The following is a 72,089-nucleotide window of genomic DNA, read 5'->3' as shown; positions in this document are numbered from 1 at the left end:
CAGAAACTTCCATAGACTGTGATGTTTGTCACGTTGCTCCCAGGCATTTTCAGCTTGAGGCATGCGTAGTGCGATACAGCCATGAACTTGGCATAAGCTGGTCTTCCGAGTATAGCGTGGTACTGTGATTCCCAGTTCACGACTTCAAACTCGATCTTTTCCTTCCTGAAGTTGTCGGGTTTGCCAAAGAAGACGTTCAGGTAAACTTTGCCAAGAGATTACGCCGGTGAAGTGGGGAGAATCCCATGAAAACAGGTGTCGGTATCTTCTAGCATTCTCATGGTGATCCCCATACTTTTGATTGTGTCGACGAATATCAGGTTTAGTCCGCTTCCACCATCCATGAAGACTTTGCTCATATTGAACCCCCCGATTTGCGCCTCGACTACTAAGGCAGCGTGTCCTGGTTTTGGTATGGTCATCGGGTGATCTGCTCAGCTGAACGTAATGTTCTGAGACGACCACTCGACATACTCAGGGATGTTCGCCATGATACTTTCTGCCAGGTTGATTTCTCGGGTGAGCTTCTTCATTTCTCTTCTTGAAACACCTGTCCTGTGGATCATGCTCATCTGCCCACGTGGTGGTGGAAACGCCTCATTGGGTTGGTGGGGCTGAGCTTGCTGGACCTGATGCTGCAGTGGGGGTGGTGGTGGTGGCGGCTGTGGCGGCTGTGGCTGTTGCTGGATGAGTTTCTGCATTTCAATGAACTGCCTACAATCTCTGAGCAGGTGGCTTGACTTTGTTTTGTTGTCCTTAGAGTCGATGTACGAATACAAGTAGCAAGGAGCGTTTATATGTTCGGCGAAGGGCAGCTCGGGAGTCCTCTGTGGTTGTGGTTTGTAGTTGCCGCGGTTTCCAGAGTTGTTCTGATTGTCGTCCTGCCGATCGTCTCGTCTATCGTCGTACCGATCGTCCTGCCGATCAGAGTATCCTGCAGCTACCAGGTTGCTATCATTGTAACTGCAGTTTTTTCTTTTCTTATGGCGATCCCTTCGTCCACCCGAGCCGTGCTTCGGCTGGTCGTCGTCTTCGTCTTCACTGCGCTGTCGTGGCCTTCGTACGTTGTCCTCGCCATCAGCCCAGCTGTTGGCGATTTCCATTAATTAACTTGGTTATAGTTTTTGGCTTTTTGCGCCCGAGTTCCTCTATGTAGGTTTCACGTCGGATGCCATCGCTGAAAGCATCGATTGCTCTGTCGACACAGACATCTTCGGCAGCGTTTAAGAGCTTGGTGAATCTCCCGATGTATGCACGCATCGATTCCTTCTGCTTTTGCTGGCAATGCTGTAATTCCTCAATCCCGACGGGCCTTTTGTATGTCGCTTGGAAATTGGCAACGAAAGCGTCTACTAGGTCGTCCCATGATTTGATGGAACCCTTCGGCAGGCCTCTTAGCCAAGCTCGTGCTAAATCCTTCAGATAAAGATGCAAGCATTGCATTGCTGCTATCTGATTTCTCTTGTGCAGAATCACAGTCTGCAAGTAGTCGTCTATCCAGGACCTCGGCTCCTGCTGTCCATCGTATTTGGTGGCGTCAGTAGGGGTGGGCTTGAACTTTTTGGGTGGCATCGCCTCGCGGATTGTGTAGCTTAAGCAATCGGCCCCCCTTAACTCGCCGTCGTTCTCCTGGCTTTCATCCGAAGAATCACTGTCATATTCCTCCCTAGCGGCGCGTCGCCGTCTTGCTTTGTCGATTCTACTCTGGGTGATCTCATCTCGAGCATCTCTCGCGCGATGCTTTGAGCCGCTGGCCTGTAACGTGGTTTTTTCCTTCCGCGGGACCAGGTTGTCTCCTAATATTGCGAGACTTTCTAGGGCACCCCAATGGGCTTGGGCCATAGAACCTTCAGGGCGCTGATTGATGAGGTATGCTGCGAGATTGGCAGTTGCTCCCGCGACGGTTTTTGGCCGTGGCATGCCCGCGGTGTCCGTGGTCATGAAGGACTTGGTCAGATTTGACGTTATTTCTCTGGCGTCATCTTCCGAAAGTCTGGATAACCTTGATCGGTGCTTGCCCGCTCCTTGAATGCTTCGAGAGGCGCTTCCTCGCGAGCCCCTCCGTCGTTCACTAGATTAGTCTGCGGCGGATAGGCTTCTCTCGAGGGTGGCTTGCTCTTTCGATAGGCGCTCCCGGTTTTTCTCCAATATAGAGCGATAAGCGTTGAGGGTTTCAACCGAGGTTCCTGCGGGGAGCGGTGTGTTGTTAAGCACGGCTGCCTTGGCTGCTGCCCACTCTTCCTCTGCGATGGTGTAATCGATGTTGTTGTTACTGGCGATGTTTCCAAAACTTGCTCGTCTGCTGGAGCGGGGGGTGTGATCTCCATCTCCCCTGTTCCTTGTGTTTCCTGTGTTATTGGCGGCATAAACCTGGTGGTGTGCCGCTTTCCAGGTGACGCCTTGGATGATGCTGTCGACACTGTCCTCTCCCGATGAATACTGGGCGTTGCAGATGAACGGTGTGTCGCTTGTTCCTAGCCCGTGCCTGGTATCACAGTTCAAGAAGTAGTACGAGGTCATCTCCGAAGATGCGGGATTATCGGATCCAACCGACATTGAAGACGTCAAACGAGGAGTTGATGGCGAAGGCGAGTTCGTTGAGTCCGTCAGACCAGCCGAAAGGTCGACTGATGACGACGTGCCTGGACCTGCCGATCTGGAGGCGAGTGGTTCCAGCAGTCGAAGGACTCCTTCCGAGTTGACGTTGTAGTTGGCGCTGCCGAAGGTCATCTCCATGTTTCCTTGTAGATCAGAAAAGGTCGAGCGAGAAGAGTCGCTCTGCGGGGTGAATTCGTAGGAGCCGAATCGGATCGGGCTTCCTAGACTTGGCGATGATGGCATCGATGAAGCTGCCGATGACATGACTGGATCCGCCGATGACCGATCTTGTGCCGACAGGGTTCCCACAGACGGCGCCAATTGTCGAGGGTACTCCTCGGCAATGCCCTCCGGTTGGGTCTTAGGGTTGATGGAATCCTGTAGGCTGACACGAGACATCGGTTCACAGACAAGCGGGGAGAGCAATTTACCCAGGTTCGGGGCCCTCGATGAGGTAAAACCCTTACGTCATGCCTGTCTGATCTTGATTATGAAGATATTGGGTTACAATGGGGTGCCGAAGGTTTCGGCTGAGATTTCGTCGAGAGGCTAAGTGTTGCGGCGACCTAGCTCTAGACTTCTGGTGGCTAAAGTTGCTAAGATTGATCGTGTCCCTCGGCGGCCCCTCTCCTGGCCTTTATATGGGAGGCTAGGTCTCAAGAGATCCAACCGGGTACGACTAGGTTTACAGTAGTCCTAGCTCTAAACTTTCCTTGTTCGGCTCCTCCTTTGTCTTGTCCATCAAGGAATCTTCCGCTGCATCGTCCAAGTGGCCCACCTTGCCATCGAGTACCTTCATGGGCCTCCAGTTAGATTGTACATGATAGGGCAATGTCAGTTACCCGAAGGGTAATGCCCACGTCAAGTGTACTTTAGCCTATCTTTTTCCATCTTTTCAAGGGTACTTGCAAAATTGGTATAAAAGCCAAGCATCTTATGTTGAATAAATACTTTTCTAGCTTCTCTAGCTACATCACCAAATTCTTTAAGAAGGGTTTCTAAAACAAAATCTTTCTTCTCTCCTTCTTCCATATCACAGAGTCTAAGAAACATATGTTGCATTATAGGATTAAGATTAACAAATCTAGCTTCCAACATGTGCACTAAAGAGGCAGTAGCAATTTCATAATTAGGAGCAAGTTCCACGAAGGATCTATCTTCAAAATCTTTAACCTTACTAACATGAGTGAAAAATTCTTCTATATTATCTCTTCCAATGATAGACCCACGCCCTACTGATATATCTTTCAAAGTGAACTTAGGGAGAAGCATGATGAAATAAACTAAGGTAAACTGATAAATAAAGTAAATGCAAGTAACTATTTTTTTTGTGTTTTTTATATAAAGAAAACAAACAAGACAGAAAATAAAATAAAGCAAGACAATAAACAAAGTAAAGAGATTGGGTGTGAGAGACTCCCCTTGCAGCGTATCTTGATCTCCCCAGCAACGACGCCAGAAAAGCAGCTGCTGGCGCGTGACCGGGCTTGCAACGGTGCCAGAAAGTAGCTTCTTGTGACGGTAAAGCACACGTCCGTTGGGAACCCCAAGAGGAAGGTGTGATGCGTACAGCAGCAAGTTTTCCCTCAGTAAGAAACCAAGGTTTATCGAACCAGTAGGAGATGAAGGCCACGTGAAGGTTGTTGGTGAAGGAGTGTAGTGCGGCGCAACACCAGGGATTCCGGCGCCAATGTGGAACCTGCACAACACAATCAAGATACTTTGCCCCAACTTAATAGTGAGGTTGTCAATCTCACCGGCTTGCTGTAAACAAAGGATTAAACGTATGGTGTGGAGAATGATGTTTGCTTGCAAAGAACAACAGAGAACAATGATTGCAGTAGGTTGTATTTCAGATGTAAAAGAATGGACCGGGGTCCACAGTTCACTAGTGGTGTCTCTCCAATAAGATAAATAACATGTTGTGTGAACAAATTATAGTTGGGCAATTGACAAATAGAGAGGGCATAACAATGCACATACATATCATGATGACTACTATGAGATTTACTTAGCGCATTACGACAAAGAACATAGACCGCTATCCAGCATGCATCTATGCCTAAAAAGTCCACCTTCGGGTTAGCATCCGCACCCCTTCCAGTATTAAGTTGCAAACAACAGACAATTGCATTAAATACTGTGCATAATGTAAACAATACAAATATCCTTAGACAAAGCATTGATGTTTTATCCCTAGTGGAAACAGCACATCCACAACCTTAGGACTTTCTGTCACTGTCCCAGATTCAATGGAGACATGAAACCACTATCGAGCATAAATACTCCCTCTTGGAGTTACAAGTATCAACTTGGCCAGAGCCTCTACTAGCAACGGAGAGCATGCAAGATCATAAACAACACATATATGATAGATCGATAATCAACTTAACATAGTATTCCATATTCATCGGATCCCAACAAACACAACATGTAGCATTACAAATAGATGATCTTGATCATGATAGGCAGCTCACAAGATCTAAACATGATAGCACAAGAGGAGAAGACAACCATCTAGCTACTTCTATGGACCCATAGTCCAAGGATGAACTACCCACGCATCAGTCCGGAGGCGGGCATGGTGATGTAGAGCCCTCCGGTGATGATTCCCCTCTCCGGCACCCCGGATGCGATCTTCAGAATCCCCCGAGATGGTATTGACGGCGGCGGCGTCTCAGTAACTTTTCTCGTATCGTGGCTCTCGGTACTAGGGTTTTCGCGACAGAAGGATTATATAGGCGAAGGGGCAGAGTCGGGGGACGTCCGAGGGGCCCACCCCATACGGCGACGCGGCCAGGGGTGGGGCCGCGCCCCCCTGTGGTGTGGCCGCCTCGTGGCCCCTCTTCGTCTCCTCTTCGGTGTTCTGGAAGACTCCGTGGAAAATAAGACCATGGGCTTTTGTTTCGTCCAATTCCGAGAATATTTCCTGTGTAGGATTTCTGAAACCAAAAACAGCAGAAAAACAGAATCGGCGCTTCGGCATCTTGTTAATAGGTTAGTGCCGGAAAATGCATAAAAATGATATAAAGTGTATATAAAACATGTGAGTATTGTCATAAAACTAGCATGGAACATAAGAAATTATAGATACGTTTGAGACGTATCAATCATCATGAGAGCTAGAATTTCCATAATTTTCTTCCAATTTCTCATAATTGCTTGTTAGCAAAGCAAGTTGAGCCCTTAGCTCAACATTCTCCTTCAAGATGGATGCTTCACAAGAGGTAGAGTTAGTAGCACAAGCATTATCAATTATAGCACAAGAAGAAGGCAACTTAGCAAGCTCTGTTAGGTTGAGAGCCTTAAATCGCTCATGTGACTCGGTGAGTTTGATGAGCTCACTCTCAATTGTCCTAGAACCATTTTTGAGAAGCTCAAAATCCTCAAGGAGTTTAGCATGAGCAATTACTAGCTCATTATTTTTAATTTGAAAATCATGTGCCACCTCTAAAGCTCTGTCACGAGATTCATTTACTTTAGATAGCTCTAGAGTAAAGGTATCCTCAAGAGATTCATTGGTGGTTTGTTGTTCTTCAAGAGCTTCACTAAGAGTTGCAATCTCATTTGCATACTCGCGATCATGCCCTTCCATTTTCTCAATAAGTTTTGTGCTCTCAATGGGAAAAGCCAAGATTTTCATGAAGTTAGAGCAAGCAAATTTCTTCTTATGAAGAGCATGAAAAACCAACTCACCCATCATGTTTAAGGAAGCAACATTAAGTCCTTCCATGTCATCATCCTCATCATCACTAGATATATAGGGTTCCAAGGAAGAAGATACCTTAGAAGCCTTAGCCATAAGGCAAATGTAGGAACCGTGCGATGAAGAAGAAGATGAACTTCTTGAAGCTCCATCCAAGATCTTGTCTTGGCCCATAGTATCTTCGGTTTCCTCTACATTGTTAGTCACACAAATACTAGAGGAAAGCAAAGTATCTTCATTATGGCAACAAGACAAGGGAAGCATATCATCATGGGATGAAGACATGCAAGGACTATCAACACTAGCATGTAAAGCATTTATAGTGCTATATGTGTTCAAGTCCAAAGATGAAACATTGCAATGGGATAGGGATGAAGAATCATCAAGAGAGGGCTCACCATCAACAATGCAATGTTCATCACCACTCACCATATCATTACCTTGTGTCTTACCACACATTGGTGAAGTGGAAGGACTGCGATCATCCTCAATGGTCTTGGACCCACCATATGTATCTCGAAGCTTTGTCCAAAACTCATGAGCACTCCGGAAAGGCGCGATTGAGGAAATCACTACATGACTCACAACATGGAAAAGCACTTTAGTAGCTTGAGCATCTAGATAAGAGTTTTTCTTCTCCTCAAAAGTTGGATTTTGTGGGTCCTTAGGAGGAGAAAAACCCATATCAAGAATTTGCTCCACATGTGGGTGCATGCCCCTAAAATAATCAAGCATGTAGAATTTCCAAGCATCATAATTAGTGTCATCAAATGTAAATGTGGAAATGTGCACTAATCCTCTAGCCGACGTCATACTCTCTAGGCGGTGAAGCCCAACAAGATAAGAGAGCCCTAGCTCTGATACCAATTGAATGTACTAGGACGTCGCCTAGAGGGGGGTGAATAGGCAGTGTATAAAAACTTCTACTTGAGAGCTAAACTAGGCGGAATAAAACTACACATGTGTTTACTAGTTTAGCTCAAAGCCTATCAACTAGGGGTTTGCCTAAGAGCACCAACAACCTATGCTAGCATGATGAGAAACAAGGTTATAACAAGCTAGGTATAGCACATCAAGCAAGATAGATATAACAAGGTAAAGCGCATAGGTAAAGGAGCTCGGGTTGAGAAGTAACCGGTGCACGAGGAGACGACGATGTATCCCGAAGTTCACACCCAAGGGTGCTACGTCTCCGTCTGGAGCGGTGTGGAGGCACAAGGCACTCCAATGAGCCACTAGGGCCACCGTATTCACATCGAGCCTTTCCACCAAGGGGAAAGCCTCGATCCACTAAGGGACCCTTGAGGGTGGTCACCGAACCCGTACAAGCTTGGGCAAAACCCCAAGTATCAAGCTTGAGGCAACTCCACAACACGGAGGCTCTCAAGTACAAGGCCACAAGAGGCTACAACACGCCACACCGGCAACAAAGCCACCAAGACACCAACGCGCCACAACCGGCTCCAAAACCACAAAGGCTAACACACTCCACAAAGGCAACAACAACACAAAGGCTACAACGCCACAAAGACGACAAGGCCACAAAGGCTACAAGGCCACAAAGGCTACAAGAACACCACTAAGGTCAACCACGCCCTCTACAAGATCGAAACCCCGGAGAGAACCCAAACCGATGCACCTAATGCAATGGCTAAGAACACCACTAAGATGCCCAAATTCTTCTCTCCCAAATTCCAACAAAGCTACAAAAGCTATTGGGGGAATAAGGGAGGAAGAACAAATATGTGGAGAAACACCAAATAACTCCAAGATCAAGATCTAGCAAGATCCCCTCACTTGGAGAGGGATTCAATTGGTGAAGCTCTAGATCTAGATCTCCTCTCTCCTTTCCCCCAAAAATATGCAAGAAATAGTGGGGGGATCAAGAGGAGGAAGAAACAACTCAAGGTCAACAATGGAGGAGAGAGAATAGAGGGGAAGAAGTGTTTCGGTCGGAGGAGGAAGAGAGGTATAAATAGGGGCTCCAAAATATAGCTGTTGGGGCTGAGAAAACGGTCATATTCGCCCCAAGAGGTACTACCGCTTTGGTAAGCGGTACTACCGCTCTGGATTCGAAATCCCCATAGAACTTATCCACGTGGACACATAGCGGTACTACCGCTTGCGGTACCGCTTGAGGTACCGCAGTGGCCTCCAGGGGTTACTGGATCCCAAGCGGTACCAAAGCGGTACCGAGGCGGTAGTGTCGTAACTTATGTTACGGTACTTAAGCGGTACCGGGGCGGTACTACCGCTCTCAAGCGGTACTGCCGCTCAAGGTACCGCAAAGGTACTGTACTTGTTCTGTGGGACTTTTTCAGTGCAATGTAAAATCCATAACTCGAGCTAGGAAACTCGGAATGACATGAAACCAATTTTGATGGAAAATAATGAGTGATGATTTTCTCATGGTCATAGAGGTGTAACCTCTCAATATGGTATATCAGGAAAATCATCACCCTCACACATTGATGTCTACGCACGCTTCTATTCCTGTAGACAGTGTTGGGCCTCCAAGAGCAGAGGTTTGTAGAAGAGCAGCAAGTTTCCCTTAAGTGAATCAACCAAGGTTTATCGAACTCGGGGAGGTAGAGGTCAAAGATATCCCTCTCAAGCAACCCTCCAATTAAGATATAATAAGTCTCTTGTGTCCCCAACACACCTAATACACTTGTCAGATGTATAGGTGCACTAGTTCGGCGAAGAGATAATGAAATACAAGTAATATGGATGATTATAAGTAGTAATTGCAATCTGAAATAAAAATGGAAGCAAGCGAACATGTAGCAGAACTTGTTGGAAACGGTGTTTCAATGCTTCGAAACAAGGCCTAGGGATCATACTTTCACTAGTGGACACTCTCAACAATTATCACATAACTGAATAAATAAATGCTACTCTCAAACACTCTCTTGTTGGATAACAAACACCATTCATTGTGTAGGGATGCAAAAGCACACCTCAAGCCGGAGTAAACAAGCTCCACAACGTCATAAAGGAATCACACACGATGTGCACACTGTCACCATCACACCGTGGAGAGTAACTCCGGAGTTCATATTAAAGTAACCTCTAGAGTGAATAATAGACAAGAGCAACATCTACATATTCAACTAGATTACAAAGCTCATGATCACATAAAGATCACACCATGGGAGAGAGAGATGAACCATATAGCTACCGGTAGAGCCCTCGGCCTCGGGGGAGAACTACTCCCTCCTCATCATGGGAGATAGCAACGGCGATGAAGATGGTGGTGGTGTCGATGGAGATGACTCCGGGGGCAATTTCCCGTCCCGGCGGCGTGCCGGAACAGATATTCTGTCCCCCGAAACTTGTCGTCGATGGCGGCAGCGCTGCGGAACTCTTCTGGTATTTTGGCTCTCGGTACTAGGGTTTTCGCGACGGAAGGATTATATTGGCGAAGGGGCAGAGTCGGTGGACGCCCGAGGGGCCCACCCCATATGGCGGCACGACCAGGGGTGGGGCCGCGCCCCCCTATGGTGTGGCCGCCTCGTGGCCCCTCTTCGTCTCCTCTTCGGTGTTCTGGAAGACTCCGTGGAAAATAAGACCGTGGGCTTTTGTTTCGTCCAATTCCAAGAATATTTCCTATGTAGGATTTCTGAAACCAAAAACAGCAGAAAACAGGAACTGGTGCTTCGGCATCTTGTTAATAGGTTAGTGCCAAAAAATGCATAAAAATGATATAAAGTGTATATAAAACATGTGAGTATTGTCATAAAACTAGCATGGAACATAAGAAATTATAGATACGTTTGAGACGTATCAAGCATCCCCAAGCTTAGTTCCTACTCGCCCTCGAGTAGGTAAATGATAAAAAAGATAATTTCTGAAGTGACATGCTACTAACATAATCTTGATCAATACTATTGTAAATCATATGAGATGAATGAAGTGATTCAAAGCAATGGTCTATAGTTTGTTAACAAATAGATAATGACTAAACAACTGAATCATATAGCAAAGACTTTTCATGAATAGTACTTTCAAGACAAGCATCAACAAGTCTTGCATAAGAGTTAACTCATAAAGCAATAGATTCTTAATAAAAGGTTTTGAAGCAACACAAAGGAAGATTTAAGTTTCAGAAATTGCCTTCAACTTTCAACATGCATATCTTATGGATAATTGTCAACACAAAGTAGTATAATAAGTGCAATAAGCAAGCATGTAAGAATCAATGCACACAGTTGACACAAGTGTTTGCTTCTAAGATAGAAAAAAGTAGGTAAACTGACTCAACATAAAGTAAAATAAAGGCCCTTCGCAGAGGGAAGCAGGGATTAAATCATGTGCTAGAGCTTTTCAAGTTTTGAAATCATATAGAGAGCATAAAAATAAAGTTTTGAGAGGTGTTTGTTGTTGTCAACGAATGGTAGTGGGCACTCTAACCCCCTTGTCAAACAGACTTTCAAAGAGCAGCTCCCATGAAGGACGTTATCTCTACCAGGTAGATCATCCCTCTTCTCTTTTGTTTACACATGTACTTTAGTTTTATTTATGGATGACACTCCTCCCAACTTTTTTCTTTCACAAGCCATGGCTAACCGAATCCTCGGGTGCCTTCCAACATTTCACATAACATGGAGGAGTATCTATTTGCAAAATTAAGTTGCTTACTGATAAATCAGGGCAAAACATGTGAAGAGAATTATTAATGAAAGTTAATTAATTGGGGCTGGGAACCCCGTTGCCAGCTCTTTTTGCAAAATTATTGGATAAGCGGATGAAGCCACTAGTCCATTGGTGAAAGTCTGCCCAACAAGATTGAAAGATAAAACACCACATACTTCCTCATGAGCTATAAAACATTGACACAAATAAGAGATAATAACTTTTGAATTGTTTAAAGGTAGCACATGAAGTATTTACTTGGAATGGCAGAAAAATACCACATAGTAGGTAGTTATGGTGGACACACATGGCATAGGTTTTGGCTCAAGGTTTTGGATGCACGAGAAGCATTCCCTCTTAGTACAAGGCTTTGGCTAGCAAGGTTGTTTGAAGCAAACACAAGTATAAACCGGTACAGCAAGACTTACATAAAAACATATTGCAAGCATTATAAGACTCTACACTGTCTTTCTTGTTGCTCAAACACTTTTACCAGAAAATATCTAGACCTTAGAGAGACCAATCATGCAAACCAAATTTCAACAAGCTCTACGGTAGTTCTCCACTAATAGGTTTAAACTACATGATGCAAGAGCTTAAACATGATCTACTTGAGAGCTCAAAATAATTGTCAAGTATCAAATTATTCAAGACAATATACCAACTACCACATGAAGCATTTTTTGTTTCCAACCAAATAGCAATAAGTGCAGCGGCTTTCAGCTTTTGCCATGAATATTAAAAGTAAAACGAAGAACACCAGTGTTCAACTGAAAAAGCGGAGCGTGTCTCTCTCCCACAAAAGCGTGTTAGGATCCGATTTTATTCAGAGAATGAAAATAACAAAACGAAAATAAAAGCACACAGACGCTCCAAGTAAAGCACATAAGATGTGACGGAATTAAAATATAGTTTCACTATAGGTGATCTGATAAGTTGTTGATGAAGAAGGGGATGCCCAAGGCATCCCCAAGCTTAGACGCTTGAGTCTTCTTGAAATATGCAGGGATGAACCACGGGGGCATCCCCAAGCTTAGACTTTTCACTCTTCTTGATCATATTATATCATCCTCCTCTCTTGATCCTTGAAAACTTCCTTCACACCAAACTCAAAACAATCTCATTAGAGGGTTAGTGCATAATCAAAAATTCAAATGTTCAGCAAGGACACAATCATTCCCAACACTTCTGGACATTACCCAAGGTTACTGAAATTTAATGGAGCAAAGAAATCCACTCAAACACAGTAAAAAAGGCAATGCGAAATAAAAGGCAGAACCTGTCAAAAACAGAACAGTCCGTGAAGACGAATTTTTTCGAGGCACTTAACATGCTCAGGTGGAAAAGCTCCAGTTGAATGAAAGTTGCGTACATATCTGAGGATTACTCATGAATTTTTTCAGTTGTTTTAGATTTTTCTACAAAGAGAAAAACTCAAAACCGTGACAGCTAAAAATCTGTTTCTGCGCAGAAATCCAAATCTAGTATCAACTTTCTATCAAAGACTTTACTTGGCACAAAAATGCAAGAAAATAAAGATACAAAGGTATTGCTACAGTAGTAGGCAGTACCTTGATTCAAAAATAAAACAAAAATTGCAGAAATAAAACAATGGGTTGTCTCCCAAGAGCGCTTTTCTTTAAAGCCTTTTAGCTAGGCATGATAATTTTCATGATGCTCTTATAAAGATGAGAGTTGAATATAAGAGAGCATCAAAAAGCAGATACCAAACACATTTAAGTCTAACCCACTTCCTATGAAAAGGAATCTTGTAAATAAACAAGTCATGTAAGCATAATGCAATAAGCATAGGAAAACAAGACAAGCGCAACTTCAAGATTTTCAGCAAAAAGAGAGGTGTTTTAGTAACATGAAAATCCCTACAACCATATTGTCCTCTCTCATAAAGATTTTCAGTAGCATCATGAACAAACTCAACAATATAATTATCACATGAAACATTCTTATCATGAGCTACATGCATAAAATTATTACTCTCCACATAAGCATAGTCATTACTATTAATTGTAGTGGGAGCAAATTCAATAAAATAGCTATCATTATTATTCTCATCACCATAATCATCATATATAGGAGGCATATTGTAATCATAATTAATTTTCTCCTCAATAGTAGGTGGACTGAAAATATGACAGTCATCATTGTAATCATCATATATAGGAGGTAAAGTATCATCAAAGTAAATTTTCTCCTCCATGCTTGGGGGACTAAAAATATCATGCTCATCAAAACCAGCTTTCCCAAGCTTAGAATTTTCCATAGAATTAGCAACAATGGTGTTCAAAGCATTCATACTAATAACATTGCCATTAGCATTCATATAAAGTTTCATAGGTTTTTTTAATTTTCTCTTCAAACACCTCATGTCCTAACTCAAGATAAATTCTATAAAGATCTCTAATATTTTTGTTGTTTTCCATTAAGCCTAACTAGTGAAATAAAAACAAGAAACAAAAAGATATAATTGCAGAATCTAAAGGAGATACATTCGAGCACTCACACAACGGCAACAGTGCTAGGAAATAGCTTAGTAGTCAGAGGATGTGAATACCTTTTACCTTACCTCCCCGGCAACGGCGCCAGAAAATACACATGCAACATGCGATGCATCCGGAATCCGTTTCCGATGAGCTAGAGCTTGTCATGACAGTGAACACAAGCTCTAACCCATCTCATGGATAAGAACCAAGAACAACCAAGAAACACGATGCAATGCATGCAAGGTTTGAGCTCTCTCCGATGATGCGACCTACTATCCTATCGAGCACAAACCTTAACCTTGCGCGTTCCTCTCGAGTCGGCAAGCTCCGTCTTCATCCTCTTCATCATTGTACATGCCACCATCTTCCTCCAACATACACGCCACCGTCTTCTTCGATCTTGTACGCACGCCACCGTCTTCATCCATCTTCATCTTCAACACCGTCTTCGTCTCTCTTCGACACTGTCTTCGTCATTGTACTCCGTCTTCTCCATCTTGCAACCTTGAGTCCAACACATGGCTATGGACTTGACCTAAGATTGATTCTCAATGCAACCATTAGTCCATAGGGATTGTCATCAATTACCAAAACCACACATGGGGTAATGGACATGTTCTTTCAGGAGTACATCAAATCTCTGCTGGAGGACACCAAATGCACGCTCGACGTTCTTTCGGCAAGCTTCTTGTTCCTTGAATAACGCTGCATGCTTCGGGAGGACGGGCTTGAGATAGTTTTCACAAATGTTTCCCACTTTGGATAGATACCGCCTGCAAGATAGTATCCCTTGTTGTAGTGCCGACCATTGATCACATAGTCAACAGGGGGAGCATGCCCTCAACAAGCTTGGAGAAGATCGGCGAGCACTGCAAGACGTTGATATCGTTGTTGGATCTCGGCATACCAAAGAAAGTGCCAAATCTAGAGATCATGGGTAGCCACTGCCTCAAGTATTACAGTGCAGCATTTTTTGTGACCCTTGTACATTCCCAGCCAGGCAAACAAACAGTTCTTCAATTTCTAATGCATGCAGTCAAGCTTTCAAGCATCCCCGGAAATCCTCAAGCTTCATTGACAGCGAGGATCCAGGCAGTGTCTTCGACAGCCCTGAACCGGTACAAACAATCAATGACGGTGGACTCGGCCATCCAAAGATAGGCATCGGCAGCATCACCAGGAGCTCCATATGCCAGCATCCACATAGCCACCGTGCACTTTTGGAGGGCAGAAAACTTTGCCATGCCGGTGCAATCCAACGTGCATCTGAAGTAGGAGTCGTAGTGTCGAAGGGCATACACAATTTCAAGGAAGAGCTTCCGAATCATCCTGAAACGACGCCTAAAAACAGCCTCACCGTGCAAAGGATTATCGGCGAAGTAGTCGGCGTACAACATGCAGTACCCCTCCATTCGTTGTCTCGGCTTGCACTTCCGATGACCTGGTGCCGACCCACCACGTCGACCAATTTTCTTCTTCGCGTATAGGCTTGACAAGCAAGCTAGGATCAACGTTTGCTCCTCGTCTTGGGCGGCAGCTGCCATCTCTTCTTCAAAAAGCTCTAAGAACATCTGCTCCTTCTCGTCGTCCGAGTCCATGGCCGCCTAGGAAAATGGACGAACACCTAACGGACGTGGTCGACGCAAGGCGAGACGCGAAGCGCGAGGAGTAGCCCGACGGCGAAATATAGGCGGACGGGAGGAGGTCGACGGAATATAGGCTGGTGGGAGGAGGGACGGCGGAATATAGGCAACCAGCCGACGGATTGGCGAGGGGTGGTGCCGGAGGCGAGAGAGGTACGAGGGGGAGGGAGATTTGCGGCGAGAAAGTGGTGGGGTTCCCATGTTTTCTCGCCGATAGAGCGGACCCGTCTCCGCTTTTCTCTCGTCCGAACTCCCCGAGCGCACCCCGGGAGGCCGAGGATGGCATGGGCTCTCTGAATGGAATTAGGCCCTTTTCCGGGGGGAAACGAGAAACCGGGAGCGCTGTTCAACCGAATAATGCCGTCTGGATTAAAAAAAAAAAGGGTGACGGAGGTCTTGTCGGGGAGACGGCTGGAGGTGCTCTAAGCACCAGCCAACACATAGATCCGACCAACTGAGACACGGTCTAAACTTTAACAAGTCCGACACCGTTTAGGATCGGGGTAATTCAGGCGACGCAGCGATTCTACAACGTACCAGCGGTGAATATTGTCCAACACAGGACTTCTGTTACAGGTACCACTGCCTCTCCGAGTCGGACTCCAATCTGCTGCCATGTCATGGTACGAACCCTACACAGATACGTACCGGCGGTATATCGATCTGTATATAGTTCCACGGATTATTAATCAACAACAATCATAACTAGGCACTGCCTATACTCTATCGTGTAAAGTGTAAACAGTTAAACACCGGCATGGCTCATGTCGCTGCAGGCAATGGCAGTCACGTCATAGACATCGACGTTGAACGTACGGATCAGCATCTTCCTGATCAGCCTGCCGCTGCGGCCAATCACTACCACGTCATCGACGTCAACGTCGACACAACTGCCGCACGTCCGCCGGAGCTCCACGAGTGCGCGGTATGCATGGAGCGTCTCAGGTGGGTGGCGGTTGGGCCGTGCGGCCACCGCGAGGTCTGCTCCAAGTGCGCGATCCGCATCCGCTCCGTCGACCGCAACCGCCAGTGCTGCATCTGCAGAACCCCCTGCCCCGCCGTGGTCGTCACCGGGAGGTCCAGGGCCGGCGACGGGAAGCACATATACAACAAGGTATCATCGATGACGTTGGCCGCCAACGAGGGGCGGGTGGGCAGCTATTGGTATCACAAGGCCTCGGCCGCCTACTTCGACGACGAGCGGCCGTACAACGAGGCGACGAGGGCGTGCTCCGAGCTCGAACGCGCTGAGGTGGGCGACGAAGACGAGAACGACCGAGCCGGACGATCGCCGGTGGTGATTATCCTAGTTTATCTAGCCATCAACTTTGCTGTGTTATTAGGGGGCGGCCGCTTTGGCTTTGCAGCGATGGCATGCATAGTTTGGTTTTTGATGGAGTGTCTTTATCGAAGTAGACGTCGGCAGCAGTAGAAGGGTCTTGCATCTTTCTTCGTACAGTAGTAAGAGGTGTGTGTATGGTTGTCATTATCTAGATACATCTCATGGTATCTTGCAATTTTATAATAGTATCGTGACAAATCGATATGTATGGTGATTGTATTCAATCTGGTGTAGCATCTTACTCATATACCGATACGTATCATGGTATATTTAGATACAAAAACGTAAAGCTAAAAAAATATGGACACAATGGTTGTGGCAAGCTGAAGAGTAAAAGTTGTTTTGCAGTTTGAAGGTTAATTCGCTATTTAAACAATACAACGTCAATAAGTTTTTGTGAGATAGGTTTTAAAATGAGTTTGTATATGCAAGAAAGCAGTAAACCCATTTGTGTGTACGGATTTGTCAAGCATATCTTGTCATTTGTGTGCTGAGTTCATAATTAATTATGTGTGTATCATGTATTGAATGAGTCGGCTCAAATTTATATTATTTAAATAAATCATTTACAATATGAGACTCTATACAAAACATAAAACCCGAAAATTTAGGATTAAATTAAATTTACTTGAGGTATATTATTAATACATACTATGATACGATACTTTCGACAATAAAATGATACTACATAGTATCGCGATACTGACAATCTTGGATGTGTGCGAATGTAGGGTGTCTTGTTTTGTTGTTACGCTGTCGTCGTCAACATTGGCTGTCGACGAGGGGCGGGTGGGCAACTACTGGTACCACAAGGCCTCCGCCATCTACTTCCATGACGATCGGCAGTACAATGAGGCGTGGAGGGCGTGCACTAAGCTCCAACGAGCTGAGGTTGGAGATGAAGAAGGACGATGACACCAAAGGATCGTCGGTGGGGATTTCCAGTTTATGTAGTCATCAATTTTGCGGGTGGCATCATGTTTTCTAGCGGTGTGTGTGTGTGTGGGGGGGGGGGGGGGGTAACCTTGTGGTTCTATTAGGGAGTGGCTTTAGCTTTGCAACGATGGCATGCATATGTTGGTTTCTGTTGGACCGACTTCATCGAGATAGATGTCGGAACGAGTACAAAGGTGGCAGGCCCGTACCGGACACATGTGCGAAGTTTGCGACCGCACAGGGCCTCCCAATTCATGGGGCCTCCAAATCTAGTGTTAATCAACGAGAAGTTTAGTAGTCGGGCCTTCGATTCACTGAGCCATGCCACTAATTCCAAGAAAGGGCAGTACTAGTATGCTGAGGAAATCTACCACCGCATTAATCCAAAGGCCTCCACAAGTCTCCCACGCCTCTTTCTTCTCTCTATCTTGATTTTCTCTTCCAGCGACGAGTGGCCAGGTCTGTTTATCTTCCAGTTGCGATTAGCTCCGTGGTGATTTTCCTTCAAAAGAAAATATCCTTGGTGATTTCCCCTAGAATATATCCGATGTTTGTAGTGAACATGTCTCAAACTCCATCTATTTGTATGATATTTTTCTCCAAATTTCTCATCTCTCCCACTCTCTCATCAGGTTCTTCCAAACCCCTTGTTGCTTGTTGTTGCCCCTGCGATTTGGCGTATCTCGATTGCCTGAATTGTTTAGTCGTTGATTGATCAAAAGGACTGGAGGAGGAATTGGACTGCCAGAGCCATATGCACGGCCGCCCCAGTGGTCTGCTTCCAAAGTCAATCAAAGGTAGTTTCATCCCATATTGTCTCCATGTTCAGATTTTAATACATGATATTTTGCCTCCTAGTTTTATTTTCTGCAATGTCTTCTAGAATTAGGAAATACGCGCCAGGACTTGAAAACGTAAATAAAAGCAAAAGACGAAAGAATTTACTCAATCTCAAAAAGATGCTCTTGATAAGTTTTGAGCCGAAGGAATCTAACTTTTCTTCTGAAAATTGGAGCTTCGATGCTTGACCTCCCAATATGATATATGTATATTCTGATAAAAAAATCTGGTTGTCAATGGTTATGTAAGGGGCCCCGATATCTTTTTTGGCACAGGGCCTCCATTTTCTCAGGTACGGCCCTGAAAGGTGTTTGCGTCTTTCTTTGTACAGTAGTATCAGGTGCAATCTTGTTTCGTTGGGATTTAGCTTAGAGCTACATTTATCCTTTATCGGAGAAAAAAGTCCTACAAATCTCACTTTGGTTCGTCGAAGGGAATTCATTTTGACATACTTCTTGGTCCTAAAAATTAATTAACACATGGGATTTACCTGTGTGATGTTCTTTTTACAAAAAAAAAAAAAAAAAAAAAACACTAAACTACCTTTGTCAAAAAAAAAAAATTCGCGCAGGTTATCATTATCAAATTTGACTAAGTTCAACTGTGAAAACTTTCACTATGGCATATCCCCCACCCCCCCCCACCCCCCCCCCCCCCCCTCCCTCTTTAATTGGTACTTGTCGGTCTTTCTGGCACATGGGCTACAACCCAGCCGTGTACCTCATCGATGACTTTGTCAGTGAAGCACCATGTCGCCTTCCCTCGACCTCCATCATAACATGTGCCTTCTAAAGAATGGCATCGTCATTGCTCGGACAACTCTCGTCGGGCGGCCCCTATACAGCCTCTCGTGCTCTAGGATGGTGCATGTGTGTGTGTGCACTACAATAAATGTGTTGACTTGTGACCATTTGTCAGTGACCCTGGGTAAAATCTTGTCATGATTCTATGACAATTTTGCACTGAATGGTCGTTAGTTGTTTGAGGGAATCAAAACCCTAGAAAATTACGACGATGTGAGTCAAAAAGTCATAATTTGCTTAAATGCAATCATCATAATTTATTGAACATAATTTACAATGTTGTTTCTTGTCGACTATGACCAATTTAGATCGTCGTAACATATAATAAAATGACAACAGCAGAATGAGATGACCATAGCGTACTACCACGTGAACACTCCGCCACCATGAATGGCCTCATGCATGTGTGATATCGAGCGACGCGGTGTGAGTTTATTTTATTGCGAGGGTCCCAAAAGATTGGCTCGAAGAAAACATTAAGATCTTCATTTGGCAGAAATGAATGAAATAAAATCAATTATATCTTTTCATTTGGAAAATTCATAGAAAGGGTGCCATAAAGAGATGATAATACTATATCTCGAAAGAGTATTTCGACAAAGTATGAGTTGCACCTTCGCTCTCAACTGATGTAGTAATATAAGATTACATCGATGTGGGCTTAGCCCAGTGGTTGGGGTCGCAGTGGCGCACCCCAACGACCAGAGTTCGATTCCTGTCAGGAACGAATTTTGGAATTGTCACGCCAAGTCCCGCTTCTAATATATCAAAAAGTGTCTAGTTCTTCCTAGACACGGTTTCATTTTTTTTATAAGATTACATCTAAGAGCATCTCCAGCCGCGTCCCCCAAAGGGATTTGGAGCGCGCCGGACCAAAAAACCGTTCCAGCCGCGTCCCCCAAAGCCTATTTTTGTCCGGCGCGCCCCCATACGGTGTTCGGCGCCCCGAGCCCGTCCCCGTCCCACATGGGACGCACCGGGGACGCCAGACACACCGAAAAGCGAGGCGAACCGACGCGGGCCCGGTGCGTCAGCGGCTCAGTGAAAAATCGTCTCCCACTCCCGCCAAATCCCGCCCCTCCCGCCATACCACGCCTATCCCGCCACGCATTTCTGGCCTCCCCCGCCGCCGATTCATTTCTCCTTTCCCCGCCGCCGATTCATTTCTCCTTTCCCCGCCGATTTGTTTCTCCCTCCCGCCGTCCACCCGCCGCCGCTACCTTCTCCCCATTCCATGACGCCGCCGGTAGCCCCCAAGAAGATGGCCAAGAAAGCGGCCAAGAAGCCGTCGGGCAATGCGACGAAAGGGGCGAAAGCGCCGTTCGCAAAGCCGCGGAAGGCGCCGGCCCCGAAGAAGCGGCCGGAAGGATTGACCGATGATCAGTGGCATGAAGACTGTCTGCGCCGGAAGATGTCGACGGCGGAGCGGAAAGGACGGAGGGCGGCGGAGCAAGAGAAGAAGGCTCTGGCGGCGCGCCAGCACCAGCACTTAATGGCCGGGTGTCTCGCCGCCACCAACGCGAGCCCATATAGTACGAACGTGCCGGTGTACGTTCCGGGAGTCTTCTCTCCGTCGTCATCCGCCTTCTACAACGACGGCCCCTCCGGCACTCCCGGGTGCGTGACGCCTAACTTGTCGCCGCACTACCAGGATGCGCTGCCGCATGGCGGCTTCAACCCCAACAACCTCTACTCCCCGGCGTACGAGCAGCGCGAGCCAGGACCCGGTGCGGACGGTGACCCTTTCACTGGCCGCAGGGGGCCGCTCGAATTCGACGGCGCCGGTGCTGAGGGTGCTGAGGAAGAGGAGGACGATGAAGAGGAGGGGGTGGAGGACGAGGACGAGGACGAAGAGGGCGGCGAGGAAGAAGACGAGGAGGGTGCCGGTGACGATGATCTCGTGGAGGTCGACGCGGACGGCGTGAAGAAGAAAAAGAAGAAGAAGGCGTCGGGCACACGAGGCCCCAAGTGGACGGCTTTGGAGGATCTTTGTCTGTGCGAGTCGTGGGCGACGGTGAGCCATGACTCCATCATCGGCGCCAACCAAAAACACGGGAAGTATTGGGCGAGAATCAAGGCCGAGTTCGATGAGCGCAAGCTCATCAAGGGCGACTACAACAAAGTGACAATGAAGAGGAGCCAAAAGGCAATGTCGACGCGATGGGCCATCATCCAGGCGTCGGTGAACTCCTTCCATGGATACCATCAGGAATTACTGACCAGGAAGCGGCAGCGGCAGCGGCAGTAACTGCGGCGCAAGAGCCGGCTGCCGCGTCTTCGACTGCTACACCATCGTCGGCCTACACGACGGCGGCAGAGGAGACTGATACGTCTCCGACGTATCGATAATTTCTTATGTTCCATGCCACATTATTGATGTTATCTACATGTTTTATGCACACTTTATGTCATATTCGTGCATTTTCTGGAACTAACCTATTAACAAGATGCCGAAGTGCCGCTTGTCAAGTCATTGTTTTTGGTTTCAGAAATCCTAGTAACGAAATATTCTCTAATTGGACGAAATCAACGCCCAGGGTCCTATTTTGCCACGAAGCTTCCAAGACCGAAGAGGAGACGAAGTGGGGCCACGAGGCGCCCAGACTACGTGGCGGCGCGGGCCTGGGCCTTGGCCGCGCCGGCCTATCGTGTGGGGCCCTCGTGTGGCCCCCTGACCTGCCCTTCCGCCTACAAATAGCCTCCGTGACGAAACCCCCAGTACCGAGAGCCACGATACGGAAAACCTTCCAGAGACGCCGCCGCCGCCGATCCCATCTCGGGGGATCCAGGAGATCGCCTCTCCGCACCTGCCGGGAGAGGGGAATCATCTCCCGGAGGACTCTACGCCGCCATGGTCGCCTCCGGTGTGATGTGTGAGTAGTCTACCCCTGGACTATGGGTCCATAGCAGTAGCTAGATGGTTGTCTTCTCCCCATTGTGCTATCATTGTCGGATCTTGTGAGCTGCCTAACATGATCAAGATCATCTATCTGTAATTCTATATGTTGCGTTTGTTGGGATCCGATGAATAGAGAATACTTGTTATGTTGATTATCAAAGCTATGTCTATGTGTTGTTTATGATCTTGCATGCTCTCCGTTATTAGTAGATGCTCTGGCCAAGTTGATGCTAGTAACTCCAAGAGGGAGTATTTATGCTCGATAGTGGGTTCATGTCTCCGTGAATCGAGGGGTGACAAGAACCTCTAAGGTTATGGATGTGCTGTTGCCACTAGGGATAAAACATTGGTGCTATGTTCAAGGATGTAGTCACTAGTTACATTACGCGCAATAGTTAATGCAATTGTTCCGTTGCTTTGCAACTTAATACCGGAGGGGTTCGGATGATAACTCGAAGGTGGACTTTTTAGGCATAGATGCATCTTTGGATGGCGGTCTATGTACTTTGTCGTAATGCCCAATTAAATCTCACTATACTCATCATAATATGTATGTGCATGGTCATGCCCTCTTTATTTGTCAATTGCCCAACTGTAATTTGTTCACCCAACATGCTGTTTGTCTTATGGGAGAGACACCTCTAGTGAACTGTGGACCCCGGTCCAATTCTCTTTACTGAAATACAATCTCTTGCAATCTTTGTTCTACTGTTTTCTGCAAACAATCATCTTCCACACAATACGGTTAATCCTTTGTTACAGCAAGCCGGTGAGATTGACAACCTCACTTTCGTTGGGGCACAGTACTTTGGTTGTGTTGTGCAGGGTCCACGTTGGCGACGGAATCCCTGGTGTTGCGCCGCACTACATCCCGCCGCCATCAACCTTCAACGTGCTTCTTGGCTCCTCCTGGTTCGATAAACCTTGGTTTCTTTCTGAGGGAAAACTTGCTGCTGTGCGCATCATACCTTCCTCTTGGGGTTCCCAACGAACGTGTGAGTTACACGCCATCAAGCTCTTTTTCTGGCGCCGTTGCCGGGGAGATCAAGACACGCTGCAAGGGGAGTCTCCACTTCTCAATCTCTTTACTTTGTTTTTGTCTTGCTTAGTTTTATTTACTACTTTGTTTGCTGCACTAAATCAAAATACAAAAAAATTAGTTGCTAGTTTTACTTTATTTGCTATCTTGTTTGCTATATCAAAAACACAAAAAAAATTAGTTACTTGCATTTACTTTATCTAGTTTGCTTTATTTACTGTTGCTAAAATGGCCAACCCTGAAAATACTAAATTGTGTGACTTCACAACCACAAATAATAATGATTTCTTATGCACACCTATTGCTCCACCTGCTACTACAGCAGAATTCTTTGAAATTAAACCTGCTTTACTGAATCTTGTTATGCGAGAGCAATTTTCTGGTGTTAGTTCTGATGATGCTGCTGCCCATCTTAATAATTTTGTTGAATTATGTGAAATACAAAAGTATAAAGATGTAGATGGTGATATTATTAAACTAAAATTGTTCCCTTTCTCATTAAGAGGAAGAGCTAAAGATTGGTTGCTATCTCTGCCTAAGAATAGTATTGATTCATGGACTAAATGCAAGGATGCTTTTATTGGTAGATATTATCCCCCTGCTAAAATTATATCTTTGAGGAGTAGCATAATGAATTTTAAACAATTAGATACTGAACATGTTGCACAAGCATGGGAAAGAATGAAATCTCTGGTTAAAAATTGCCCAACCCATGGACTGACTACTTGGATGACCATCCAAACCTTCTATGCAGGACTAAATTTTTCTTCGCGGAATTTATTGGATTCAGCTGCTGGAGGTACCTTTATGTCCATCACTCTTGGTGAAGCAACAAAGCTTCTTGATAATATGATGATCAACTACTCTGAATGGCACACGGAAAGAGCTCCACAAGGTAAGAAGGTAAATTCTGTCGAAGAAACCTCTTCCTTGAGTGATAAGATTGATGCTATTATGTCTATGCTTGTGAATGATAGGACTAATATTGATCCTAATAATATTCCGTTAGCTTCATTGGTTGCACAAGAAGAACATGTTGATGTAAACTTCATTAAAAATAATAATTTCAACAACAATGCTTACCGGAACAATTCTAGTAACAACTATAGGCCATATCCTTATAATAATGGCAACGGCTATGGTAATTCTTATGGGAATTCTTACAATAATAATAGGAATTCACCCCCTGGACTTGAAGCCATGCTTAAAGAATTTATTAGTACGCAAACTGCTTTTAACAAATCTGTTGAAGAAAAGCTTGGGAAAATTGATATACTTGCTTCTAAAGTCGATAGTCTTGCTGCTGATGTTGATCTTTTGAAATCGAAAGTTATGCCTAATGAAAATCATCATAATAAAATTGTTACTACAGCAAATGCCATTCAAGTTAGAATTAATGAGAATATAAGATTAATGGCTGAACTGCGTGCTAGGTGGGATAGAGAAGAAAATGAAAAACTAGCTAAAGAGAAAAATGTAGCTAAAGTTTGGACTATTACCACCACAAGTAATGCTAATGCTACACATGTTGCTGCACCTCCTACTAATAATAATAAAAGAATTGGTGTTAGCAATGTTTCCACATCTAATGCAAAGCGCGAGAAACTGCCTGAAACTGCTAAAACTGCTGAAACTGCCTGTGATAAAGCTGCTGAAATTTTTTCCAACATTGGGGATGATGATCCCATTGCTTTAGATTATAATGGTTTGAATTTTGATGATTGCCACATCTCTGAAGTTATAAAGTTCTTACAAAAACTTGCTAAAAGTCCTAATGCTAGTGCTATAAATTTGGCTTTCACGCAACATATTACAAATGCTCTCATAAAAGCTAGAGAAGAGAAACTAGAGCGCGAAGCCTCTATTCCTAAAAAGCTAGAGGATGGTTGGGAGCCCATCATTAAGATGAAGGTTAAAGATTTTGATTGTAATGCTTTATGTGATCTTGGTGCAAGTATTTCTGTTATGCCTAAGAAAATTTATAATATGCTTGACTTGCCACCGCTGAAAAATTGTTATTTGGATGTTAATCTTGCTGATCATCCTACAAAGAAATCTTTGGGAAAAGTTGATAATGTTCGCATTACCATTAACAATAACCTTGTCCCCGTTGATTTTGTTGTCTTGGATATTGAATGCAATGCATCTTGTCCCATTATATTGGGAAGACCTTTTCTTCGAACTGTTGGTGCTATCATTGATATGAAGGAAGGTAATATAAAATATCAATTTCCTCTCAAGAAAGGTATGGAACACTTCCCTAGAAAGAGAATGAAGTTACCTTTTGATTCTATTATGAGAACAAATTATGATGTTGACACTTCGTCTCTTGATAATACTTGATACACACTTTCTGCGCCTAGCTGAAAGGCGTTAAAGAAAAGCGCTTATGGGAGACAACCCATGTTTTTACCTACAGTACTTTGTTTTTATTTTGTGTCTTGGAAGTTGTTTACTACTGTAGCAACTTCTCCTTATCTTAGTTTAGTGTTTTGTTGTGCCAAGTAAAGCCGTTGATAGAAAAGTTCATACTAGATTTGGATTACTGCGCAGTTCCAGATTTCTTTGCTGTCACGAATCTGGGTCTACCTCCCTGTAGGTAGCTCAGAAAATTAAGCCAATTTACGTGCATGATCCTCAGATATGTACTCAACTTTCATTCAATTTGAGCATTTTCATTTGAGCAAGTCTGGTGCCATTTTAAAATTCGTCAATACGAACTGTTCTGTTTTGACAGATTCTGCCTTTTATTTCGCATTGCCTCTTTTGCTATGTTGGATGAATTTCTTTGATCCATTAATGTCCAGTAGCTTTATGCAATGTCCAGAAGTGTTAAGAATGATTGTGTCACCTCTGAATATGTTAATTTTTATTGTGCACTAACCCTCTAATGAGTTGTTTCGAGTTTGGTGTGGAGGAAGTTTTCAAGGATCAAGAGAGGAGTATGATGCAACATGATCAAGGAGAGTGAAAGCTCTAAGCTTGGGGATGCCCCGGTGGTTCACCCCTGCATATATCAAGAAGACTCAAGCGTCTAAGCTTGGGGATGCCCAAGGCATCCCCTTCTTCATCGACAATATTATCAGGTTCCTCCCCTGAAACTATATTTTTATTCCATCACATCTTATGTGCTTTGCTTGGAGCGTCGGTTTGTTTTTGTTTTTGTTTTGTTTGAATAAAATGGATCCTAGCATTCACTTTATGAGAGAGAGACACGCTCCGCTGTAGCATATGGACAAGTATGTCCTTGGTTTCTACTCATAGTATTCATGGCGAAGTTTCTTCTTCGTTAAATTGTTATATGGTTGGAATTGGAAAATGATACATGTAGTAATTGCTATTAATGTCTTGGGTAATGTGATACTTGGCAATTGTTGTGCTCATGTTTAAGCTCTTGCATCATATGCTTTGCACCCATTAATGAAGAAATACATAGAGCATGCTAAAATTTGGTTTGCATATTTGGTTTCTCTAAGGTCTAGATAATTTCTAGTATTGAGTTTGAACAACAAGGAAGACAGTGTAGAGTCTTATAATGTTTTCAATATGTCTTTTATGTGAGTTTTGCTGCACCGGTTCATCCTTGTGTTTGTTTCAAATAAGCCTTGCTAGCCTAAACCTTGTATCGAGAGGGAATACTTCTCATGCATCCAAAATACTTGAGCCAACCACTATGCCATTTGTGTCCACCATACCTACCTACTACATGGTATTTTCCGCCATTCCAAAGTAAATTGCTTGAGTGCTACCTTTAAAATTCCATCATTCACCTTTACAATATATAGCTCATGGGACAAATAGCTTAAAAACTATTGTGGTATTGAATATGTAATTATGCACTTTATCTCTTATTAAGTTGCTTGTTGTGCGATAACCATGTTCACTGGGGACGCCATCAACTACTCTTTGTTGAATTTCATGTGAGTTGCTATGCATGTCCGTCTTGTCTGAAGTAAGAGAGATCTACCACCCTATGGTTAAGCATGCATATTGTTAGAGAAGAACATTGGGCCGCTAACTAAAGCCATGATCCATGGTGTTAGTTTCAGTTTTGGACATATATCCTCAATCTCAAATGAGAAAATTATTAATTGTTGTTACATGCTTATGCATAAAAGAGGAGTCCATTATCTGTTGTCTATGTTGTCCCGGTATGGATGTCTAAGTTGAAGAATAATCAATAGCGAGAAATCCAATGCGAGCTTTCTCCTTAGACCTTTGTACAGGCGGCATAGAGGTACCCCTTTGTGACACTTGGTTAAAACATGTGCATTGTGATGATCCGGTAGTCCAAGCTAATTAGGACAAGGTGCGGGCACTATTAGTATACTATGCATGAGGCTTGCAACTTGTAAGATATAATTTACATGATACATATGCTTTATTACTACCGTTGACAAAATTGTTTCATGTTTTCAAAATCAAAGCTCTAGCACAAATATAGCAATCGATGCTTTTCCTCTATGGAGGACCATTCTTTTACTTTCAATGTTGAGTCAGTTCACCTATTTCTCTCCACCTCAAGAAGCAAACACTTGTGTGAACTGTGCATTGATTCCTACATACTTGCATATTGCACTTATTATATTACTCTATGTTGACAATATCCATGAGATATACATGTTACAAGTTGAAAGCAACCGCTGAAACTTAATCTTCCTTTGTGTTGCTTCAATGCTTTTACTATGAATTATTGCTTTATGAGTTAACTCTTATGCAAGACTTAATTGATGCTTGTCTTGAAGTGCTATTCATGAAAAGTCTTTGCTTTATGATTCACTTGTTTACTCATGTCATATACATTGTTTTGATCGCTGCATTCACTACATATGCTTTACAAATAGTATGATCAAGATTATGATGGCATGTCACTCCAGAAATTATATGTGTTATCGTTTTACCTGCTCGGGACGAGCAGAACTAAGCTTGGGGATGCTGATACGTCTCCGACGTATCGATAATTTCTTATGTTCCATGCCACATTATTGATGTTATCTACATGTTTTATGCACACTTTATGTCATATTCGTGCATTTTCTAGAACTAACCTATTAACAAGATGCCGAAGTGCCGATTCTGTTTGTCATGCTGTTTTTGGTTTCAGAAATCCTAGTAACGAAATATTCTCGGAATTGGACGAAATCAACGCCCAGGGTCCTATTTTGCCACGAAGCTTCCAGAAGACCGAAGAGGAGACGAAGTGGGGCCACGAGGCGCCCAGACTACAGGGCGGCGCGGCCTAGGTCTTGGCCGCGCGGCCCTGTCATCTGGGGCCCTCGTGTGGCCCCCTGACCTGCCCTTCCGCCTACAAATAGCCTCCGTGACGAAACCCCCAGTACCGAGAGCCACGATACGGAAAACCTTCCAGAGACGCCGCCGCCGTCGATCCCATCTCGGGGGATCCAGGAGATCGCCTCCGGCACCCTGCCGGAGAGGGGAATCATCTCCCGGAGGACTCTACGCCGCCATGGTCGCCTCCGGTGTGATGTGTGAGTAGTCTACCCCTGGACTATGGGTCCATAGCAGTAGCTAGATGGTTGTCTTCTCCCCATTGTGCTATCATTGTCGGATCTTGTGAGCTGCCTAACATGATCAAGATCATCTATCTGTAATTCTATATGTTGCGTTTGTTGGGATCCGATGAATAGAGAATACTTGTTATGTTGATTATCAAAGCTATGTCTATGTGTTGTTTATGATCTTGCATGCTCTCCGTTATTAGTAGATGCTCTGGCCAAGTTGATGCTAGTAACTCCAAGAGGGAGTATTTATGCTCGATAGTGGGTTCATGTCTCCGTGAATCTGGAGGGGTGACAAGAACCTCTAAGGTTATGGATGTGCTGTTGCCACTAGGGATAAAACATTGGTGCTATGTTCAAGGATGTAGTCACTAGTTACATTACGCGCAATACTTAATGCAATTGTCTGTTGCTTTGCAACTTAATACTGGAGGGGTTCGGATGATAACTCGAAGGTGGACTTTTTAGGCATAGATGCATGCTGGATGGCGGTCTATGTACTTTGTCGTAATGCCCAATTAAATCTCACTATACTCATCATAATATGTATGTGCATGGTCATGCCCTCTTTATTTGTCAATTGCCCAACTGTAATTTGTTCACCCAACATGCTGTTTGTCTTATGGGAGAGACACCTCTAGTGAACTGTGGACCCCGGTCCAATTCTCTTTACTGAAATACAATCTACTGCAATATTGTTCTACTGTTTTCTGCAAACAATCATCTTCCACACAATACGGTTAATCCTTTGTTACAGCAAGCCGGTGAGATTGACAACCTCACTGTTTCGTTGGGGCAAAGTACTTTGGTTGTGTTGTGCAGGGTCCACGTTGGCGCCGGAATCCCTGGTGTTGCGCCGCACTACATCCCGCCGCCATCAACCTTCAATGTGCTTCTTGGCTCCTCCTGGTTCGATAAACCTTGGTTTCTTTCTGAGGGAAAACTTGCTGCTGTGCGCATCATACCTTCCTCTTGGGGTTCCCAACGAACGTGTGAGTTACACGCCATCAGAGACGGAGCATGCAAAGCACCAGGCAGATCGCGACGAGGTCGTCGTGATCGATGGGCCTGCGTCGACTCAGATACATCGCCGTCGACCAACCCCTTCTTCTAATTTAGCATGCAATATATGGTCTGTAATATGATCGCGCGCCTAGTACTTTGATCGCCGCTACTCTGATCGCGACGATTCGGCGGGAACGATCTCTTTTGAATGCAAAATTTTAATTCTTGATTGGGGGCGGCGTTTGGGGGACGCGGCTGGGGAGCGACGTCCCCCAAAGGCGGCACGAACAAAACATGTCCCCCAAACGCTCAATCCGGCGCGGTTTGGGAGACGCTTTGGGGGACGCGGCTGGAGATGCTCTAACTACAACTGAATGCGACGGTGCTTTCCCGCAAAAAAGAAGAAAGAAAGAATGTGACCATGGTAAGCCGATGTTCTGGCATACTGATTTAGACAATACCGGTATGAAAGATCCGATGACATGGGCTAGTGAATTGTTGAATGCTTTTCTTGGTAAGAGCATCTCTAGCAGAGTTCGTAAAAACGCGAACAAAAAACCTGGAGTTCAGTGCACCGAACTCGTGTTTACGGGGCGTAAAATAGCTGGCGCAGAACAGAGCCCTAAACCAAAACTGGAAAACAGAATAACAGTTTTGGTTTACGGGCTCTATTCTGCGCCAGCGGATTCCGAACCAGTAAAGGCAGGATTTTTCATAGAATTCATATGCAACACATACAACAATCGATCATAATTAATCAAATAATCATCCAAATTATTACAACACATAAATAATACTCTAGATCAAATTATTACAACAGTTTTGGGAAAATTGAACAAATAAAAAAATATCTCAACCAAATTACAACAACTCTCGGAAAATTGGAGAAATGAATAAATGTCTCAACAATGATACATGTGACAAACAAAGGAATGGTATGGTAGGATCAAAGGCGATGGCCATGTCGCTGCCAGTGCTGCATCTTCAGATCATAGACGAGCTGGGCATGGGTGCTGGCATTCTTAATCTGCCGATGAGTTTCAAGTAAAGCTTCAATGCGATAGAAGAGGGTTATACAAAAGAGAGGGACCTGAGTAATTCCTTTACATGCGTTGGGGTTCCACTCGGGTGCCAACATTGTCATAGAAGCAGGGCAAGCTCAACTCTCTTTCATCCTCGATGATCATGTTGTGAAGAATCACACAAAATGTCATGATGTTGACAAGGGTTTTCTTGTCCCAAAATCGGGCTGGGCCACGAACAATGACAAACCTTGCTTGCAAAACACTAAAAGCCCTCTCAATGTCCTTGCGAGTTGCTTCTTGAGATTTGGCAAATTCAGCTTCTATTCTATATTGGGGATCCTTGACAGACTTAACAAAAGTTGCTCAATCCAGATAGATGCCATCGGCTAGGTAATATCTCATTGTGTACTCATTGTTCATGACATTGTAGTTGCAAGTGGGTGCTTCCCCATTTGCCTATTTGGCAAACAAAGGGGACCTTTGCAGCACGTTGATGTCATTGAGTGTCCCCGGCAAACCAAAAAAAACAATGCCAAATTCACAAATATTGCGATGCAACGGCCTCAAGTACAATGGTTGCATCTTTGCTCTTGCCACATTACTGTCCATGCCATGCCTTGGGACAATTCTTCCATGTCCAATACATACAATCAAGACTACCAAGCATGCCCGGCCAACCTCTTTTCTCATTTATCTCCATCAATTATTTGGTGTCATCCTCATTGGGAGCTCGGAGATAGGTTGGCCCAAACAACTTGATAAGAGCAAACCTGCGGACTCACTCCGATGTTGTATCTTCGCCAATTCGAAGATACTCGTCGGTGTAATCCGCAGGGATGCCATACGCAATTACCCTCATGGCAGCAGAGATTTTTTGGAACGCGCTAAAACCCATCACCCCGGCGGCATTCCTATGTTGCTTGAAGTAATTGAAATTTGCTTCGCAGTCCTTGACGATTCGGACGAACAAGCTACGCCTCATTCGATACCTCCTACATAATAGATGGGGAGGATAGGTAGGTACCTCGATGAAGTAGTCCTCCATCAGTTGCTCGTGGCCGAGGAGGTGATTCCGCTGGCTGTGGTTCTAGCCCAACACGGACCCGCGCCTCTGATTCAGCAGCTTCGCGCGGTCCTCCAGCTCCTTGACGGAGAGGAGGAGCATGGTGGCATCCATCTCGTCGTCCTGGAGCAACTCGTCGAGGTCGGAATCATCCGAGCTCGACGAATCCGACAGATCGACATCGACGAAGTCGTCGCCCGAGCTCATCCTCGTTTCGGACGGAGCGATGGCGGCAGCGGGCGTGGCACCCGGAGTTGGGCGAGGAACAACATGCGGGGTGCGAACCGACCTGCGCAAGCTCCGGGATGCAGGGCTCGAGCGAATCGGGCGGTGCGGCGGCGGCGGAGTGTGGTGGCGGCGCGGGGAGGGAGAGAGCGAGCAGTTGCGTCAGCTGAATTTCAAGCGCCCTAGATAAGGATCGAGCGTTCGGTTCTCTCGAGCGACCCCTATAAATACAGGCCGATTTGGGTTTTCGGTCTCGGCCTGAAAAAAGTTTTTCGGTTTTGGCCTTTTACAGCCCGTACCCGTAAACTGGCGGTTATTTTTCGGTTTTGGTCCGTTTACGGGCTCTGCTAGAGATGCTCTAAGGACATAAGGGCATCTCCAACGCGGCGACCCATCTCGTGCCCGCGCGTCCGGATGGGTCCAACCGGACAAAAACGCTGCCCAGCGCGTGGACCCATCCCAAAAAAGGATGGCCGCGGCGTCCGAGACGACCCAAACCTGTCCCAAATCTGGGCCGCGTTTGTGTGGCCGCGGACGCTGGTGGCTAGCCGCTCGCGTCCTCCCCTTGTCCGCCCCTGGCCCGCGCGTCATAGGGAGATAGATTTTTTTTCATTAAAGTTAGCCATTATATTTTTTCTTAAATATACTACTACTAGTCTAGCTACGTACGGGGCCGACGGCCTCGCCGGCGACTTGCCGCCGACTCGCCGCTGGGGCCGTGGATTTCACTCGACGCGGGCGGCCTGTACTGGGTGGCTCGGCGGCGGCCCTCTTGCACGTTCCTCCGCGGCCTCCCTCCTCCTTTCCGTCCTCGCAACTTGGTCGCGCTCGCACTCCGCCTCCTGCGGCGTCACCATCCGCCTCCCGCACAACTCGAGCTCCTACGCGGCAGCGCATTCCACAGCGGTCCGTCCTGGGCCTTGTGGTTCTCCACCCGACGGCGCATGCGCTCTTGGCGGCTGCGCTCCGCCGACGCAGCAGCCTCCCGGGCGCGCCGCTCGGGCGAGGGCATCTAGATGAGGTGGCGGGCTGCTCGCATAGCGAGGAGCTGGTTCTTCTGGCCGAGGAGGTCGCCTAAACGGCGGCGGCCGGCCCGGCAGGTGGCCTCGTGCTCCTTCGTCACGCGCGTGAGGTCGGCGAGACGCTCCTCGATGGCGACGTTGATGTTCGCCAGCGCGAGGTCGTCGAAGAAGTCCTCCGCGTTGACGGGCTCCGCCTCCTCCTCTGTGGCCTCGTACCAGCGGTCCACGGTCTCGTGCCAGCCGTTCGCGGCCACCTCCACCAGCTCCGCGTCCTCTTCCTTCTTCGCCGCCTCCTCGGTAGCGACGCGGAGCGCCTCGTTGTCGATGACCCAATGCGTGTCCACTCCTCCTCCTCCGTCTGTGGGAACCTGGCCGGGCAGCGAGGGAGAGCTTGGCCCACATTGCCTCCAGGGTACGCAGCATGGCGATGGAGGTGTAGAGGACGCCGGAGAAGGGAGAGGGGGAAAGGACGGCGGAGCGGGTGTGAGGTATGTGGGGCCGCTACCATCTTTTATAACCAACAACCTTGGGCGGAAAACTTGGGCGCGAGCGCGCGCCCATAGCCTTTTCACGGGAAGGCTAGTGCGCGTGAGAACTTTCCCGCGCGTTCTCCCACCCACCATTGCTGTCCCGTCGAGACCTGCCATGGCGCAGCGCTGGAAAGACGAACCACATGGCGGCTTTTTGGGTCGCCGCGTTGGAGGCAGCGTGCGATCCAACCGGACACGCGGACGGAGACTGCTATCCGAGTGTCCACGCGGCGACCCAAACGGCCTAAAACAGACAGCCCAGCGCGTCCGTTTGGGTCGGAGGGTTGGAGATGCCGTAAGGTTTAGGTAGGATCAACTGAAACTATTTCAGTCCCTCTACTTCCAGGCGATGAGAGTGGCTTGCCAATGACATTTCGTCCCACAGCTCAAGCGGTGGTTGATTTACCACAAAACATAAACATAGTGCAAAACAAGGCGAAAATGCTTAACTGAACTCGAGCTCAGATGCTCCTCTTTTCTGATTGGTGGGCGAGCAGTATTCAGTGACGTACGTCAGTTGTATCTGTGGAAGGCTACTGTGCAGTGGCCCACATCTAGGCACGCATTTACATCCGCCTCCGTCGTCGTCCGTTACTGGAGTCCAGTTTTTCAAGACGGAACGTCACACGTCATTGATGAATCTCCCACATCCTGATTCCCCACCATGTCCTCCGCCGAGTCCACGCACCTGGACGCCCTCTTCGCCGCGTTCCCGCCGTCCGCCACCTCGGCTTCCCACTGGCTCCCTTCGACGCGTCCCAGTTCCCCGCCAGCGTCGACCCCTTCTTCCTCTGCTTCGAGGCCATGCGCCGCTCCTCCTCGGCCACATCCTCGCCGGCGCCAGAGCGTCCGCGCTCGTGCCCGACGTCGCGCTCGCGTCCATGGTCATACCGGTGGCCAAGGAGCTCCGCCTCCCCTGCTACGTCATCTTCACCGCCTCCGCCGCCATGCTCTCCCTCTGCGTCCACTTCCCCGCCTACCTCGACGCCGCCAGCGCCGGCAATGGTGCGACGTTGATATCCCCGGCGTGTACCGCATCCCCAAGACCCCAAGGCCTCCGTCCCGCAGGCGCTGCACGACCCCAACCACCTCTTCACCCGCCAGTTTGTCGCCAACAGACGCATGCTCGCGAGATCCGACGGCCTCCTGGTCAATTTCTTTGACGCAATCGAGACGGAAGCCATTGCGGCTCTGCAGGATGGCTCCGACGTCGCCGGGTTCCCTCTGGTGCTCTCCGTCGCCACCGGGTTCCCTCTGGTGCTCTCCGTCAAGCCGCTCGGTCCATCAGCACATCTGCCATGTACCACCAGAACAGATAAATCCCATCTCAGCCACACCGGAACGGCCTCTCAACGTCCGTCGCTCCCCGATCCACTGTAGACCTTCGTACTCTACGCGTATCCTCCTGTTCCAACCCGTGTCTGCAGGACGTATCTGACATTCACTACGCTCACAGGCACACATCCCCACAACAATGGACGGTCCACAAAACGTGTGCAGTTGAGCTCGGGACCAGAAACACCTCATCCAAAACAAGGGCAGTAAATTACGATACCATGCTGTCTATACATACACTTGAGCTTCAGTAGCACCGCACGGACTACATTCCTGACACCCAAAATCGAGCTCTCCAGCACACAGTACTACAGTGTGAAATTAACATCAAAACAGTATTGAAAGACGCAGTGGTGCACAGGCTGCCTTTCATACTACAGCACCAAAACAGAGTAAACGTTTTCAGGCTTTGGCTGCCCCCGGAATCATGCATATTCTTACTAGGAAACCCTGTACAATACTGGGTTATACCTTAACAGTCCAAAATCTTGGAGACCTCCCTGTGAGTTCTGCCTTCAGCGGCCTTCAGTTAATACGCATATAGGCTCAGGAGAAGCTGGGAGCACCCTCTGTCCATCCCCTTGCTTCTTCCTCAGCAACAAAACTTGCAGCCTCTAGGGAGCCTCCAGTAACCCACAACGTTGAAGTACATAGCTACATGCTATCAACATACCAAACAAAGCAAAACGGTGGAAAAAAGATGGTAGTGCGAAACTGGGATTGCAACTGTCAAAAGGTTGGATGGTGTGGTTAGTGCTTCAGCTTTCAAGCCGTGGTTGGATCAGCCTCCTTGGGGTAGCCTGAAGAGTGGCTGCCTCCGTTAGAAGGAGTCCAACTGCTGGCAGAGGTTGACAGGATGTCCCGGTGACTTTCTTCACAGCTCAAAATCCTGGATCTCCCAGGCCTAGAACGGATGTGTGTTCCCACTGGAAACGGTTCCTGCAAAAAGGTCAGATCAAAAGCAAACTATCATTTCAGACTGTAAATTCAAGGTTGAAGAAAAACTATTGTCTTATTGTCAAGGGGCATTCTTGTCATGAAATTCAATATACAAAATTCATCACCCGACCAAATGTCAAGCATGGGAATGACAAGATAGTTTTATTTCCCGCTCCCTAACCTATAACCAATATCCAAATATCACTTTATGTGAAGGGCACGATGAGCCCATGATGTCACTACAAAATATAGCAACACCCAGAAAGATGAATGGCAAGCATATGCTTGAATCCAAAAGGGCCTCATCGGTTCAAAGAATTTTAGGAGGAAGGGAGGATTGTGCTTGGTTTCTTGATTTGTAAAATTTTAATTCATAAGAACTTTTTTAGGGTATTTCTTTGGACAAAAATTCTGAAGGAATTGAGATTGCTATCTAGGACAGGTGATTCTGATATGGTGCAAGAAAAAAAATTAACTGCGCAACAAGGCACACTGCATTACTTCAAAATGCAAGATATTATCCACCACAAAAGGCTTGAGACAAGAAGTGCTAAGACCCCATTGGTGATAACTCGATTCTAGAATATCACTATGTGGGCTATATTAAACCTAGTAGCCTCCTTGGATGGAAATGCTCATAAAAGTTAAGGGATACCATTGCTAGTGAACCGGGATTCATGGATTTTGCAGGACTACAACTCTACCCAGGGAAAAGAACTGTAACTCAAATAGGCTTTTATAGTAATATAAAAGGGATGCTAGTCAACTTTATATTCAAGGAATATGAGATATTTGCCTTCAAAGTAACATGGATTCCAGAATATGCGAGGATTACATTCAGATTTTGAATGCAAGTGTCTTTAGTCAGAACCAGCAGTTTCCGAGGGTTGGTGCTGACCAAATGCTACTTTCAGCACTCGCCACATGGTTTCAGTGTAAAATTGATGAACTCCAGGAGGGCCCCTCATGCCAAGTTTGTTGTATAACAAATTCTGGGCATGTTTTACCTTACTAATTACTCTTGCATTTGCATGCACTTTATCACTGACAGTATTTTCTCAGATATAAATCATATGGGCAAAAGTGAGCTCAACTATTCACCAGCTGGTTTGTTTCATGCTACTACAAACTTTTATTATAGAGCATTAGGGTGCTCATGTATTGCATGGTCATTGCACTGCCCATAGCAAGATAGCCAGGTACACGCCATTTAGTTAGCAATACCCAGTCAAGTGCCCTTCACAAAACAGTAATAGAGCATATAGAAATGGACAATCAGAAAACATACTTGATCTCCTGCGTTTGGACCATCTGAGTGGAAGAGTATAGGGCGGCAGCGTTTATCCTCGTTCATCAAACTTGAGTTCTGGAAGTGAGCTATTAGAGATGATTTTCCTTGGATTCTAGCATATGCAAGTGATGCCACCTTCTCACTGTTAAATTTCTCCCACCTTTTCCCATGAAATATCTGAAAAAAGACAGGCATGTTCAGATATCAGTTGACAATAGGGTCGCAGAAAAATGCTTAGTGGCCTGAAACTATAACTGGTAAAGTTGCAGCTTTGACTACCTGACATGAAATATCCAAAATGCATGCAACGTGGCATGATACAGTAATACAGGTATAGGAAAGATAAATGAGGAAGGACAAGGCCAGCGTGAAAAAAAAGGATTGCAGAAAAACAGTCAAAGTGAAGCTTTATCTAATACAATGCAGCCATTTGATAGCTCGTAACATCTCACCTTATAAAATGGAACAATATGCTCAGGACTGATCATGTTGATGAATGCATAACCCACATTGCATTTATTCTGAAAAATGCAGATTAGCAACTGTTAGGACACTGTATACCTGTATGCAAGTAACATCAAAGCAAGTACAAACAAGGGAACAGCTGTTTATACAAATAAAAGGTCTGCTCACCTTAAAGTCAATTGGCAGGTAGATGAAATCATAAGTTCCTTTGTGATTTTCATCAATAGCGGTCAAAAGCATCTTAGAAGTATACCTGGGAAACCATTAAGATAATAATAGGAACATCAAAACACCGCATGACTTCAAACAGAGAGACGCTTGCACAAAAACTAGAATAAAATCTGCAAGTCCAAGAGGTATACTTGTTTGGGATATTCTTTATCATTAATGTAGTCCTGGAATCCTCGCCACAGACTATACGTTCGACATCAAGCTCATACTGCCTTTTGTTATCAGATTGATTAGAACATGACTCGTTTCTTCGGCTCCTTGTACGTTCACCCGGTGAATCAAATGAGGATGGAAGGGGACCTATATGACTCCTTCCATGAAACATATGCCCCCTCTGATGAGATCGAGCACTAACATGCCCAGGGGACATGGCTGGGTTCCCTCCATTCTGGGGAAACATGCCAGTGAGCTCCAACTGATGCAGACGTGGACTATCAGAGAAACCCATGCTTCCAACACTCCCAGGATGGAAACTTGGTGCTTCCATCAGCTCCCCTGCATATCCATTTCTCCTATCCCAGATTGATGGATTGACAGCCGGTGCAGATCCAACATGATGACTCGCTGCAAGGGCATTTTCAGGCATGCGAGATGCTCTCGAAATACCATGCACTTGCGCCGGAGGACGAGCTGGTGTATTATTGATAAATGGCCCTGTGTTTGGCCATAGCATGGGAGAAGAGGTATGATGCTGGGAGTTATTTGTATTATTCCACGCTAATTGGTGGCCATGGAGGGGGCAGCTTCCAGTTCTTGAAAACCCAAGTGCTACAAGAACATAAGGCATGCCCAAGTAAGCATGATTAAATAGCATGCATTGTCTAATCAGGCTAGTTGCAAGCTTCAATGTAAATTAATTAGGTTATTCCAATAAGCATGAAGCTATAAAAGCTTTCCTTATTATTGATATGAAAGCATGCTTCTAAAATGACATTTATGAGAAAATGACAGAAAGGTGGGAGGGATCTGAGATGCCAAGTGGATCTAATGGTAACAGTGTTTCCTCTAGAAATAATATGGATATGTCCGCAAATAAGGGAACCCAAAGTTAGTACCTTCACTATGACCAGAAGAATGACCACCAAGTTTAGCACAACCAACTTTGTAAAGATGCCTGTTATCTATTCCTTCAGCAGTTCTAGAATTGCTCTTAACTCCAATGGGTGGTATGGTGCTTAAGTTGTAAGGAATGCCATTGCTTTGGCCAGTGTGGAACTCAGGAAGGGAATGTGGATTGAAAGCTCCATTCCCTTGAAATCCATAATTCAAGTGTCCATTCATCTTTCCAAGTGAATGGCCATGCTCACCAAGAGCAGACTGGTTGTTATGTGTCCCTGCAGTTGCAATTCTAACAGGAGAGGATATGTTTTGCCTAGTACTTGACAGACCATCCAGGAAAGTTCCCTCCCTGAATTGGTTTATTGAAGGCTGTACTCTGGAACGCAGAACCCGAGTGATCCCATGTTCAGGGCCAGTGGATGGCATGGATGCCATATTGACAGTGCCTTGCATTATGACATACACAGGTTAATAAATACAACTAGCAGTAGAAGCATGTTCGTGATTTGAAATAGAACTGCATACCATAGTAAGTTGATGGCAGACTGTTGGCATTTCCTAGTCTGCATGCACCAAACTCTTCCTGCTCCAACACAGGAGGCCTTTGCTGCATCAAACTGTCGTGCAAAAGCTAGGATTACTAACACATATGTAAGAATAGCATAAAGAAAATCAAAAGTTTTTGGTCTTCCCTTCAAAAATAGTTCAGACATGTATGATAAACAAGAGGGCATATTCTGTATCAAGTTGTAAAACACTTTTTCCCACACATCATATGTAAAGAGTTTCTACACCTACTGAATTTGTTCCAAAATACAATTATACAAAGCACATTTTCATTTTTGCAGCCCTGAATACTAGAGACATACAACCAACTATGAATTCAAGTGCAAATGCTAACTCAACTAAAACAATTAGTAGAAGACTACAAGTCAAATCACAAGTTTATCTGTTCCTATTCTATGAGAGACAAAAATTATTTTGCATCATTCCATTCCGTGTGAACGGTAGCAGCACATTAAACAGTGGTATACATCCAGTAAAAGTGTCTACCGACTTCACACTATATGCAGGATGATAAATATAGATGAATTGCAAATTTCACAAATTCCAGAAACATGGAGTGGAGCTGTGAACGTTGCCGCTACATGCTCAACCCCCATGTGCTGCTGTTTCATGAGGCTTTAGGCCTCTTGCTTCTTTTTGCTTGAAATGGCAGTTTTTATGCTAGTTTTTACTTTTTACTGCTTCTTTTGCTAGCAGTTTGTGTTTCTTTTGCTGATTCTTCGGTTGTTGCATTATGGCTTCGTTGGTTGTACCTTGTGCCATTTCAATGCCTTCTTCGGTTCTTCCGATACAAAGTATGTGTTTTCGAAAAAATAAATCATGCAGAGTTACAGACACAAGGTGTGTATGAAGGTTTTTCGAAAAGTAACGTATGCTAGAAACACTAAAAATGGACAGGGCTATTTTTCTCCAATTTTAAGCAACTGCTACGCAAAAAATAATAAGAGAAGAAAATCAATGAAAGATTCAAAACAGAGAAAAGCTTGAGATATGCCAATCTTTGAACAACTCAAGCATTGAAAGAAAATTATGGTCATCAGTGTACCGTTTATTGTCGCCCAGGCAGCAAGGCTCTAATTTGATTTTCTTTCCTGCAATGTCTCTCATGTTTAAAGCATAAAATGCAGCTTCAGCTGCTCTAGAATCATAAAACTCAATGGATTTGTAACGACTCTTTTGTGAAGTCTCATGTATCTGATAAAAAAAGGTCGTTAGTATTGGTGGTGTTCCAGCTGAGGTAATAGCTAGATAGTACGTGGAAATACCTCCTTGATTTCACCATAGCCACCAAATATATGCTGAAGATCATCATTAGTTACAGATGGGTCAAGGTTAATCACTGCAAGTGTACCCTGGTTATTATCTTTCTCCAAAGGATTCTCCTGCTGGGACAAAGTCACCGTTAGAATGTGTAAGCATGAACATTCTTGCAGATACATATTTCTAGTGCCAACCGACAACAAGTACTGACTACTTAAATAGATAATAGGAAACAAACATCATAATATTATGCAGTAAGTAATGTCAAGGGATCACCAGCATCCTCGAGTCAGAACTGCATTATGTTAAGGGGGTACCTTTGGGATGGAGTAATGTATGTCAAGTTTCCAGTGCCTGGATTGCTTGCTTTGGAGCGCCTTCATGGCATGTTCTGCCGATCTTATATCGTAGTAAGAAATCATCACAAAACCATGATGTTTGTATGCAGTATAAAGTCTTTGGATGTCCCCATATTGCTAAAAGAAGAACATAAAATCAGTAAGTAAGATGTATTGCTTGGGACAAGTCTAGCTGGAAGATGAAGACTTACCTCAAATAGGAGCTTCAATTCAGAGTCCTCAACATTGGAATTCATATTTCTAACAAAAAGGGTTCTCGAGGGGTGTTCCCCATATGAGGTTTCTCCATACAATAGGCCATTTAACCTACTCTGACCGTTGTTGCCTCCACCGTTAAGTTTTAACAGTTTGTTATTTTCATCAGCTTCCAGTTCCAATCCACCTCCAGTAGAGAATATATCATCATCAATGTCATCTCTGTTATTAGCAAGGGCAGGGTACCCCACATTATCAAGAACACCTGATAATAAGTCATCATCATCAGGAAGCAGATTGCCAATTACTTGTGCCTCAATTTCCTGAGTTAACTCAAAAGGCTCATCATCATCATGGTTGAGTTCCTTTCCGACTGGCTGGCCAACAAGGCCATTATTGGGTGTTAGTCTCACTGCACATTAGCAAATAAAAATTGGTTAACTGTCTCATTTCTCACTTGGATGTAGCATGGAACGCATGGGACAGATAGTGTCATTCCTTACTGAGATGTAGCATGAAAAGCATAGGCCAAATTATCTCATTTCTCAATAGAATGTTTTGGTAAAAAGCTCAGGATTCAATCAAGTGAAACAGTCGATAAAGTAAGCAAGTTTCTTGTGTATAAGCAAATAAAAGTCTTCTTATTCATATTCATTTCCACTCATATCTACCTTATTGTCCTTAACCTTTCTGTTGATCCGCGTACTAATCATTTATCTATGTACTGAAGATATGTGTACCATCTTTCATGGAAGCAGTGCATTATCCAGTGTTATGAAGCGCTAAATGAAGTAAAAAAGCAAAAGACAGAAACGAGGACTCACATTTCTTGTCAAAAATGTCTGGAAGGGAGCTTGAGAAAAGTCCATTCTCATAGTGGGTCATATTTAAATGTCCCTTTCTAACATTTGGAAATAAAGCCAATGGCTTCGAATCATGTTGTTGTACAGTATCTTGATCAGGTCTCCACAGGGTTGGCGGCAGGTTAGCATGCCTTTGTTGGCCCAAAAACTTGTGCTCGCCAAAGGGAGTTTTCTGGTCCATCGGCTTATGTGGTTCCATAAGCTCTAACTGATCCACGCCAGCAGGCCTGAGCATATGAACTGGAGATGATGCAACAGACTTGCTTCCCGAAATCAATGAGAACCTTTCTGTTTTTCAGAAGAAACAGATCAGCCAACACTAACACAAAGCGCAAAAAAAAAAATGTGATAAGCAACATTAGCATTCTTCACTGGAAGAATTGTGCAGGCAACATTCACAGTTTCGCCTGTCACTACACCCTGTGAGAGCATGTGCGTACCAAATAAGCTGCCTCACCTATATATAGCAGGACAGCTACCTTAAGCTACCTGGAAACAGCCATACACATACTCAAATCTTGTTCTATCAATTTTCCCAGATGCGGAACCTCGGATGCCCCCACATATCCCAACAAACTTGTGTAACAGTTCTCCGCTAGGCCACATTTTTATTTATTCGGGATAAACTCCCCCAAGAAAAATTAACAAGCAACCACAAATTACACATACGCTCGGGTACTCACCAACATTCTCATGGCAAGGCTCCTGCCTGAAAGGTCCAACTGGCCTCTACAAAATAATTGGATATGAATAAACGTGATTAGCCTAAGCCTAGTTGTCAATGATACAGTAGCAGAGTCACCCAAACAGTACTAAACAATATTATTATCCCTGGCCCAACGCAAGAGCCCAGTCCATCATTAGACATCATCATTTATTAAGGAGAGCGGGCAATAATTCGGCTGTTGCAGTTGGCTTTACCTGACGGGAGAATGAGGATTCGGAGTCGGCGGGGAGGTGGAACGGGGGCATGTGGTGCCTCTGCTGTTCCATGGCTCTGGTTGGCATCCTGCTGGCTGGTAGGCACCTTGAAAGACAGACAGATACACCAAGTTTCAGCGACTCCAGTGGCTGGACTGAAGCGGATCAAAGAAGAAAACGGCAGGAACCGCTGCGGAAATGCAGTAACGGGGACTAAATCTGACCGAGAATGAACGGAAATTCGAACTCCCGAGAGAACTGGGCAAGGGAAGACGGGAGAAACTCTGCGGAATTCTGGACCGGAACAACCCGAATTGTGACCGACTCGAAAGGATTCTGCTAGTAGAACAAAAAATCGGAGCAGAACTCTGAGCTCTGAAAATACTACTAGTAACTGCTAGCCGCAAAGCGGCCAAGAAGACGACGGGGAAATTAATGCACCTCGTCGTCGCCGAGCCCGGAGCGCACAAGAAACTCGTGATCAAAAATAAAAGGGAAGGCGGAGCAGACCAAAATACCGCACCAAGGGAAGCACCCTCGGAGGCGGAGCGCAGATCGCACGCAAGCAACCGAGATACGCACAAAAGATTACCACAAAAAGAAACCGCCAGGAAGGAATTCAAGCATAGTAGTACACAAAAAACCGCACCCTGATTTCGCGTGCAGAAAAACCCGGAAAAATCGCTGCGGAAACGGAAGAAGCAGCAGGCAGGCTCACCAGATCGGCAGCTGAGATCCCCGTTCCCGGTCGTCTCAGAGGCTGGAGAGGAACACGCAGCCCGTCGCCGCCCGCGGAGGAGACGGCTCCATGGCACGAGGCAGGACGGGTCCGCTTCCAGACGGGCGGATCACGCGGCGCGCGGCGGCCGCGGCAGCTAGTGCCCGTGCAGGGGAACCCAGCCAAGCTCTGAGTCGGAGAGCAAGCTCCGCCCCCGCGGCGCGCGGCGCAGCTAACCCTAGCGAGCGGGCGCGGCAGCAGGCGGCCCTCCGCTCCTCCCCATTCCGCGGTCCGCGACGATGCGGCGCCGTAGAGCTGCTCCGGCCAGGGGGAGTTCCGGCGAGGCGGTGGTGGTGGAGGACTGGCGGTGGCGTAGACGAGACGAAGCGGAGACGAAGGGCAGAAATATCTATGTTTAAAAAGCGGCGAAATGGTGATGTTATTAAATTAATTTGTTGAAACAAGTAAATGGAAACGCGAAACAGGAGGGCGCGGGGCCGTATATATACCGCGCCCGGTGCGGTCCCCGCGGCGGTAGGCTCACCGCCGGATAACTCCCTGGCCAGTCCGCTCGCGTCACCACCCGGGCCAGGGAGCCCCACGCGTCAGCGAGGGTCAGGGGATGGGGACCCACGTGGCGGAGGGTGGGAAGCGGCGTTAGGACGGGGACGGAGCGGTGGTGACGTGCGGGCGTTGTCCGGTGCGGGACAGGATAACGCTGGGCAGTACGAGACGTGTGCGTGTCGCGTGTCGCGTGTGCGTGGGTCGATCGAGGACGAGGCTGGACCGCTCCGGCCAGTTGCTGCCGCTGTCGTTGCCTATTCGACGGTACCTCGGAGGAGGGATCCTCGCGAGGATGAGAAGAAGTAGGGGCCATAGGACGGAGTGCACACGGGATGCTGGTACGCGATTTACCCAGCTTCGGAACACCTGCACGAAGACAGGGCCTACTGCTGCTTGTCTGGAATTATCTGGGCGCTTTCGCGTTGTTACAATGAGTTGTGATTGTGCCTCTAGGACTCCCGGGATCCGGCTTATAAAGGCGCACGGATCTAGGGTTTACACGGAGAGTCCTAGCCGGAATACAAGTTGCCTAACTATGGTACAAAGTCTTGCCGTGTACGTCAAGGATCCGCCTTCCTTCTAGGTCACGCTGGATCCGGATACTTCATGGGCCTCCACGGATCCGGCCTCCTCCGTAGGTCAGTTAGGATCCGGCTCCTCGTTCCTGGGCTGGACTTCATCCTTCACGATCTACAGCAATTGGGCCGCCCGATGGGCCACATGCCTCACCACCAACTATGGGCCACCCGGGTTTGCCGGATCTAGGCCATGCCGTTGATATACCCATAAAGTATACCCACAACAGTAGCCCCCGAAGTTCTCCGAGATTCATCATTCCTCCGACTTCATTTACTCGGATCCGAAGAGAATCTTGAAGAGCTTCAAAACTTCTTACTTGATTCCGGGTTCATTCCTTCGGAAATCCTTCACCTTCAGATCACGTACAACAACGGAAGCTCCACTTTTCCCGCGCACAACCTACTCATTTCCCGCGCTAAATTTTCGCAGATGCAAATCTTTAGCCGGAATTTTCGGGAGTGCATGGTTAAGTTACCTCTACGTCGTTTTACCGCACTTGACCTAAAACACGTGTCATCCATCCAACGGTGCGACCGTTCCGTTTCCACCGTCGGATCTGAATCCCGAATCTCCGCGTGCGGTCTATAAATACCCCGCGGCTCGGTAACTTCTCATTCTTTCACCTCTCCTCACCACGTCGTCTTCTTCCTCGCTCCGCGCCGCCCGCTAGATCTCGACTCCGGCGAACTTCGCCACGGTGAGCCCCGCGCGCCACCAAACCAAGCTTCCCCTCGCGCCAAGATTCCTGCGGTTGAACGGGAATTTCTCCCCGCCGCCGATTCGTGGTCACGCGGGGCGATTTTCTTCAAGTCCGGCGACCTCGTCTTCACCGGAGCTCCGTCGAGCCACCGCGCCATTAGCGGTAAGTGCGCCGGCCTCGTAGAAGATAGACTTAGTGTAGAAGATAGACTAAGTGATCCGGGTACTCAAACACTTTGTATGGGCGCAGCCGGAAGCATGCCACTCGATTCGTCGCACTGTACTGGTAGCTCTCCGAGTAGCCCGGATCCCAATCAACTAGAACCCATATGCCCGGATCCCATATCATTCCTGCCACCATATGTTTCCGACACTAGACTAGCTCAACCTTTTTCCGCATCTTCCAGCACCGCTCCAGGCCGGATCCCCTCCCTTCAAGAACTTCAAGAAGAACTCGAGGGACAAGCTAGGATGGCTGCCAAGGTTCAGGAGGCGGAAAACAAGAGGGCGTCTAAGGTCCGGATCCGTGAAGGAGAGCGAGGTCAGTGGTGGCCCTGCGCAACTACTGATGTGGAGCTTAGAGAGCTCCAGAACGAGGGCATGATCTCCACTCATTGGAGTTTCACACGTGACTCCGACGTCCCCAAGCCCGAAGCCGGAGAAATTGTTATGACCAAGGCCTGGGTGGAACGCGGACTTTCACTTCCCTGCTCGGAGTTTTTTCTCTCCGTGCTCAACACATACGGGCTCCAGCCCCACAACATCTGCCCAAACTCATACCTTCGCCTGTCCAACTTCGTAACTCTTTGCGAAGGGCACCTTGGGATCCGGCCAGATGTCAAGCTATGGCAATTCTTTTTCCGGGTGAAGAAAGAAACCAAGGACAAAGCAATGGTAAACTGCGGGAGCATGACGTTTATGCTCCGCCCTAGCCGCATGTATCCTCCCCACGACTCGCACGAATCCGTCCGGTACTGGAACGCCGGATGGTTCTATGAGAAGAACGCTTCAGTTCCGGATGTCCATGATGGCCTGCCCCAATTCATCAACGAGCCTCCGGAAGAGCTCGCAAGCTGGAGCTTCGTTCCTTCGCTCGCCCAAACCCCGATCTTGGAGAAGGCAGCGCGGAGAATCTCCTGGCTAGTCCACGACGGACTGACCGGAGCCCAGCTCACCCTTAGCTGGTTCTCCCGGAGAATCCAGCCTCTACGCTACAACGCGCGCCTGATGTGCGCTTATACCGGGGCGGACGATCTTCTCCGGGTTACCCGCCACGATCTTCCAGCCGACTCCCTGAAGAGAAGGTTCAAGACGTTGGTGAAGATTCCGAGGGGCCAACAGGTCCCGGAACTGATCAAGGACATCTACACAAACGACCAATGTCCTCCGGTAAGCTTTGTTCTTTTCGTTGCTTCAAACTTCACAAGTTTTTGGATGTTAACTCTAACTCTTATTCATTTCCTTCCAGCTCAACACTTTGGCGGAGGAAAACTTCCGCACCATTCTTCGTGTCCCTGTCAGCGGCGACGCGGCGGAGGAGGTTCCGGACGACGATGAGGAGGAAGAGGACCAGGCACCCCGCAAGGCGGCCCCTCGACCTACAAAACGTCCCCGCGCCAAAGCTTCCGGCTCTGAAGTCGGAGCTAGCGGCGAGGCCTCCGCCAAGAAACCCAAGACCACAAAGCCACCTCCGCTAGACTCGAGGAAAGTGGAACGTGCGCGCCTGAGGATGCTCTCAACAGCAGGCCAGCGCTCACGCCCCATCATCCCCGGCGCCCCGTAAGTTTCCGAACATGATGCAATTTTATCTTGGCGAAATTATTTCTTACTTAATCCCTTTCACTTGTTTGCAGGAATCCGAGCACCACTGCCACGCGGACCACCAGCCAAGAACCTATCACCAAATATATGAAAAAGTCTCCGGCTGTTGGTCCTTCTACTCCAGTTCCGCCAAGTACTTCCCACCCTACTCCTCAACCGTCTCCCCCTCAGGCTGATCCATCTCCCCCTCCTGCCGCAAACACTCCACCGGAAATAATTCCGGTTAGCAGCGAGAATGTGGGCGGAGAAGATCCTAAGGCCAAAGGCCCTGCCCAAGAAGACGCGGAAAAACAAGGCCAAGGAGAGGCTGAAGTCACTTCTTCCGAGAAGGCTGGAGACGGCGCAGGCGACATCGTCGTTTTTCCGAAGAACTTTGGAGATCTGGCTGACACCACTTCCACCCCCAAGGCGTATGCTACCAAGTTTTTCAACAAGCTGTCCGAGGCGGAGAAGTGGGAGCTTGAGCAAGACTTGCTCAACGCCATGCTGAACAACGCCTGGGGGAAGCCTGACTCCGGGACATCGGAAATCCAGGACTTCAAGAAGAATGTCGGCCAGTTCCTCGACAAGCTCATCTGCAAGCAAAAGGTACTCCCCAGTAGCCCCCAAGCATGTAGGCGGAAACTCAAAAAATAGTTAGCGCTTAGATGATTAGAGAAAGATTACTTCCGGGAAAGTTTTGAAATTGGACCAGTAGCCCCCAAGCATTATGGCGAAAAAGTTCCGGCAGTAATGCTTTGGAGAAACCACTGTTACAGGCGGAATTTTTACTCCTGCTCTGTCTATGCTTTACAGGAACAGCAGGCGCTGCACTATGAGCTGCACAAGAACATTGCCCTTCAGCGCCGCGTAACTCTGAATCAGGCGGAAAATATCCGGACTCTGAAGGATGAGAATGCGGAACTGACCAAGCAACTGGCGGACGCCCAAGGTTGGTTTCCGCCTTCTTCGTTATTAGCCATATTCCGATTTTGAACTTGCTGTTAACTTATGTTATTATAGGCGCATCCTCTTCCCTTGCGACAGCCTCGTCTGAACTTGAGAACCTGCGCTCCTCGTACCAAGATTTGGAAACGAAATTAAAGGAGGCGGAACTAAAGAGGGAGCAGGCCGAGAAGCAACTGGCGGAGAAAAACTCCGAGCATATCAGGGAAAAGGGCGAGCTGATATTGAAGAAAAATGCTGACAGCGAAACCATCAAGAGGCAGCAGAAAGAGCTCAATGGTCTCCGGAAATATATGGAGACCGCGGAGCATCACTGGGACTTGCTCAACGAGAACATCTTGGGTACGATACTGAAACCTTGTCCAGATGTTTGCTCCGACTTTTTACTTTATGCTCAAATTGCATGCTTATATCCTGATTATCTTATGCAGAGCCGCTTGGTTATCCAGAACAGCGCCGGAATCTATTCCCACGGGATGACCTTCTTCAACTTGCAGGCGATGATTGCAAAGATCTCATCTCCGCCTCCCGCAAGATATGCTATAACTTGTCCATCAAGAGGAGTCGCACTTGCAACGTTCGCAAGCTTGTTGGAAAGATGGACGTTCTTCCGGAGCTGGTGACGGATCTGCAAGCATCATCAGCCCGAGGCGCAGCTGCAATGGCCTTGACCATGTGCTTAGCACATAATGCTGATCTTGATCTTGATCAGGTAACCACAGGCGTTCCTCCGGATGCGGATGTCAACGCGCTCCTGGATGCAGTGAGCGGCTACGACACCCGTATCGCGCGCAGGATCCGGCATGAGGAATTATACGACAAGGTCGTCCTTGCTGCAGACGAGCCCTTGGAAGCTGAACTTCAAAAGGAACTCGACGCAAAGGCGCGACCTGCGGAATCCGGAACCCAATATACCTGGACCAGTTCCAAGGACGCTCCCCAAGAAGAACCCAAGACCAGCACTGCTGCTGCTGAAGAAGAAGAAGAAAGTGACGAAGACGTGTCATCTCCGGCCGAAGACGCCGAGAAAAAAGATTCAGAGGGCAAGACTTCTCCGGCTAAGGGGGAGTGAAAGCTTTTATTCCTGCGGGAAAAACAATGCATCATTTTGGCCCCAGCGAGGGTTTGTAATATAACTTTAAATTCTTAAGTATCTCGGGACGAAACAATTATGCATGGGCGGAAAAATTATCCTGCTATCCTTTTGAATTATTTGCATGTTTCGTTTGTAAAAAGCAAGTGCTGGTTTGTTAATTTTCCGGCTTATTCATTTGACCTTCCACGAGCCGGAAAACCTTTGGCCGGAAACGCTCGCCTGCGGCGACGAAGCCCAATGGCGTCCGTCCATAACCGCGGAAACAAGCCCCCAGCCTAGGTGCCGGAAGTCGCTACCAGGAATCCACGAGTTCGCAACGAAAAAAATTTCCACCAGAAAACTTAAACTTACGTCCTAAAGGACGATTTTGAAAATCACAACTTTTATACACGCCTAGGCGGAAACATCCAGCTCTGCGGTTTTAGTCGGAAAAACATACACGATCTAAAATGAACAAGTAAAGGAGGTAAAAGACTCAAAGAGTGAACCATAAGCTTTATTTCATTGATCATGTATAACTATTACAGAGTTTGTAACTCGGAAAAAATATGCTAAGTGTAGAAAGGACGTAGCTGTGCGATATTCCAAGGGCGATCTGTTTCATCGTAGATGTCATCCGGATCCTCACGCTTGCGTTTCCGGTGCCAGTTAGCAGGTCTATCCCTCAGCTCGCGGAAATCAACAAGGTAGTACGACCCGTTATGAAGCACTTTGCTAACGACGAAGGGTCCTTCCCATGGAGATTGCAGCTTATGCTCTTTCACCTGTCGAAGGCGGAGGACCAGGTCTCCTGCCATAAAGGAGCGATTCCGAACTCGACGACTATGATAGCGTCGGAGCTTCTGCTGGTAGATGGCGGAGCGCTGGTCAGCTAGGTTCCGAGCTTCCTCAATCAGGTCCACAGATAGCTATCTGGCCTCGTCAGCTGTTTCTTCATTGTAGGCGGAAACTCGTGGTGAATCGTGGATGATGTCGGAGGGAAGCACGGCTTCGGATCCGTATACCAGGAAAAATGGGGTAAACCATGTTGATCTGTTAGGGGTAGTTCGTAAACTCCACAAAACAGCTTCCAACTCGTCAGCCCAAGCTCCAGCTGCTCGTCGCAACGGTTCTTCAAGGCGCGGTTTAATTCCTGATAATATTAGGCCGTTAGCCCTTTCGACTTGTCCATTGGATTGTGGATGAGCCACAGATGCAAGGTCCAATCGAATCCCTACTGTCTCACAATAATCCCTCAATTCTCCTTGAGCGAAGTTTGTGCCATTATCTGTGATTATGCTGTGTGGGATGCCGAATCTCATCACGAGGCTGCAGACGAATTTTAGTGCCGTAGCACCATCGGCTTTTCTCAGTGGCTTTGCCTCGATCCATTTGATGAACTTGTCAACGGCTGACAGGAGGTATTCAAAACCGCCAGGAGATGATCTTTTAACTTACCAACCATATCGAACCCCAGGACCGCAAATGGCCAGGTGATAGGTATGGTCTTCAGCTCTTGGGCTGGAGCGTTTGGTTGAGTAGCGTAATCGACAACCTCGGCAGGTCTTGACTATTTTGTCAGCATCTTCTTTAGCTGTGAGCCAATAGAACCCTAACCGAAAAGCTTTTGCAACGAGTGACCTGGGAGCGGCATGATGCCCGCAATCCCCTGCGTGGATCTCTCTGAGGATCTCAATGCCATCTTGATTGGAGACGCACTTGAGAAACACCCCTGCTGCACTTCGTTTGTAGAGCTGTCCATCAACAATTGTGTAGGTTCTCGCTCGTCTGACGATCTGTCGCGCGAGGACCTCATCCTCTGGCAACTTCTGATCAATGAGGTAGTCCAGGAAAGGCTGTGTCCAAGCCGGAATGATAGCCATCACTTCCCTAGCCGGAGACACTGCCACCTCTGGGTTTTCCGGGTTAGCGCCCTTCACCGAGGGTATCCGGAGATGCTCCAGGAAAATGCCAGGCGGAATTTGCTTCCTGCCGGATCCGAGCTTGGATAGCATATCTGCCGCTGTGTTATCGTCTCTCCTGACATACTTGACTTCGTATCCGAGGAAGCACTTGGCGATCTCATCAACTTCATCTCTGTAGGCCGCCATGACGGAATTTCTGGCGTTCCAGGTTCCGGCTACTTGTTGTGCCACCAGGTCGGAATCTCCACAGCATATGATGTGCTTGATCCCAATTTTCTTAGCGATGCGCAGTCCGTGTAGTAGAGCCTCGTATTCCGCCATGTTGTTTGTAGCTTCGAAGTGGATCTGTAGGACATACTGCAGTTCTTCTCCGGTAGGGGACTTCAGGGTGACTCCGGCTCCTGAGCCTTGATGCCGCTTGGACCCATCGAAGTGCATAACCCATGTTTCTGGTTCCGGCTCCAGACTTGCGTCCGGAGCTTCAGTCCAATCTGCGACGAAATCTGCCAGGACTTGGGATTTAACCGCAGTCCTAGGTTTGTAAGCGATGTCGAAGGCGGATAATTCGATGCCCCATTTAGCCGTACGTCCTGTTGCGTCAGCGTTGTTGAGAATTGTCGACAGCGGAGCCTTGCTCACAACTGTTACTGGGTGCTCTTGGAAGTAGTGTCTCAGCTTCCGGCTGCCTAGGAACACTCCATAGGCTAGCTTCTGAAAGTGAGGGTATCTTTGCTTTGACTCCGTCAGCACCTCGCTAATATAGTAGACAGGTCTTTGGACGTCATATTCATGACCTTCTTCCTTTCGCTCCACCACGATGATGAGGCTGATGACTTTGTTGGTAGCTGCCAGATAAAGGAGCATTGGCTCTGACTCTGCTGGAGCTGCCAAGATAGATGGGGAGGTGAGTATTTCCTTCAACCCTCGAAGAGCTGCGTCAGCTGCGTCGTCCCAGACAAATTTGTCTGTTTTCTTCAGCAGCTTGTACAGAGGTAGCGCCTTCTCGCCAAGACGGCTAACAAACCTACTGATTGCTGCAACGCAACCAGTTAGTCGTTGCACATCTTTCAGACAAGTTGGCCGTTTGATGCACAGGATTGCCTTGATCTTTTCCGGGTTAACCTCAATGCCTCTGTGAGAGACTATGAAGCCAAGGAGTTTTCCGGCTGGCACGCCAAAGACGCACTTCAGCGGATTCAACATCATCTTGTACCTGCGGAGGTTGTCGAAGGTTTCTGTGAGGTCGCTGATCAAGTCGGATCCTTTCCGGGTCATGACCGCGATGTCGTCGACGTAGGCGTGCACGTTCCGGCCAATTTGGTCCTTCAGGCACCGCTGCATCGTACGTTGGTAGGTGGCACCTGCGTTTTTCAAACCAAAGGGCATAGTAACATAGCAGTAAGTACCAAACGGGGTAATGAATGAAGTCGCCTTTTGGTCGGATTCCTTCATCCGGATCTGATGATACCCGGAATACGCATCAAGAAAACACAGAAGTTCCGCCCCCGCCGTCGAATCAATGACTTGGTCAATGCGCGGCAAGGGGAACGGATCCTTCGGGCAATGCTTGTTCAAGCCAGAGTAATCGATGCACATTCTTAGTATTTCAGTGTTCTTTTTGGGTACAAGGACGGGATTCACGACCCAATCGGTGTGGATAACTTCTATTACAAAACCTGCTTCTAGTAACTTTGCTAGTTCCATTCCTATGGCGCGGCGCTTCTTGTCTCCAAAGCGTCGCATAGCTTGCTTCACCGGTTTAGCCCCCAGATTTATGTTGAGGTAGTGCTCGGCGAGTTCCCTAGGTACTCCGGACATGTCAGAAGGTTGCCATGCGAAGATATCCATGTTAGCGCGGAGGAACTCGACGAGCGCGTCTTCCTATTTGGGGTCCATGTTGGCTCCGACTGAAACCTGCTTGGAAGAGTCGCCCTTGATCAGGTCGTGCTTCTTGGTTTCTATCGCGGCCTTGAAGGAGGTTTTCTGCTCGGAGATCTGCTTCTTGGTGGTCTGCATCTCAGTCGGATCCACCGCGGCTCTGTAGCCTTTCAGCTCTTCTCCGGATATCACAGACTCTGCGAAGGCGGCTTCGCCTAACTCGCACTCATGAGCCTTTTTGTAGTCTGCGGTAACGGTAATCATACCTTTAGGACCCGGAATCTTGAGCTTGTTGTAGATGTAGCACGCTCTTGCGTGGAACTTGTGGTAGGTGGGCCTGCCGAAGTTGACATGGTAGGAGCTCTTGAAGGGCACAACTTCAAACGTGATCTTCTCTTCGCGGAAATTATGAACATCGCCAAAAGCCACGGGAAGTGTGATGCTGCCGAGGGAATTCGCCTTCTTACCGGAACCACGCCATGAAACTCGGTTGTGCCGTGTTTGAGCTGTTCCTTGGTGAGGTTCATCCGCTCCAGAGTCTCCAGGTACATGATGTTCAGGCTGGCTCCGCCATCCATGAGGCACTTGGAGAAATCATACCCATCTATGCGGGGACTTACAACCAAGGCGTAGCATTCTTTTGGCACAATTGCGGGGTGATCCTTCCTATCAAATGTGCACGGGATTTCCGACCACCTGACGTACTGCGGCACAGCCGGAACTATGGCGTTCAGGATCCGGGTAGCTGACTTGGAGGCGCGTACTGTTGGGGTCCCGAGGAAAGTGTGGTAAGCCCCTACGCTCTTTTTATCGAATGGGTTGGATTTACCTGCGGATCCTGCCTTGGGATCCGGCGAGTTATCATCCTCATCCATCGCCTCGGAACTATCTTCCTCTTTGTCTTTGTTCTTGCCCTTGCCACCTTTGCCGCGTGGGCGGTGCTTCCGGGCGCGCTTGTATCCTGCCTCCGGGTCGTTCTTTAGATCATTGACCCACTTGCAGTTGCGGTTGGTGTGAGTGGACTTCAGAACCGGATCCGGTGGGCCAGGCAGGGCATGTCTCTGTACTCCTCGTAGGTTTGCGGGGCGCGGGATCCGCCAGCTGTGACCTCAGATGTATGCTGCTGACCCCTGCCGGCTCCGCCTCCATGTCCGCGTCCTCTTCCGCCTCCTGAACCTCCGCGTTGAAACGCCATGGCGACCATCTCGGATCCGCCACTCTTCTGGTCATCAGGGTTCTTGCGCTTATGGCTGCTGCTGCTACCGTTATCACGGTTCTTCTTTTGTTGATGCAGGGGGATTGCTGTAGCTGCGAGATCACCGCCTGCGTCATCATCGGCGGCAGTGTGATTACTGGCAATGGAGATCATCTCATCCAAAGTCAGCTTGCTTGAGTTAGCCAAACGAGTGAGCGTATGCCTCAGCAATCCTCCCCTCTGCAGTCCACCAATGAAAGCGTACATGGCGGTGGTGTGGTCGACGTTTTCGCACTCGTTCCTGCATGCCAACCATCGTGTGAGGTAGTTTCTTGAGGTTTCTCCCTTCTTCTCGGATGCGAGGCTTGCGGTGTCGCTTGCCGTGGCAGGTCTTTTGTAGGTGCCTACGAAGTGTTTCTCGAAAGCGGTCTTCAGGTCGAACCAGCAAAAGATGGAGTTCTTCTCGAGGTCACCGAGCGGATCCGGGCTGGACCTACAAGGTACAACTGGAGCATGCGGCAGGCGATGTTAGGGGTTCCTCCGGCAAAGGTTACAGCATTATAGTAATCCTCAATCCAGGTATCCGGCCTTTCGGTGCCATCATAATGCTTCAGGTTTCCGGGTAGCTTGAGGTTCATCCTTGGCTTTGGTTCCTCTCGAATCATCCTGCCAAAGCACTTCGGACCAATGTAGTCGGTTACTCAGATTCGTTAAGGCGATCCGTGCGTCGCGCGGGCCGTGGCGAGGGGATTGTGTGCGAGAGCGAGTGCTCCGGGCGTCGCCTCCGCCTCCACCTCCGCCGCCACCGCTAGGTGGTGGTGAGGGAGACCTGCGAGGTGGGCGGTCCGATTTCTTGCTTCCGCCATCTGATTCTCCTCGGCCTTCCTGGTGCTGGCTCCGGCTCCTGTGGCTGCCTTCGCCCTGGCGCTGACTGCCCTGGTCGTTCCGGCGAGGTTCCGGGTCACGGCTCCGACGAGGCTCTGGGTCCCGGCTCCGACGAGGCTCTGGGTCCCGGCTCCGACGAGGCTCTGGGCCCCGGCTCCGACGAGGCTCTGGGCCGCGGTCTTCATTCCGACCTCTCCTAGGCCCGGGCTCATGAACATTGTTCTGGTTCCGGCGTGGTTCCGGCGAGCGCTCCCTGTTTCGGTTTCTTGGCAGCACGTTGTCGCGGATAACAATCCCACCATGCCCTGGGGGCCTGGTGTTTCCGGCTGGACTACGGCGGCGAGGGGGTCGCGGGTAACCGTTAGGTGGAGGAGAGGGGTTGCGGTATTTGTCTCGTCCAGAGTACATCGCATCCTTTCCCATTCTTGGATCTGACGAAGGCGTCTGTGATGGAACAGGGATCGGATTTGGGTGTTCCCTGACTCTTCTTCTGCGCTCCGAGGATCCGGTGTGTGATTCATCATCGAGATGCCGATCGGCGCGGGCGTCCTTCTGCGCGGTAGATACACAATTATCCGGATTGGATTCCAACCTGCGCGAAGTGTCTGCCTTGCTTTGCTGCTGCATTGCTGAAGCGACAAGTGTGCGGAGGTAGTTGATATCAACCTCTTCGTCCTTCTTCTTCAAAAGTTCCGCAGCTTTTTGCATGTTGCCTTTTGGGGTTTCCAGCGGGCGGTGCTCTGCGGGCGTGTTGAAGGGTATTCTGCGAGGCGGGATTGCTTCTCTAACAATTCGATCGGCCTCCGCCTACGCATAGATCATCTTTACTTCCCACTCTGCCCTCATGCTCTTGACCTGCTCGAGTGTGGCAGTAATCTCGCGATCCTGTCTGTCGAAATTTTCCGCCAATCCTGCAGCTTCTGCCCTCTCTTCCCTTAACGCGGCTTCGGTCTCGGCGAGCTTCTTGGCAGTGGCCAGCATTTCCTGTCTAGTGGCTTCTGGAGCCTCCAGATCTGCGGCGTCGCCCGGGGTTATAGGTGTGTTAAGAGCTGCTCGCGCGACCATCTCTTCTGCTGACAGGAGCTCCTCTGAGGAAGAATCCCTGCGGGGTCGCTCCCGAGACATTGGAGATCCTTGTTGGGATGGCTGAGGGTCGGATTGGCTGGTTGGCTCTTCAGATCCAGTTTGTCCCAGCGCTGCTACAGTTGCGAGAACCTGCTTAGGCTGGGCGGAGTCGACTTCAGGCTGATCACCGAAACCATACTCTCCTAGCTTGCGGTTAAACTCGTCAGTATCTACGGAGGGGGTATCTCCGGAAATTGGGCTCAGATTGCCCAAAATCGACTCTTCAACCGGAGCTTCGCTTTCTCCGACAGGCTCAGCCTGATTCGGATCTGCGCCGTTTTCTGGTGCCTCTACCTGCTCAGGACCAGCTCCGCCTTCTTGAGGGGCGGTTCCGGCGGTATGGGCCAAGAAGTGTACGAAGTGGCACCTCTGCTTTTCTAACACCTGGGAGACCCAGGCGGATCTGCATTGGTCTTCCACCGTTGTTTCCTGCTCAGGGGCGGATTGGGTGGGCTTTGAAATTTCCAGATCCAAGGCGGAATCTTCCTTGGGAAGCTCCTGCATCTCAGATCGGATCTTCGCGACAGCGTCCAGCTCTGCGGCGGTCGCGTCTGCGTTACTTACCAGTGGGTTTCCGTCGGAATCGACGGTTTCCCCGATGAAGATGTGTATGCCGCCTATTGGGACGATGGAGAGCTTGACGGGGTTTGTCCTAGCCGGAATCCAGCACTCATCCGGAGGGACGATCGGCAGATTTCCGGCGTAGAGGACGCGCCCCACAGCGATGGTGTCGTCGTAGCTTCCCATGGCGGAACCCTCCCGGTTCCGGCCTCCAGACGCCACAGGCCCCACGGTGGGCGCCAACTGTCGTTGCCTATTCAACGGTACCTCGGAGGAGGGATCCTCACGAGGGGGAGAAGAAGTAGGGGCCATAGGGCGGAGTGCACACGGGACGGTGGTACGCGATTTACCCAGCTTCGGAACACCTGCACGAAGACAGGGCCTACTGCTGCTTGTCTGGAATTATCTGGGCGCTTTCGCGTTGTTACAATGAGTTGTGATTGTGCCTCTAGGGCTCCCGGGATCCGGCTTATAAAGGCGCACGGATCTAGGGTTTACACGGAGAGTCCTAGCCGGAATACAAGTTGCCTAACTATGGTACAAAGTCTTGCCGTGTACGTCAAGGATCCGCCTTCCTTCTAGGTCACGCTGGATCCGGATACTTCATGGGCCTCCACGGATCCGGCCTCCTCCGTAGGTCAGTTAGGATCCGGCTCCTCGTTCCTGGGCTGGACTTCATCCTTCACGATCTACAGCAACTGGGCCGCCCGATGGGCCACATGCCTCACCACCAACTATGGGCCACCCGGGCTTGCCGGATCTAGGCCATGCCGTTGATATACCCATAAAGTATACCCACAACAGGATACATTTATATGTGTGATGGATGTGGTTAGTCATCTCAAAAAGAAGCTGAAAAGGATCACCAGGCCGGATAATCCGGGCCGGATATTTCCAAAATATCCGCGCTTTTCTTATCTAAATACAGGCGTTAGAATACGTTTTTTGTTATATAAGTTGGGACATCAGTAGGCTTCTCAGAAGCGGGCCAGCCCAGTACGGCACACTTTATTGAATCGAACATGGGGTTGCCCTCTAGGGCATTTACACCCATTTTTCGGCTAAGGACTTGAGGAATTGTGGCTCAGTATGCTTCTGGATAGGGGCCGGACATTTGCCCGGATATTTGCCTGATTTTGTCCCACGGCCGGATTATCCGGGCCGGATATTTCCAAAATATCTGGGGCCCTCGAAAATGGCTAAGGACCTGAAGAAAAGGAGCTCTGGACTGGGGCCGGATAATTGGCCAGACATTGTCCTGGTTTTGTCCCAATGGCCGGATTTTCCGCGGGGGGGGGGGGGGGCACTTGGGCCGGATTATCCGGGCCTCCGGAAGCCCCAACGGCTGGATTTTGGAGAGGGGTATTTATACCCCCCTTCTACTACCTTGCTCCTTGCTCAATCATTGCACAAAATCCTGCCAAGTCTCACCTCCATTAGAGCCACCTCAAGAACACAAGATTTGCAAGATCTCCTTCCTCCCCCAACCAAAGCTCTTGATCTTTGGAGATTCGAAGGAGAAGAAACCGATCTACATCCTCACCGAAGCGATTTACATTTCCCCCTCATTTGTTTGAGGGATCTCTTGCTAGTGTTCCTATTTGGTTCCCTAGTTGATTGTTGTTGATGTGTTGTTGTTGATTGTTGTATTGTTACAGATTTGGGAGCCTCCAATTTGGTTGTGGATGTGTGCCCCAAGAACCTTATAAATGCCCGGTTTCCGCCTCGAGGAAATCCCTTAGTGGAAGTGGGCTAGGCCTTCGTGGCGTTGCTCACGTGAGATCTGAGTGAAGCCTTTGTGGCTGTTGGTTTGGCTTTCGTAGCAACCACACTCCTCCAAACATAGACGTACCTTCTTGCAAAGGAAGGGAACTACGGGAATCATCTCCGTGTCATCGTGTGCTCCACTCTCGGTTACCTCTATCCTATTCTATCTCTTATATTGTGTAGCTATATCTTGCGTAGTTGCTTACCTTGTCATATAGGTAAATTCACTTAGTTGCATATCTAGAGAATTTACCTTTTGTGTCAAGCCTAAATTGAAAAAGAACTAAAAATTGGGTAGCACCTATTCACCCCCCCCCCTCTAGGTGCGGCATACGATCCTTTCAATTGGTATCAAAGCCTCGGCTCTTAATTCGGGCTTAACCGCCTAAGAGTATGACGGACGATGGACCTATGGAAGGGGACTCTAATATGGTCACCATGGATGATATCAATTCGTTGAGGTCATCCATGGAAGCTCAAATGGAAAGCATGAGAAAGATGATTTCCGAGCTTTTGACTCCGCCCCGTCCCGTGGCTCCCACCAAAGAGGTTAATGTCACGGATGCGTTAGAAGAGGGAGATGCTTCGGTATTACCCTCCGCTACCACACCCGTGGATGGTTGATACGTCTCCGACGTATCGATAATTTCTTATGTTCCATGCCACATTATTGATGATATCTACATGTTTTATGCACACTTTATGTCATTATTATGCGTTTTCCGGAACTAACCTATTGACGAGATGCCGAAGGGACGATTCTTTGTTTCTGCTGTTTTTGGTTTCAGAAATCCTAGTAAGGAAATATTCTCGGAATCGGACGAAATCAACGCCCAGCATCTTAGAATCCCCGGAAGCATCCAGAACACCCGAGAGTCGCCAGAGGGGGGCCACATGGGCCCCAGGAGGTAGGCCGGCGCGGCCCAGGCCCTGGCCGCGCCGCCTTACCCTCTCACCGCCTCTTCGACCCTCCGACTCCGCCTCTTCACCTATATAAAGGTCCCTGGCCTAAATCTTCGATACGGAAAAGCCACGGTACGAGAAACCATCCAGAGCCGCCGCCATCACGAAGCCAAGATCTGGGGGACAGGAGTCTCTGTTCCGGCACGCCACCGGGACGGGGAAGTGCCCCCGGAAGGCTTCTTCATCATCTCCACCGCCATCTTCATCACCGCTGCTGACTCCCATGAGGAGGGAGTAGTTCTCCATCGAGGCTCCGGGCTGTACCGGTAGCTATGTGGTTAATCTCTCTCCTATGTACTTCAATACAATGATCTCATGAGCTGCCTTACATGATTGAGATTCATATGAGCTTTGTATCACTATTCATCTACGTGCTACTCTAGTGATGTTATTAAAGTACTCTATTCCTCCTGCATGATGTAATGTGGACAGTGTGTGCATCATGTAGTACTTGGCGTAGTTTATGATTGTGATCTCTTGTAGATTATGAAGTTAACTATTACTATGATGGTATTGATGTGATCTATTTGGTTATATTGATCTATCTTGCACTCTAAGGTTATTTAAACATGAATATCGAATATTGTGGAGCTTGTTAACTCCGGCATTGAGGGTTCGTGTAATCCTACACAGTTAGTGGTGTTCATCATCCAACAAGAGAGTGTAGAGTCTAGCATCTATTTATTTATTCTGTTATGTGATCAATGTTGAGAGTGTCCACTAGTGAAAGTATAATCCCTAGGCCTTGTTCCTAAATACTGCTATCGCTGCATGTTTACTATTTTACTGCATCTGTACTGTCCGCAATATTACCACCATCGACCACACGCCAGTCCTGGATAGCAAAGCACTTTTCTGGCGCTGTTGCTACTGCTCATATATTCATACCACCTGTATTTCACTATCTCTTCGCCGAACTAGTGCACCTATTAGGTGTGTTGGGGACACAAGAGACTTCTTGCTTTGTGGTTGCAGGGTTGCTTGAGAGGGATATCTTTGACCTCTTCCTCCCTGAGTTCGATAAACCTTGGGTGATCCACTTAAGGGAAACTTGTTGTTGTTCTACAAACCTCTGCTCTTGGAGGCCCAACACTGTCTACAAGAATAGAAGCTCCCGTAGACATCAAGTACTTTTCTGGCGCCGTTGCCGGGGAGGAAAGGTAAAAGGCACTCATACTCCGGTTCAGTGTAGGTACTTTTCTGGCGCCATTGTGTGTGTGCTCGAAGCTATTTCCTTTAGATCCTGCAATCGCATCTTTTTGTTTCTTGTTTACACTAGTTAGGCATAATGGACAACAATGAGCTTCTTATTCTATTTCCCGAGTTAAGACATGGATGGTTTGATCCGAAAATTAAAAAACCCATGGAACATATTAGCATGAACACATTGAACACCATTGTTGCTAATGATATGGAAAATTCTAAGCTTGGGGAAGCTGGTTTTGATGAGCATGATCTTTTTAGTCCCCCGGGCATTGAGGAGGAAATTTACTTTGATGATACTTTGCCTCCTATTTATGATGATTATAATGATAGTGGTCTTTTGGTGCCACCTGTTATGGAGGATAAATTTGATTATGATTACAATATGCCTCCTATATTTGATGATGAGAATAATAATGATAGCTACTTTGTTGAATTTGCTCCCACTACAACTAATAAAATTTACTATGCTTATGTTGGGAGTAGTAATAATTTTATGCATGAGACTCATGATAAAAATGCTTTATGTGATAGTTATATTGTTGAGTTTGCTCATGATGCTACTGGATATTATTATGAGAGAGGAAAATATGGTTGTAGAAATTTTCATGTTACTAAAACACCTCTCTATGCGCTGAAATTTTTGAAGCTACATTTGTTCTATCTTCCTATACTTGTTACTTTGCTCTTCATGAACTTGTTTATTTACAAGATTCCTATGCATAGGAAGTGGGTTAGACTTAAATGTATTTTGAATTTGCCTCTTGATGCTCTCTTTTGCTTCAAATACTATTTCTTGCGAGTGCATCATTAAAACTGCTGAGCCCATCTTAATGGCTATAAAGAAAGAACTTCTTGGGAGATAACCCATGTGTTTATTTTACTACAGTACTTTGTTTTGTATTTGTGTTTTGGAAGTTGTTACTACTGTAGCAACCTCTCCTTATCTTAGTTTTGTTGCATTGTTGTGCCAAGTAAAGTCTTTGATAGCAAGGTTGATACTAGATTTGGATTACTGCGCAGAAACAGATTTCTTGCTGTCACGAATCTGGGCAAAATTCTCTGTAGGTAACTCAGAAAATTATGCCAATTTACGTGAGTGATCCTCAGATATGTACGCAACTTTCATTCAATTTGAGAATTTTCATTTGAGCAAGTCTGGTGCCTCAATAAAATTCGTCTTTACAGACTGTTCTGTTTTTGACAGATTCTGCCTTTTATTTCGCATTGCCTCTTTTGCTATGTTGAATGAATTTCTTTGTTCCATTGACTTCCAGTAGCTTTGTGCAATGTCCAGAAGTGTTAAGAATGATTGTGTCACCTCTGAACATGTGAGTTTTTGATTATGCACTAACCCTCTAATGAGTTTGTTTCGAGTTTGGTGTGGAGGAAGTTTTCAAGGGTCAAGAGAGGAGGATGATACAATATGATCAAGAAGAGTGAAAGCTCTAAGCTTGGGGATGCCCCGGTGGTTCATCCCTGCATATTTCAAGAAGACTCAAGCATCTAAGCTTGGGGATGCCCAAGGCATCCCCTTCTTCATCGACAAATTATCAGGTTCCTTCTCTTGAAACTATATTTTTATTCGGTCACATCTTATGTACTTTATTTGGAGTGTCTGTTTGTTTTTCTTTTTGTTTTTGTTTGAATAAATGCTTGTGTGGGAGAGAGAGATACGCTCCGCTGGTTCGTATGAACACATGTGTTCTTAGCTTTTAGTATTCATGGCGAAGGTTGAAACTGCTTCGTTAATTGTTATATGGTTGGAATTGGAAAATGATACATGTAGTAATTGCTATAATGTATTGGATAATGTGATACTTGGCAATTGTTGTGCTCATGTTTAAGCTCTTGCATCATATACTTTGCACCTATTAATGAAGAAATACATAGAGCTTGCTAAAATTTGGTTTGCATAATTGGTCTCTCTAAGGTCTAGATAATTTCTAGTATTGGGTTGAGCAACAAGGAAGATACAATATGTCTTTTATGTGAGTTTTGCTGCACCGCTTCATCCTTGTGTTTGTTTCAAGTAACCTTGATAGCCTAAGCCTTGTATCGAGAGGGGATACTTCTCATGCATCCAAAATCCTTGAGCCAACCACTATGCCATTTGTGTCCACCATACCTACCTACTACATGGTATTTCTCCGCCATTCCAAAGTAAATTGCTTGAGTGCTACCTTTAAACAATTCAAAATTTATCACCTCTGATTTGTGTCAATGTTTTATAGCTCATGAGGAAGTATGTGGTGTTTATCTTTCAATCTTGTTGGGCAACTTTCACCAATGGACTAGTGGCTTCATCCGCTTATCCAATAATTTTGCAAAAAGAGCTGGCAATGGGATTCCCAGTCCCAAATTAATTAACCTAAATAGACACTCCTCCATGGTATGTGATTGTTGGACGGCACCCGAAGGATTCGGTTAGCCATGGCTTGAGAAAGCAAAGGTGGGGAGGAGTGTCATCATAATAAAACAAAAATAAAAGGGCACTCCTTCATGGTATGAGATTGTTGGCAGGCACCCGAGGATTCGGTTAGCCATGGTTTGTGAAAGAAAGGTTGGAAGGAGTGCCACACAAAAATAAAATAAAATGGGAGCCGCTCTTTGAAGGTTTGTCTGGCAAGGGGGTTAGAGTGTCCACTACCATTCGTTGACAACAACAAACACCTCTCAAAATTTTACTTTTATGCTCTCTATATGTTTTCAAAACCAAAGCTCTAGCACAAATATAGCAATCGATGCTTTCCTCTTTGAAGGACCATTCTTTTACTTTTATTGTTGAGTCAGTTCACCTATCTCTCTCCACCTCAAGAAGCAAACACTTGTGTGAACTGTGCATTGATTCCTACATACTTGCATATTGCACTTGTTATATTACTTTACATTGACAATTATCCATGAGATATACATGTTATAAGTTGAAAGCAACCGCTGAAACTTAATCTTCCTTTGTGTTGCTTCAATGCCTTTACTATGAATTATTGCTTTATGAGTTAACTCTTATGCAAGACTTATTGATGCTTGTCTTGAAGTACTATTCATGAAAAGTCTTTGCTATATGATTCATTTGTTTACTCATGTCATTTACCATTGCTTTGATCGCTGCATGTGCTTACAATAGTATGATCAAGGTTATGATGGCATGTCACTCCAGAAATTATCTTTGTTATCGTTTACCTGCTCGAGACGAGCAGAAACTAAGCTTGGGGATGCTGCTACGTCTCCGACGTATCGATAATTTCTTATGTTCCATGCCACATTATTGATGATATCTACATGTTTTATGCACACTTTATGTCATTATTATGCGTTTTCCGGAACTAACCTATTGACGAGATGCCGAAGGGCCGCTTGTTTCTGCTGTTTTTGGTTTCAGAAATCCTAGTAAGGAAATATTCTCGGAATCGGACGAAATCAACGCCCAGCATCTTAGAATCCCCGGAAGCATCCAGAACACCCGAGAGTCGCCAGAGGGGGGCCACATGGGCCCCAGGAGGTAGGCCGGCGTGGCCCAGGCCCTGGCCGCGCCGCCTTACCCTCTCACCGCCTCTTCGACCCTCCGACTCCGCCTCTTCACCTATATAAAGGTCCCTGGCCTAAATCTTCGATACGGAAAAGCCACGGTACGAGAAACCATCCAGAGCCGCCGCCATCACGAAGCCAAGATCTGGGGGACAGGAGTCTCTGTTCCGGCACGCCGCCGGGACGGGGAAGTGCCCCCGGAAGGCTTCTTCATCATCTCCACCGCCATCTTCATCACCGCTGCTGACTCCCATGAGGAGGGAGTAGTTCTCCATCGAGGCTCGGGGCTGTACCGGTAGCTATGTGGTTAATCTCTCTCCTATGTACTTCAATACAATGATCTCATGAGCTGCCTTACATGATTGAGATTCATATGAGCTTTGTATCACTATTCATCTATGTGCTACTCTAGTGATGTTATTAAAGTACTCTATTCCTCCTGCATGATGTAATGTGGACAGTGTGTGCATCATATAGTACTTGGCGTAGTTTATGATTGTGATCTCTTGTAGATTATGAAGTTAACTATTACTATGATGGTATTGATGTGATCTATTTGGTTATGTTGATCTATCTTGCACTCTAAGGTTATTTAAACATGAATATCGAATATTGTGGAGCTTGTTAACTCCGGCATTGAGGGTTCGTGTAATCCTACACAGTTAGTGGTGTTCATCATCCAACAAGAGAGTGTAGAGTCTAGCATCTATTTATTTATTCTGTTATGTGATCAATGTTGAGAGTGTCCACTAGTGAAAGTATAATCCCTAGGCCTTGTTCCTAAATACTGCTATCGCTGCTTGTTTACTATTTTACTGCATCTGTACTGTCCGCAATATTACCACCATCGACCACACGCCAGTCCTGGATAGCAAAGCACTTTTCTGGCACTGTTGCTACTGCTCATATATTCATACCACCTGTATTTCACTATCTCTTCGCCGAACTAGTGCACCTATTAGGTGTGTTGGGGACACAAGAGACTTCTTGCTTTGTGGTTGCAGGGTTGCTTGAGAGGGATATCTTTGACCTCTTCCTCCCTGAGTTCGATAAACCTTGGGTGATCCACTTAAGGGAAACTTGCTGCTGTTCTACAAACCTCTGCTGTTGGAGGCCCAACACTGTCTACAAGAATAGAAGCTCCCGTAGACATCAATGGTGATAACTTAAACACTATCAAATCTACCATTGCATCTCCTAGGGGAACTAGTGGAGGTGAGAGCTACAATCGAGTGCCTCCACCTTTTCTATCTCCCGATATACCGATTCCCCATCCTCATATAAACATTCGGGGCGACCCACCTAAGTTTTCCGTTAATGATTTCGATACTTGGCAATTTGAGTTTAGCTCTCATGTTCGCAGTGCCTCCAATGAACTTTGGAGAATCGTCGTGGAAGGCTTCAAGCCTTACAACCCCGACAAGTTGACTAGAAGAGAAGCCGTTGATAGTCAACTCAACAACACCGCCTTGCACATGATTCAAACTAGTGTGGGGACAAAGGAGTTGTCTCGTGTTCGGCACTTCACCACCGCCAAGGATGCTTGGGATGGATTGGCCGCTAGTTGCATTGGAAGTGAGAGCACAACAAGGAACAGGTATAATGCTCTTCGGAATAAAGCCGAAGGATTCATGAGGCTCCCGGATGAATATCATGAAGTCATGTATAGAAGACTTCTCACCGTTGCCGATGCTTTCTGGAATGTTGGTGCCACTCACATTGATGACTCTTGGATCAAGGAAAAGTACATCGATTGCATGATGCCGTTTGAACCTATTGATGTCAAGACTCTTGTCGGTAGAGAATGCTATTCCTCTCTCACCTCTCAACAAGCCGTGCACGAGATGCAAGCTCTCAAGGTGCTTGAGCAAAACTCTCATGATTTTCGCAATCGTGCTCTTGGGATGTCAAAAGGGTCCAACCTTGCCTTGGTGGTCAACTTCGTGGAAGAAGTGATTCCTCAAGAATCTTATAGGGCATCTTGGAGCATGTCCTATCCGGAAGACTTGGAACACCATTACCATGACCACATGGCATTCCATGCAAACACCTTTTGGATTGACCCATCCAAGGCCAAAGAAGACATCATCAAGAGAAACAATTCAAGGGGTCCCTCAAGCTCGGGCCCAAGAACAAGATCTTGCTACAATTGCAATGACAAGCGCCATTTCATTGCCGAATGTCCCTATGAGAATAGGGAGTCTCATGGTGGAAGGCTCATCCCCAAGGACAAGAGCAAAGACTCAAAGGGCAAGTATTCAAAGCCCACCAACAAGAAATTCTATAACAAGAACAAGAAGGGCAAAAGTGAAAGGATCGTATGCCGCACCTAGAGGGAGGGGTGAATAGGTGCTAACCAATTTTTAGTTCTTTTTCAATTTAGGCTTGACACAAAGGTAAATTCTCTAGATATGCGACTAAGTGAATTTGCCTATATGACAAGATAAACAACTAGCAAGATATAGCTACACAATATAAGAGATAGAATAGGATAGAGGTAACCGAGAGTGGAGCACGCGATGACACGGAGATGATTCCCGTAGTTCCCTTCCTTTGCAAGAAGGTACGTCTACGTTTGGAGGAGTGTGGTTGCTACGAAAGCCAAACCAACAGCCACGAAGGCTTCACTCAGATCTCCGGTGAGCAACGCCACGAAGGCCTAGCCCACTTCCACTAAGGGATTTCCTCGAGGCGGAAACTGGGCCTTTACAAGGTTCTTGGGGCACACATCCACAACTGAATTGGAGGTTCCCAAATCTGTAACAATACAACAATCAACAACAACACATCAACACAAATCAACTAGGGAACCAAATAGGAACACTAGCATGAGATCCCTCAAACAAATGAGGGGGAAATGAAAAACGCTTCGGTGAGGATGTAGATCGGTGTCTTTTCCTTCGAATCTCCAAAGATCAAGAGCTTTGGTTGGGGGAGGAAGGAGATCTTGCAAATCTTGTGTTTCTTGAGGTGGCTCTAATGGAGGTGAAGCTTGGCAGATTTCTTGTGCAATGATTGAGCAAAGGAGGACGGAAGAAGAAGAGGGGTATAAATACCCCTCCCCAAAATCCAGCCGTTGGGGCTTCCGGGGGGGCGGATATTCCGGCCTAAGTAAGGGCCGGATAATCCGCCCCCCTGGATAATCCGGCCTCAGGTACAAAACCGGGAGAATGTCCGGCCAAATATCCGGCCTCTATCCAGACTTGCTTTTCTTCAGGTCCTTAGCCATTTTCGAGGGGGCCGGATATTTCGGAAATGTCCGGCCCAGATAATCCGGCCTTGGGACAAAACCGGGACAATATCCGGGCAAATGTCCGGCCCCTATCCAGAAACATACTGAGCCACAAATCCTCAAATCCTTAGCCGAAAACTGGGGGCCGAATATTTTGGAAATATCCGGCCCGGATTATCCGGCCTGATGATCTTTTTGCTGCTTCTTTTTGACAGAACTGACCACATCCAACACACATAAAAATGTATCTATATAATCCCTGTACCACTTAAACAAACATTAGTGTATCACATACATTGACATCAAACACACAAAACATAATATGAGAGATGTTCTTTCAATCTCCCCCTTTTTGGTGTTTGATGATAATATACGGATTTGCAAGAGAATCACTATAGAGACAAGCATGATGGCAAAACATAGAGGCACTCCCCCTACATGTGTGCATATAAGTAATTTGCATTTGAATACAAATACACAACACATAGGAGCGAGGTGCCTCAACACAAGAGGTATCCAACATGAGCTCTAACAAGAGACATAGACATATATGAAGTTGAGATAGGATGCTAGAAATCATACCCATGTGTAGATATATAATACGGAGATATAGCATCACACATAATATAATAGCCTTGATCTCAACATATAGAAATCCGAAAACCATAACAATGTCTCACACCACATAGCACATAGTTTTAAACAGAACACAAGCAAACCAAATAGTTCAAATAAGAGGGAACACAAGCAATAGAAGAATGATAAACGCATATGCTTGTGCCCAAACCATGCAAATCCCCGAGAGTCCTAATAGAACACTTCTCCCCCTTTGGCATCGAGACGCCAAAAAGGGGACAAGCGCGATGCTACTCGCCCCATGGGGATCACTCGGAGGCATCTTCGTCATCGGACCGGAACGCCGCTTCCTCATCTTCATCTTCAGTGTCAGGGGTATCCGGAGAGCGGCGAGTGAGGTTGGACCTTTGAAGGCAATCATCAAGATCACTCCACGGAACCTTTGCAGAATGCCACCCACTGAAACCTGGGTGAATTGGAGGCTGAGGTGGGGGTCCTTGCTCACCACTGAGCTTGTGCAGAATAACCGCCTGAGTATGCTTAATCTCAAAACGCTCTCGGCTGGCTGCATAGTTCTCCTTATGGATCTCAATGTTCATGCAAAGGATGTGACGCTGAAACCAACTAAACATGCTCACTTGTTTCTTCATAGCCGGGAGGTCAGGATGGCGAGCAGGAGAAAAACCACTAGAACGAGCATCACCCATGAAGGAGTCAGGTGCAGGTGCGTGAAGAGGCGGCTTAAGCACAGTAAGCCTTCTTGACAGAGTGCTTCATCAAAGGGTACCCGCTCAAGTCTTCACCATCCAAGGCCACAGAGTTGTTGATGAGGACCTGGATATATGGTGCATAAGGTATGGTGGTCCGGGAGACCATGGCATCACGAATCTCATTGAAGATGAAGTCCATGACATCAATAGTGTAGTTACGTTCCTCATCAACATCACGAGCACACCTAAAGCTGAGGTGCATAAGATCCACAAGGGTTCCCCGGAGTGCATCATTGTTACCACCACTTGGAGAAATGGTGGCCCGAAAGAACCTGAGTAACTGACTATAGATGGGAAGCAGCCCCTTGGCAGAACCAACTTTTCCAGCTGAGGTATATAGATCAAACAGCACACTCTTATCTGCCCTCTGTGGTCCATGGAGGCGACGACCTCCTCCTGCAGGAACTCCAAGAATACCAGCAAATCAGCGCAAGGTGGCCCTACAGTGAGTGGAGCCAGTCATCCATTCCATAGTGCGGTCCTCATCTTTCTGGATGGCCAAAGTGGCAAAGAATTGCTTCACCAACTCTGGACTATAGTCACATTGAATCTTCATGATATCCTTCAAGCCCATCCTGCCAGCTACCCAGATTGCATCTTCAAAGTGATTGTTGACTGCCAGAAGGTCCACATCGATAGCTTGCATGGGTCTCAGATTCTTCATGGGCTCATAAATGTCCTTGTAGATGAACTCCTGCCCCATGCACCAGAATTTCCTGCCCTCTATCTCTTCACCCCTTGGGAGGTCTTCATACCAGTTCTTCATGCGGATAGCGGAATAAGAGACAGGGTCCATGGTCTTGTAGTTTTCCCTTGTAGCCTTGTTCTTCTGCCTAGATGCTGAGAACTTGCGAGGAGCGTTGGGCGCGAACTCATCACTTGACCGATCACCCCTTGGGTGTCTTCGAGCACCCCGAGAAACACGACCCGCATCATTGTGGAAGCCGCTTGGAGGAGAAGGTAGCTAGGGAGGAGAGGCACCCGATCCACCCAAAAACTCCGAGAGGGAGCGGACGGGGCGACTCCGGCGAGGAGGATGAGCTCCGGCGGCTTGAGGAGGAAGAGGAGGGCGCGTGGGGTGAACTGATTGTTGTGGCAACTGTTCTCCCCGCGGCCTGTCTTAGTCCTCCCACAAATCACCCAGGCCGGATAATCCGGCCCAAAGTAGGGGCGGATAATCCGGCCAGGCCAGATATTCCGGGGTGCCAGGGGGCCGGATTATCCGGTTTTCTGGAAAATTCCAGAACACCGGAAATCCTGCCTATCTTTAGTTGGTTATTTGCGTGAACTCATATGTGATGCAATAATGTATCACGTCACATATAAGATGCATATTTACCAATAAGATGGGGCAACCTAGATCATCCGACCGAGAAGCCTCAAACTCCAAGTTTTTACCAACCATGACAAATGAGCAAGATGGAAGTGGCTTATAGGAGAGTGTAGGCTTAGGTTTAGAGGGTACAAACTATTAATGGTACATGATCACTCAAGTTTGCAAGATATGAGCAAATAAGGCCAAACTAGAGTGATTTCCCATAAGAACATGGAGTTGTCAAATAAAAGGCGATAAGATCCAAATAACTCCAACTCTTCATAAAGAAGAGTGTGGTGGCCTAGGCCACCATATATGAGTGTTGTGGCATGGTACCGCGAAGATACATCTTGGGTCCAAGCCACTACTCACATATCAACATATGATATAAGGAGAATGATTTCTTAATGCTGGCATTATGGGGGGAGGGATAGCTCAATAATTTAAACCGCACTCCCCCTATTTCCATGCCCACATCTAAACCAAATAAAGTTTTGAGACGAAGGTGTGTTTGCAAGATGGTCAAGCTATACTCCTTGAATCAATGATATTTAGCTCATTCCTCAAATAAGTGAACCTTGCTTCATCAAGAGGCTTCGTGAATATATCGGCAAGTTGATCTTTGGTAGGAACATAGATAAGCTCAATATCACCACGGGCAACATGATCCCAAATGAAATGATTCCGGATCTCAATATGCTTCGTTCTTGAATGTTGCACCGGATTATAGGCAATCTTGATGGCACTTTCATTGTCACATAATAGAGGCACTTTGTCACAAATGATACCGTATTCCTTTAAAGTTTGCCTCATCCATAACAATTGAGTGCATCCACTTGCGGCGGCAACATATTCGGCTTCGGCGGTGGAGAGAGATATACAATTTTGCTTCTTAGAAGACCAACACACCAAGGACCTACCAAGAAATTGGCAAGCCCCGGAAGTTGATTTCCTATCATCCTTGTCTCCCGCCCAATCCGCATCGGTGTATCCATTGAGAATAAAGCTTGAGCCTTTGGGATACCAAATACCATATTTTGGGGTATCAACCAAATACCGAAAGATTCTTTTGAGAGCCATCATGTGGCTCTCCTTAGGAGAAGCTTGATACCTTGCACACACACCAACACTCAACACTATGTCCGGTCTAGATGCACAAAGTTAAAGCAAGGATCCAATCATGGAGCGATATACCTTTTGATCCACCTCTTTACCATTGGGATCAAGTGCAAGATGACATTTAGTAACCATAGGAGTGGCTACACCCTTCATCTCGGTCATCTTGAACCTCTTGAGCATGTCTTGGAGATATTTTGCTTGGTTGATGAAGGTTCCTTCCCTCAATTGCTTGATCTCAAAACCAAGGAAGAACTTCATCTCTCCCATCATAGACATCTCAAACCTATCGGTCATAAGCTTTGAGAATTCATCATTGAAAGCTTTGTTAGTAGAGCCAAAGATAATATCATCAACATATAGTTGGCAAACGAAAAGCTCCCCATTGACCCTCTTAGTAAAAAGAGTGGGATCGATTAGCCCAACATCAAACCCACGGTCTACCAACAATTCTTTAAGGTGCTCATACCAAGCTCTAGGAGCTTGTTTGAGACCATAAAGAGCTTTATCAAGCTTGTAGACATGGTTAGGGAAGTTGAGATCCTCGAACCCCGGGGGTTGCTTAACATAAACCACTTCATGCAAAGGACCATTAAGAAATGCACTTTTCACATCCATTTGTTGTAACTTAAAGTTATGATGCGATGCATAAGCAAGAAGGATACGGATGGACTCAAGGCGAGCCACGGGAGCATAGGTTTCTCCAAAGTCAATTCCCTCAACTTGAGAGAACCCTTGAGCCACCAATCTTGCCTTGTTCCTCACAACATTTCCAAACTCATCTTGCTTGTTCTTGAATATCCATTTAGTGCCTATAACATTGCGGCACCCCT

At 47.0% G+C, this 72,089-nt stretch overlaps 1 protein-coding gene across 4 annotated transcripts; it reads right to left on the bottom strand.

Moving 5' to 3' along the window:
• Positions 1–34,854: 34,854 nt before the first annotated feature.
• On the bottom strand, positions 34,855–43,676 carry LOC127321554 (protein MEI2-like 4). 4 transcript variants are annotated; one of them, XM_051350579.2, is made up of 15 exons: positions 43,535–43,676; positions 42,817–42,922; positions 42,579–42,624; positions 41,857–42,183; positions 41,029–41,444; positions 40,796–40,954; positions 40,484–40,603; positions 40,264–40,412; positions 39,177–39,268; positions 38,648–39,097; positions 37,724–38,360; positions 37,530–37,614; positions 37,349–37,417; positions 36,894–37,073; positions 34,855–35,605 (listed from the first exon to the last, which is right to left on the bottom strand). In XM_051350579.2, the coding sequence occupies exons 2-15, from the start codon at positions 42,901–42,903 to the stop codon at positions 35,432–35,434; spliced, it is 2,991 nt and encodes a 996-aa protein (XP_051206539.1). In that variant the 5' UTR covers positions 42,904–42,922; positions 43,535–43,676; the 3' UTR covers positions 34,855–35,431. The 4 variants fall into 4 exon arrangements, with proteins under 4 accessions (XP_051206539.1, XP_051206541.1, XP_051206540.1 ...); XM_051350581.2 differs by having other exon boundaries at positions 40,484–40,600; XM_051350580.2 differs by having other exon boundaries at positions 42,817–42,925; positions 43,533–43,661.
• Between the last annotated feature and the right edge of the window lie 28,413 nt (positions 43,677–72,089).

Source organism: Lolium perenne, chromosome 2 (genome assembly GCF_019359855.2).
Source record: "Lolium perenne isolate Kyuss_39 chromosome 2, Kyuss_2.0, whole genome shotgun sequence".
Lineage (NCBI taxonomy): Eukaryota > Viridiplantae > Streptophyta > Magnoliopsida > Poales > Poaceae > Lolium > Lolium perenne.
This window is presented reverse-complemented; position numbering and strand designations above follow the sequence as displayed.

What these genes read in the sequence shown, in the direction of transcription:
- LOC127321554 (XM_051350579.2), bottom strand. Translation starts at nt 42,903, where the DNA reads ATGCCAACCAGAGCCATGGAACAGCAGAGGCACCACATGCCCCCGTTC. An exon ending in TACATTACTCCATCCCAAAG is followed by an intron (nt 40,604 to 40,795) that starts GTACCCCCTTAA and finishes ACTTTGTCCCAG; the next exon opens with CAGGAGAATCCTTTGGAGAA. An exon ending in TCTGCCATCAACTTACTATG is followed by an intron (nt 39,098 to 39,176) that starts GTATGCAGTTCT and finishes TCATAATGCAAG; the next exon opens with GCACTGTCAATATGGCATCC.